Source organism: Nesoenas mayeri (assembly GCF_963082525.1).
Source record: "Nesoenas mayeri genome assembly, chromosome: 1".
In the NCBI taxonomy this organism is placed as follows: domain Eukaryota; kingdom Metazoa; phylum Chordata; class Aves; order Columbiformes; family Columbidae; genus Nesoenas; species Nesoenas mayeri.
In genome coordinates this window covers 191,047,239-191,119,158 of record NC_137541.1, presented here as the reverse complement: position 1 = coordinate 191,119,158, position 71,920 = coordinate 191,047,239, and the positions used below count along the sequence as shown (strand labels likewise).

Here is a 71,920-nt window from a genome sequence, read left to right as displayed (position 1 = left end):
CAGAAGGAAGATGGAGAAGCCAGGACTGGGCAGCAGTGACTGGGTCCAAATCCACATTTGCCTGAACACCACAAGGCAATGAAGAACATAACATCATTTGAAGAACAATTGCGGAATGTGTATTATATTTTATTCACACACAGTCTTCGTTGAGGTAAAACTTGTGCCAAAGGTCTATGTCTAAACAGGCCCATGTCTTTTTTAACACTGTAATAAAAGGGGAGAGCTGTAGTAGAAAACATTTTAATGTTATGTTAACAAGTGCGTGGCCTTTCTAGGACAAGCATTGTGCAAGGGCCAGTGTCATTAGAACAAACTGTTTAAAAGTTATTTCATGGAGACGGACTTTACAGGTAGCATGAGCTGTCAAAGGGTAGAGAGCTCTCAGTCTGGGGTCTTTTAACTCTCTCAAGTAGAAACAGACTTCAGGGAGTCCAGCGCAGAGCCACGAAGATGATTAAGAGAGTGGAGTACCTCCCTTATGAGGAAAGGCTGAGGGAGCTGGGTCTCTTTAGCCTGGAAAAGAGGAGACTGAGGGGCAACCTCATTAATGTTTATAAATATATAAAGGGTGAGTGTCATGAGGATGGAGCCAGGCTCTTCTCGGTGACAACCAATGATAGGACAAGGGGCAATGGGTATAAACTGGAACATAGGAGGTTCCATTTAAATTTGAGAAGAAACTTGTCACGGTGAGGGTGACAGAACACTGGAACAGGCTGCCCAGGGAGGTTGTGGACTCTCCTACTCTGGAAACATTCAAAACCCGCCTGGACACATTCATGTGTAACCTCATCCGGGTGTTCCTGCTCTGGCAGCGGGTTGGACTGGATGATCTTCCGAAGTCCCTTCCAATCCCTGACATTCTGTGATTCTGTGTGATTTTTTTTTTCCTTTAATCCTCAAAGGAGGAGATAGGCAGGCTTCATGCCCATTCAAAGAACCGGGAGACGCTGCGACTCTGCGTGCCACCTCCAGCCCACGGCAGACGGCGGAGAACGGGACGAACCCCCGGCAGGAGCTATGAAGTGCAACAGAAACGCACGCCCGGCCCCCTGTCCCGGTACTTAGGGATCCCCTGCGGTTCTCTGCAGCCCCCCTGGGCCCCGCGGCTGCACAGGGCGGGAGGGACGGGTGGCGGGGGCAGGCGGGACGGTGCAAGGGACCCTGTCCGCTTCACCCCGCGGCGGGCGGGCGGAGCAGGGCGGAGCGGGGCGCGCTCCTACAGCGTCGGCGGCCCTGCCCGTGGGTAGCCGAGCCACGCTCGGGTCTTCCCCTGCGCCGGGGAGGATGCGGAGAGGGGGCTGCTGCCCCTTCCCTTCCCGAGAACCAGCGAGCCGAATTTCCCGGGGTGTGTACGGTCAGCAATAAAAAGAGAAACGCACGATCCAAGTTAATTTTCCACCCCCGAAAGGAAATGCTGCTTCCTGTATTATGCAAGGCTAGTGCCAACAACACTGACACAGGAGTCTATTGTCCTTTTCACAAAGCCGTGGTGGGGAAGGACGCCTGAGAAAATAGTCCTTCTGCAACAGCAAGGAGCTTTTGATCTTTAGGGGGGGGAAAAAAAAAAAAAAAGGCAAAAGAAAAAAAAAAGAAAAAAAAAAAAAAAGAGAGAGAAAAGCGGGTGTGTGCTGGGGGCTGGGAGGGACGCAGCGGGCGGAGCGGGGAGCGGACGGCCACAGCCGGTACCGGAATGCCGCTCGCCGTGCCTCAAGCCCCGCACAGGCGGCCAGGATGCTCCAAAGTGCCTGCAAATGTCTTTCCTTTTCCATAAAAAGCGGTCACACAGGCTTCAGCCCTGCTTCCGATGTGTGCGAGCTGGAACAAAGACGGCAGGGATTAAGACCCTCTTCCTGCCTTCCCTCCGCCCCCCCTCCACCTCTCACTCCTCGGCTGATGACTTACAAAGCCTTGGTCACCGGGAAGGAGCTAATGTCTCCCCCGTGGATGCTGGGACTGCCCTGGCTCCCCTGCCGCCGGACCGGGCCCCGGGGACACGGCAGGACGGTCGTCCCGCCCCTCCCAGGTGGGAGCCGGGCGGTGCCGGCTCCTCCCGTTATCGGCGCACGGCAGGCAGCTCGGCACAAGCGGGGGCTGCCACCCTGCACGGCTCCAAGGGGCCTGGGTCCCCTCCGCCGAGCGGGGAGGCTGTCCGGGGGCTCCCTCTCCGCACCGGCCAAGGCACAGGGTACCCGGTGCTCGGGCCAGCTGCAAACCCCGGCAGTTTCTTAGCAGGAAAAGATGAGTAAGATCTGAAGAGCCGCGGTGTTTCCAAAGGCAGTTTGGGAGACATGCTTTTCTGTCAGAGGCTTTAAAAATATCATGGCTTTCTTTCCCTTAAATAAATAATAAAGGCTGAAACACCTTATTCCTTCTCTAGGAGGATCATGTCAGTCCAAAAGAGGGTATGTGGATCCTTGGATATATGAGTTCATTCAATGTTGCTGACACTGTTCCTTGTTGCTGATGCTATCCTTTGTTTAATGATTCTTAAAGAGTTCATCTTTCCTTAAAAGAGCTTTTAAAAGAACAATTCTTATTCTTAGAATAGCTCTTATAAAGTTTATTATTAACTATTAAAGGCGAGTTTCTGCCTTTCTTAATGGGATCCAAAACCCATTTCCAAGGGAAGTCTATGTCCAGTAAGAGCAGCAGGGTCAGGCTCTTGCTTTGACTGTTTTCTGGCAGTTGTCTGTCTGCAGGATGGAATCACTTTGGCCAACTAATGACTGACAGTGGTTCATTATTAGAAAATGCAAATAATTTCCTTTAAATGTGCCTGCTTGCCATCAAAAAGAAAACCTAATGTTCCTCTTCACACATGTAGATGGGCTGATTTAAAGGCATTTTAGGGAGAGTATGGGGAACCCTCAAGAATGATTATGAATCTTCTACACAAAAATATAAGAGGATTTTTAATGTTCAATAGCAGGTGGGGTTTTTTTTTGATAAATCCTAAATCTTGCCCAATTTTTGTGTCTCCTTTGCTGTGAAAACAAAACAGAACACAACTCCCAAATTAAATCAGGTCATCTGCATTTCCCAGCACCTTGCAAGGTGCTCACTGCTGAATACAGCTGCTTGTGAATGACAGTGAATATCACTCATGGCCTTCCAACCCTCCAGCTGTATCTTCACACCCTTGCCTCTCCATGGAGGCACAGGTTTGGGTCTGCAGTTTCTAACGCTGTGCCCAACTTTGGTCCACGATTTGTAGCTCCCATCTAACCTCAAACACAGTTGGTTTTAACTCTGTCAGTATACCAGCTGTGTAGTCTCTTCCTAGGCTTTCTATGGAGACCAGGCACACTGCAGGCAGGAAAAGCTGTGCTCTCTCTCCCTCTGGTACTGCCTGCCCTTCCCCCAGCCCTTAGATGTGGGCAATTCAAGTTTATCTCCCACAGACTCTGCCATACACTTCTGTTATCTGGAATAAGCCCCAGAGGCACAAATCCTTAAAGGCATTGAAGTGCCTAACTCCCATCAGAATGAGGGATGTAGTTGTCTAAATTCTGCTGATAATCTACAAAGTTGCTCACGATTTGTGTAACAGAGATCACGTAAGTACCTGCAGTCTGACACAGGCAAAGTGCTAAGTAAATTTTCCTTTATTATTACGGATGCTGTTGCTACTGTTATGATTTAACATCTGTGCCAGGCTGTACTCAGAAGACCAGATCGGGAGCTGGGAATCCACTGGGAGAAGGAGCAAAAAGATAAAAGTTCTGCTTATGGGGTTTCACAGCCAAAGACAACGCTGAGAAACGGCCAGTACATTTGACACAGAAATGGTAGCAACAGGAAGATTGTCATGAGGTCTCCGAGCACTAAAGTGCATGCATCATGCCAGCTGCCTCTCCTGCCCCTCTGATCATGGAATCACAGAATGTCAGGGATTGGAATGGATCTCAAAAGATCATCTAGTCCAATTCCCCTGCCAGAGCAGGAACACCTAGATGAGGCTACACTGGAATGTATCCAGGCAGGTTTTGAATGTCTCCAGAGAAGGAGACTCCACAGCCTGTTCTTGTGTTCTGTTACCCTCACTGAGAATAAGTTTCTTCTCAAATTTAAGTGGAACCTCTTGTTTTCCAGTTTGAACCCATTACCCCATGTCCTACGACTAGTTATCACTGAGAAGAGCCTGGCTCCATCTTCATGACACTCACCCTTTATATATTTGTAAACATTAACGAGGTCACCCCTCAGTCTCCTCTTCTCCAAACTAAAGAGCCCCATCTCCCTCAGCCTTTCCTCATAAGGGAGATGCTTCACTCCCTTAATCATCTTTGTTGCCATCCACTGGACTCTCTCCAGCAGTTCCCTGTCCTTCTGGAACTGAGGGGCCCAGAATTGGACACAATATTCCAGGTGTGGTCTCACCAGGGCAGAGTAGAGGGGAAGGAGAACCTCTCTCGACCTACTAACCACCCCACTTCTAATACACCCCAGGATGCCATTGGCCTTCCTGGCCACAAGGGCACAGTGCTGGCTCATGGTCATCCTGCTGTCCACCAGGAGTCCCAGGTCCCTTTCCCCTACACTGCTCTATAATAGGTCATTCCCCAACCTATGACAACCTGATGACAGCTGGTGTCTGGGTATCAGATAACGTCTACTGGGGCGTCTATCACCAAGCCAGGGAAAAACAACTTAATCCATTTTCTTGGGCCTCTGTTGGGAATGGGCTGGAAATGGGAGGGATCCTTTCCTTACACCCACCTATGCCTGTATGTGTCTGAGCTCCTTATGGAAAATACAAGGCGTGCCTGTGAATTTAGAACCTCGGGAAACAGCTAGTCATCTGCTTTACACTGGCTTCAGCCAGCAATGAAGTTAAGTTGTCCATCATTTTGGTGAGATGGATGTGGCTTATTAAGAGAGGAAATAGGCACAGCCCTAAGGAATAGGGTATACCAAATGAACACCTAAAAATAAACTCTTTGTTTTTCCTGTTCCATGAAAGCTATTGTTGAAGTTGCCACAGAAATATTTCATAATTGTGAAACAAAAAAACACCCAAGAGGTAACCTCTCCTCTACCTGTAATTTCTCAGAACAGCACAAACTATGAAAATTTCAGTGTATTTGAAATAATCAGTGCATCCAGATGGGGGCAGATTTGTAACTATCCATCATTATTATGACTATAAAAAGGAATAAAAAAAAAACAAAGCAAACCAAAACACAATGTTAGTAACAGCTCTAATTCAAATGCTTTAAAATATGATCCATCTGAAGGTGTCAGTTTGTGTTTTGTGAGGGGTGAATTCCACAAATGTCGCCATCTTAGATGTCATGTAAGGATGAAATGATATGTCCAGTTTCACACAGCATGAGTGATGGAGTCAGAAAATGCATTCTCTGGGTCAAGTCATCAAAAGCAGTTCAATCCCTTTCACTGTGTATCAGCCTCCAGTGTTAGAAAAGCAGTGACGTGATCACAGGAACTACAGAGCTCTGGTTTCTGACATAGCTTGAGGTCGCTCCATTTGACAAAGCGTGAGCTTTGCTCAATGCTTGTCCAGCAGGTGAGCATTCATAAGCTATTTAACCCTCTGCAGTGAGCGCAGGGACACGTTGTTGACAGAGAAGTTATGAGTTCACACTAAAGCCCTTCCCTCAGTTGGTTCTCTCTACCTAGCCCCTATTTTAATGAAAACTGTAGGCATATACTTATCTTTGAAAGCTCTTATTTTATATCAGCTTTAATTAAAACTGATCAACAGGTTACAAAGGGCTTTTTGCTGAGGTAAGAACCATGTAGGTACACAGTGGTTGCTGACATAACTATCAGTTTTTAGAAAACAAAGGCTAATTACTTAGATTTTTTTTGCTGTCCCAGTTCCTTCTAAAGAAAAGCTGTAGCAGAACCTTATTCCCCTACTTTAGAGAATTTCTCCTAATTTCCAGCCCGAGTGAATTCATGCCAACTTTAGATTTTTTCTGGTTTTATGCTTTGTCTTTCTAGCTTAAATACCATATATTTACAGGTATTTATTACTTGATAAATACTTATGTCAGACACAGAATCAACTTCATTTTTGCTGTGAATTGCCTCCTCTCATAGGACAGGAATGTCCTAGTAGACATTCCCTACACCAATTCCAGTTTTAACTAATTTTTCTCAATCATTTAAAACCATCGTGCCTTTTCATGGCAGCTTTACACTGATGGGTCACAAACAAAGATAGCAATTTTTTTGCTCTGCCATTGCCAATGGACGATTACCAAGCTTATAGAAGATATTTTTGAGGAATTTACACAGAACAATTCTGTTTCTCAGTGTCATGAAGCTGTGAGTATAGCTTCCTTCAGAGATTTTGGTAAGTTATTTTTAGCATTATGTATAAAAATATTGCATTCTGTAAGCCGGTTTTATTGGGGATTTTCTGCCCTCTCATACATATGTACATAGCAATTTGGAGTGTGGGATATGCAGCTACAGGGAATGACAACTACTAGTTCTGGTCCACCTTGCCAAGGAAAGAGATGCATGCTCTCTGCAAAAAAAGAACAGGGTATTGCAAGATAAAGCAAACCAAAACACATGTTATTCCAGGAGAAAAACCTCTAAAAATGTAGCTGAAAGAGTTTTCAACCACCAAAATTGCCCACTGTTTCAGAAGACAGCTGTACAACCAAAACAAAAAGCAAGGTGCCTGCAGAAATCCAGTCTATTCAAAAACAAATATGTCGATTTGAAAGCGGAAGCTTAGCTTTGTGCTTCACAGGCAATGTACCTGTTTGCATTTCTCTATCTCCTCCAGCCTAAGGATCCCAAAGGCCTTCCAAAAAAGTCAACAGATGAAAATTTGCAACATTTTGGAAATGAGAAACATCCTCTCTGAAACAGTCTACTTCTCAGTGACCACATACTTCTGCAAGCAAGAAAAGGCTTCACTAGCCCTGTCTATCCAGGATGGAGAGGTTCTTGAAGACCTCAGATGTGAAATATTTCTCCCTTGAACTCTACCGTATAATCTTTCAGATATTTCTTCATGTTCCGTCAGCAGCCACACCATTTTGGCCCACACACAGGGCTTGACTTGTTTGTCAAATATAGGTGTCTAATGCTACCTGTAATAACCTGGGGCATGCGACCCATCCGCCCAGGGATGGCAGGGATCCAGCATGCCCAGGCATCTCAGGAGCAGTCGCTGGACTCCAGGAGGGTTTCCCTGAGGCCTGTATGATGACAGGATGCCAAAGTTTGGACAACTGAATTGTCCCTCAGGCTTCCTTCTCAACATGTCTCAGAAATTTCCATCTCTTCTAGCTAAGACACTGCTGAATTCTTTTGAAATTTGTTGCAATGCCACTTAATACCTAGAATTTTCTAAGGAATTTACTTGCAAAACCATTTAGGCCCAGATGTAGACTAAGTCCCTGCAATGGATGTTTCACAGAATCACAGAATGTTAGGGATTGGAAGGGACCTTGAAAGATCATCTGGTCCAATCCCCCCACCGGAGCAGGAACATCTAGATGAGGTTACACAGGAAGGCATCCAGGTGGGTTTTGAATGTCTCCAGAGAAGGAGACTCCATAACCCCCCTGGGCAGCCTGTTCCAGTGCTCTGTTACCAACACTGAGAAGAAGTTTCTTCTCATATTTAAGTGGAACCTCTTGTGTTCCTGTTTATACCCACTGCCCCTTGTTCTATCATTGGTTGTCACTGAGAAGAGCCTGGCTCCATCCTCATGACACCCTTTATATATTTGTAAACATGAATAAGGTCACCCCTCTGTCTCCTCTTCTCCAAGCTAAAGAAAACTAGCTCCCTCAGCCTTTCCTCATAAGGGAGATGTTCTACTCCCTTAATCATCTTCGTTGCCCTACGCTGGACCCTCTCCAGCAGTTCCCTGTCCTTCTGGAACTGAGGGGCCCAGAACTGGACACAATATTCCAGGTGTGGTCTCACCAGGGCAGAGTAGAGGGGAAGGAGAACCTCTCTCGACCTACTAACCACTCCCCTTCTAGTACACCCCAGGATGCCATTGGCCTTCCTGGCCACAAGGGCACAGTGCTGGCTCACAGCCATCCTGCTGTCCATCAGGACCCCCAGGTCCCTTTCCCCTATGCTGCTCTCTAATAGGTTGTTACCCAATTTATACTGGAACCTTGGGTTGTTCCTGCCCAGATGTGAGAGTCTACACTTTCCCTTGTTATATTTCATTAAATTTTTCCCCACCCAACTCTCCAGCCTGTCCAGATCTCGCTGGATGGCAGCACAGCCTTCTGGCATGTCAGCCACTCCTCCCAGCTTGGTGTCATCAGCAAACTTGCTGACAGTGCACTCTATTCCCTCATCCAAGTAGTTGATTAATATATTGAATAGTACTGGTCCCAGTACCAACCCTTGAGGCACTCCACTAGACACAGGCCTACAACTAGATTCTGGCCTATTGATCACAACTCGCTGGCTTCTTCCCTTCAACCAGTTCCCAGTCCACCTCACTACCCGATCATCCAGTCCACACTCCCTCAGTTGAGCTCCAAGGATGCTGTGGGAAACTGTGTCAAATGCCTTACTCAAGTCAAGGTAGACCATATCCACTGCTCTGCCATCATCTATCCACCTGGTTATGTCCTCATAAAGGCGATGAGATTGGTTAAGCACGACTTCCCCTTGGTGAAGCCATGTTGATTGCCCCTAATGACCCTCTTATCCTCGATATGCCTTGAGATGGTACCAAGGATAAGTTGTTCCATCATCTTTCCAGGGATGGAGGTGAGGCTGACCAGTCTATAGTTACCTGGCTCTTCCTTCTTGCCCTTTTTGAAGACCAAATTGACATTTGCTTTCCTCAGGCACCTTTTCTATTTCCCACAACTTAGCAAAGATGATGGAGAGTGGTCTAGCAATGACTTCAGCCAGCTCCCTCAGCACACGTGGGTACAGCCCATCAGGACCCATATATTTATTGATATCCAGATTGCTTAATTGCTTCCTAACCCAGTCCTCATCAACCAAGGCAGACTCCTCCATTGTCCTGACTTCCTCTGGGGCCTCAGTGGTACGGGGCTCCTCAGGACAGCTTCTGGCTAGGCAGAGACAAAGAATGCATTCAGTAACTCTGCCTTCTCTGTATCTTCTGTCACCATGGCACCCATCTCATTCATCTGTGGGCCTACATTGCCTCTAGTGTTAGTTTTATCTGCCATGTATTTGAAAAAGCTCTTTCTGTTGTCCTTGACCCCTCTCGCCAGGTTTAATTCTAAGGAGGCCTTAGCTTTCCTAGTTGCCTCCCTACATTCTCTCACAACAGCCTTATATTCTTCCCAAGTGGCCAGCCTCTCCTTCCATGATCTGTAAACTCTCCTCTTCCACTTGAGCTTACCCAGCAGCTCCCTGTTAAACCACACAGGTCTCCTGGCTCCCTTCCTTGACTTCCTACATGTCAGGATGCTCTGATCTTTAGCTTGGAAGAAGCAGTCCCTGAACACTAACCAACTACCTTGGGCCCCTTTACCTTCAAGTAGCCTTGCTCATGGAATTTCCCCTAACAATTGTTTGAAAAGGCCAAAGTTTGCCCTACTGAAGTCCAGGGTTACGATTCTGCTTGGTATTCTGGTCCTGCCACACAAGATCCTGAACTCCACCATCTCATGGTCGCTGGAACCAAGGCAGCCCTCAACTTTTACTGCTTTGACCAGACCTTTCTTGTTAGTGATGATGAGATCCAGCAGTGCACATCTCCTAGTCGGCTCCTCCACCCTTTGCATCAGAAAGTTATCGTCAAGGCACTGGAGGAACCTTCTGGACTGTGGCTGGCTGGCTGAATGGTATTTCCAGCAGACATCAGGGAAGTTAAAATCCCCCACAACAACCAGGGCCTGTGACTGTGACTGCAAGGCTGCTCTCAGCTGCCTGTAGAAGGTCTCCTCAACTTCCTCACACTGAGGGTTGATGGAGAGAATACCAGCCGTTTAGGTGAAAAGAAAGTCTAAAGGCAATCTCTTGTAGGGTTGTTACAGAGTTTTGCACTCAATTCAGTGAAAACTTGGCTAAACTACTTTAAAGTTTATTCTCCCCTGATTCATTTGGCTTGCCTGCTTGATTGGAGAACATTCATGCATGTGTTCTTCTGGTTGAGATATGGAAATTATTATTATTCTGTGGTTTACTGTTTCCAGGATCAAAATTAACCCACAGGCAGTAGCTTGAGGAATTGTGATTGAAGAACTGATCCTCCTTTGTGAAATTCAATCTGTGCTTCCCTTATTTGTAAGCAGTTGTTTCCTTTATTCTGCTTTGGATAATACTGTAGAACGATTGTCTGCCCCTGAACAGAGTACAGGACACTCAGCTGCCACAGTCACTTTGGTCACTTTTCTTTGCCATTGTGTTTACAACTTCCGTTTATTTCAGAGAACAGAGACTTAATGATATTTCCTCATCACGACCATCAGGACCTTTAAGTGTTTCTCCATAAGTTAATCCTCACCTGCGTTCTTCTAGTCTAATTTTATGGCATCTTTCACTTCTATTGTACTAGGAAATGTGACAGTGTCTAGTAGAGTGTTTCATTTTCAGTTGGCACTCTTAAAGAGCATTCTGTTTGTAGTCTCTCGTTTATTTGTTTTTTGTTCTGTTTTTACTGTTTCCAAGGACTCTTCTTGTTTGTGTGAATCTGCAAATCAGAAAGCTACAGATCTGAAAGACCATTTCACTTTTCTCCCCTTCACAAGTGACCACAGCTTCTTTGGTTACTTTTTCCATATATTTCTTCTTCACTCTTCATGTTATTTAATAGAGACTTTTATGTGCTTCTTTATCTAGAAGATGTAATGCTTCCTTTCATTTGCTCTTGCTTCACACTTCTTATTTATCTAGTCTGAAGTTGCTGGGACACCAAGAATGGTTATTGAATGTTCAAAGCTGTTAGTGTCAGCTAAAAGAGACCTGACACCTTCCCATCTTTATTTGAAAGAAAAAGAAAATCAGATTAGTTGCCCATACAATTAAAAAGATCCATCATAGAACAGAAAAAAGAACCCATGCCATTTGGCTAAAGTATTTTAATCACACATTTAACTTTTCTTCAATCTCTTTCTCTAGTTGCTGCAATTACAGAAGAAAAATGTTCAGATCATAAGTCATTTCACCATTTTAAGTGTTAATGTCTTAAATATTTAAGCCTTTTAAAATACAGAATAGTTCCTCAAAGCTCTGCCATAGTCACTACTTCAGAACATAGCAGTACACCATTTCATGCTTTTCTACTAGGTGTTTCCAGATACTAATTAAAAAAGAATACATGAAGTATGTTGACAAACAGCAGTGGCCCTGGGCACAAAAACATAAAAACAACAGTACGATGATTGCTATAGAAATGGAAGTAGTCATTAACTACTCACAGAGAAAGAAAGAAAATACTAATATCAGAATCAAAGGACGGGAGAGAAACTTTCCTGTAGAAGCAGGAAAGATTTAAAAAATAGTCCCACAAAAATCAACTGTTTTGGTGATTTGATGATTAACAGCAGGCAGATAAAACACTAATTTGTCAGTACAATTTTTTTCTAAAAAGAAATGTGGAAAGCATACCTTAAGATCTGCCTCTTCTGCTCAGATAATTGGAAGTTGCTAGAGACAACAACATCACATGATAATGGTCAATACCCTGATTGTACTTCATCCATGAGAAAACTGAGATCCTAAATTCAAACCTCAGCCTGGAGACTGTGTAAATTAAGAGAAAAGTGGCACCTTGCTACATGATGTTAATGAGGTGAGGGAATGGAGCTGGAATTCCCACCAGTATAGTGGTGTTGGACACTGCTGTTTATGATTCTCCAACTGGAAGTGTATTAAGCAGATCTCATTTTCAGAAAGTAGTGGGTTCTGAAATTCAAGACTTTTAGAGACTGTCATGTAAGCTTCCCACAAAATTAGGCAACAAAATAATCTCTGACAGTTGGTAAATGCAGCAGTTACTTCACCACTTCTTGAGGAGCAGCAGCAGGGAAGCCAGAGATGACAGTAATGTCAGGAGGTAAGACTGCAATAGTGGGAAAGGGCAGTCCCTGACTGTAAACCAGGAACACTGGTGACAGCAGAGAAACTGTTAAGCTAATGAGGAAGAAACTTGAGGAGAAGTGTAAAAATTCCCCCATGCCAGCTCACACAGTAACTGTAGAATTGCCCTTCCCATTCCTGTGACTAGAAGCTGTAATTTCTTAATCTTAGACTTCCACACCATTAATAAAATAAAGCAAATCAGATCAAATGAATGAAAATGGAGTGTGCAGGTTTACCAGGGGACAGCAGAGTGTTTTGTTTCCCCAGCTAACACAGTCAGGTACACTGTATGTAGCCTCACCACAGTCAACCACCGACCTTACCATCTCCAGCCCTGTCCAGTCTTGGAATGGGACACCCTCCAGCCCACTGAGTACAGTAGCTCCTTGGACCCAACCACCATTTGCAGCTCTCCCTCATCTCCCTCGTGAGAGGTGAGATGTGATCTTCTGTCCTGTAACATGGCTACAAAAGCACAACATTTCTCTTATCCTCCTGAAACCTTTTTGTTTTGTTTTGTTATTTTTCATTTTGATAATTTTTCTGTGCTACTGCTGATCTGAAGGAATAGTAGAAACATTTTCATTAGATGTAAACCATCTAATTTGTGAGACAAAATTGGGAAAAATATTCTAAAAAGTCACAATATCTCCTGCTGGACATTTTAGCTTGTCAGATTGGCTATATTATTTACTATTCCATATGACTTCACACCTTTTCCCCTTCACGCTGGATCATGTAATTTACTGTTCAAAATCTATCTGCCTATGACCATTTTTCTTTTCTGTATACTGTGTAATATAAGTAAAATTGTGTGGCACCTCTGTGAACATTTTAGGAGACCTTCAGTGAGCTTCTCTTTGCATTCCTTTCCCTACTGAAACCCATCCATCCAAAGCCTAATAGAATGCAATAGGCAGGTAGCAATATACCATTATTTGGAACACAAGTTTACTGCTGAAAGGGTTTTCTTCCAAATAGAAAGCAAAGACACAACCTACTTTGTAGCCTGATCAATGGTTTAATCTAGAGTATATATTAATTTTTCTGCTTGCGGACCCTCCAGGTCTCGTGACAAAGAGGTATACGAGTGACACAGGTTAAAAAAATTGTACTGAGGTTCTTGTCTTAGCATGAAAACACATTTCCTTAATTCTAAATGTACTAAGAACTGACATTGTTAAATTTAGTTAATGGAAGGTACAAATGTTCTGCTGCCTTTGGAATAACTGGACACAGTTACTCACTTGGTTGTCTGCTTTTAGATGTCTACAGATGAAGCAGTTCTAAAGAGTGTATCTTGCTGGGCCAGAACGCAAAGAAGGTAAGCTGAAAGGAAGTGGCGGCTGAAGTAAGAGGTAGGATATAGCCTCAGAATAAAAGAGATCAGTACAGCGTATTTTTAGATGCCTGGGAATGAGGCCCAAAAAGAATAAAACCGTGCAATCAAGGACACTGCTTCCCCTTCCAATCACACACACACTCTCTATATTGTATCTAATCACTCACAGTCATGGAGTCATTTCCTTAGGAGTTCTAAGGGAATCACATTTGGATTCCAAAATGTGTAAGCAATATGTTAATTTGACACTATAGAAACTTGCATTGGAAGTCCTTGACCAAAATATTCAGCATTACAAGTACAGTATCATTCTTCCAGTCCCTTCACCGTTTCCCACCTGGTACATTATTCAAGAATGTATATTAATTTAGAAAATAAAAAGAACATACATTAAATTGGCCCTAGACTGATAATGAATCTTTGCATGACTTCATTGTCACATTAAGGAACATATTTCAAGACAAATAAAAGGAATCTTGAGTAATTTTATTGTTTCTGAGAAAAGGCCTGTAGAAGGAAGAGTAGGTGGCTGAATAAGATCCCACAAAATGTTCAGCGTTTATGAGAAAGGCAAATGTGTTGACAAGTGAAGTGAAAACTCAGTGTGTTATCACTGAGTCACACATTGAGAAGCACATCTGTTGACACAGAATGCAGAAAATATCAAAAGAATATCGTATAATGCCAAGCAAGCCCTTGCAGAAGCAGCAGAATGTAAAAGGCTTTAAAATCATTACACATAAAGAGTAAAATCATGTAACAGCCACACAATCTGGGACTCATGCTGCCATTAGGAGAGAGAGAATAAAAAAAATGTAAAGCCATTTAAAAGCAAGCACTTGTAGACTGAATCACAGCAAACAGATATCCTTGTATTTTGTATTAGTATTAATATCTGATACTCCACCTTGTTTGAAAGATCAGTATAGTTTTGAGTGGCTGCCCTCTGAATGACTAATAATGCCAACTGGACATATGTTACAACAATACAGGCACTGCAGTAATAGATATTAGGAGACATGATTGTTATTTCACTTTTAAGAGTCACTATGCCCTAGGGCACAATTAACAGGCAATAAATTCTTACATGCTACTGACGTTTAGAGATTAGTGTTTGCCAGTCAAAGCATGGAAACACATTTACACCTAATAAAATAGGCTGATTAGCTGTTTAAGTAATAGGAAATGTCAGTCAGAGGCCACAGAAGGCTGTGAACAATAACTAAACCCATCAAAAAATATTAACGTGTGTTTAAAGAAAAGTCAAGTATTAAGCATCTAAAAGAGACTTAAAAGGTTTGCCAAGTCATCCAAAAGAGAAGGAACTTTACTTAAGTGATGAAAACAAACATTAGTGGCAGAAACTTACTGGAGTACAGTAGGGCACGTGTCACTCCAGCCTGTCCGCTTCTTTACAGTCTCATTTAGGAAAATCTTGTACACACTGGACAGGAATTCAGTCAGAGCTTGGAGCATAGTACAGCTTATTAGGACATGTTTTGGCCTTGTCCAATTGACTGCAGGTGATATCAAAGGGTATGTCTGAACCTCAGGGCAGAGCTATCCATGGCTGTCAGATAATGTGTGTCTCCCCACCACCCATGGCCCTGCCTGTCCTTCTGAGGGAATGGAGGGCAGGATTAGATGCCAACAAAGACTTGCTCTAACATGAAGTCAGGATGCAACCAGTATGAAGTCCCACGCCCCAAAACTGGAAAAGCCCAATCCCCTCATTGAAATGTACTGACAGAAAAAGATGCTTTGGACTTAGGACTACATTTGCTCACTTAAAAGTTAAGTAATTCAAGGAAAGAGGAGGTGGATAGTAGTACTGGTGTGATATGTCATTTAAATGGACAAATGACTTCTCTCTACTTGTGACAAGAGAAATTGCCTCTTCCTGAGAAAGCAAGGATGGGGGCATAGGCAGATCTTCTATACATTGATACAGACCAGGCAATTCTGTTTGGTGCTGGTTAAGGATCAAAAACTGGATCCTAGCTACTGCTAGTGTTGGAATTTGTCCACACAGATAACTGATTAGCTTTTAAAAAAGTACTATAAATACTTTCCTGTTAGTTTTAACACCTTCCAGTGTTCTCCTCCTGTTTTCCTCCTTTTTTCTTCTAGCTTTTGATTTGAGAGAGGTTGAAGCAATCATTACCCAGCACCTATATAAAGAGACTGATGGTATACTTTCAGATTGATTTAATGGTCTGGTCTTCTACTCAGCACTTTTAATCTGACAAATTTAAGCTGGATCACTCAAAACAGAAACTGTCATGAAGACATACTTCTTTTCCGTGGTTTGAATGCCCAAATGTAAAATAAGGTGCAAAAAGTTAGTTTTTGCCTGGGGTACTTGAGTTTACCAAAATTCCACTGAGCACAACCCTCTCCTGAAGCATTCAGAACCTTTCATGAACACTAATGACCTTAGAAGGGCAAGATAGTTTTTTATTAAGAACAATTTGTTGCTCAGATGAGACACTTGAAAAACATGCATTAAAATAATGTGTTACATTAAGCAGGGATAAATTAAAGAATAAATCATCAAATAAGGTTTTGAAACAAAACCAGTTTGGGAACCAGATTTCAAAGGCAGTTAATGTTTGCTGAATTTGTGGAATATTCTCATTCTGGATTTCTTCTTGCCCATAGCAAGAGTCAGACCTTTGGCAACGAACAGAAATGATCTTGCATGGTTATGAATAGAAGCGAGACCTGTATACGCTTGTGATACGTGCCCACTCTTCTATATTGTCTGCTCTGCAGCACCGTTCCCTTTCAGCACTGAATAACCAGGTGCTGTATTGATAAAAGCCTATCCAGCAGACTGAGGAAAGTAATTTTGCCCGTCTGTTCAGCATTTATAAGAAAAATCTGAACTACTGTGTCCACTTTGAGGATCTTCAGTACAAAGAGACAGGTAAACTAGAGCAAGACCAGTAGGAAGGCTACCAAAATTTTTAACACGATAGACCACATGATGTAAGAGTTGAGAGTGAGAGAAATGGGTTCATTCAGCTTGGAGAACAGAAGCTTAAGGAAGGATCTGATTGCTGTCTACAACTAAAATGGGCGGTTATAGAAAACAGATTCTTCTTAGAGAGGCAAGTTGCAGCTGGGGGCCTCTTAGTAGATATAAGGGAAAAAACCTTCCCAATGAGGTGCTCAGGTGGGAGAAGAGGCCACTGCAAAATCCCCATCCTCAGAGATAACATGATGTAATTTCAAAGCTGATCTCATCTGGAGTAAGGGAGTGAGTTTGGACCAGATGAGGTCCTAAGATCTCTTCCAAGCTAAATTATATAATTTACAAGATTATGAAAGGGACATAATGCAGAGAAACACGTAAGCTACATGATGAAATCCATTTTGTTTCCAGTGGCATTTAAGCATGTCTTTGAATTATTCCTTAAACAGAATCAAGAAATAAATATAGGGAGATAAAGTGCTTATATATAGCTTCAAAAATTTTTGAAGAGGGGAAGGATGTTCTGTCTAGCCTGCCAGATTGGAACCAAGGAGACCATTTTTCATTTCCAACATTTTTTTTATAGGCTCTTTTCTGATTTGGGGCAAATAACTTAATCTCACTATAAATTAGTTGCTGATTTATTAAGTAACAGGGTAAATCCATTTATATTTAGATATTTGTGAGTCCTTCAAATAATACTAAAATAAAGTTTACAAGTGGACTCCAACAGGACAAAGGAGAGGATGCATCTCCTTAAGTTCTGCATCATCCATCTTCATGTAAGACAAACTGCCATAAGAGTATCATTGACAACAAAGCTAGGTGGTTTGGCTTCAGGGCAGATATCTATCATCTAGACATCTGCATTTGACTAAAAGAATCTCACCCAGGAAGCTATGGTGCAAAACTGCTTTCTCATGGCAGAAGCCTTCAGACGTAGCATTAATCAAAATGCAAAAAGAAATAGCATGGATGTTGCTTGTCTTCAGTTTCTCAGTAACTGCACTTGGTGAGTTTTGTTTGTTTGTTTGTTTTGGCACTGTCGCAAATAATACATTGACAAAAACACATTGTAATATCTGTATTCAAAAAAATAGATTATGATAATCACAAAGCTGCCCCAATGACTTTCAAGAAATAAACTTCCGCATGAAAAACAAATGGTTCAAATTAAACTTGGATTAAATATGAATGACAGTTGGGAAAAATATCTTTGGAATTGTTCTAGGACAAGCACATTGACTACTTACATACACAGAAATCTTTGCCAGTTCTTTGAACAACACAAATCCCTTGTACTCTTCAATTTGAAGTGCATTTTTTGGATGCCAAGATCACCACCAAAATGAAACATGACTTCTTCCATATGATGTTAAGTAGATATTGTGTCCTGTGTTCAAAACTGGTGGTCTATCTGCCTGTGCTTTCTACACATCCCAATGCAATTATCAGTTCTCTGAATGTGAGGCAGTAGGTGAAGCAATATGTACATGAAGCAAAAGTGAAACTCTACCACAAGCCTGAGTTCAGTAAAAGAAAAAGTCCATCTTAGAGCAAACCCCTTCTCCAACTACTTTACCATTGATATAAAGGTACAGAGTTATCCCTAGAAAAAATTAATTTGCCAACATATTATCTGCTGCCACGTCTATTTTCCTAATCATGCTTCTACAAAGTCCCATCTCTCCTGACATCTTTCACTTTGACATTCTTCCTGGAATTACAGTTAGCCTGACTTAATTTAATTAGCATACAGATCATGTACACATGTTCTACCACAGTAGTGCTTACAGTCTTATAATATGTGTTTATATCCCAAAGGGCATCTTAGTCTACATTTTGGGCATTTTAAATCCACATCACTTACTCAGCTATAACACAAAAGATTAAAGCTGTAGGGCTGGTCTACAAACTTCACCTCTTGACTTTTCTTAAGCTGGGACTGTAAACATGTTACGGTAGAAATGATATTTTCATTCTCTGTACATCACCTACTGCAATGTAACCCTTGTCCAATAGTGGGATGCCTGCATATTTTACACTAATACAAATAACAAATATTGATGAGCAAAATATTTTGTGTGTGTGTGTAACGGAGAAAACCTGCATGAGAAGGAAATTATTTTTCATTAGAGAGAACAGCAAAATCTACACATTCAAGGATAAGCAAAATCCAGAGAAGAACAGTAAATATATCACTGTAGGTTTTCATCAGATTCTGGGCTGCTACAAGGTCTTGGGCAATCCCAGTGAACCAGCGAGTGTGAAGCCTGTGGGTTTCCTTGTGCCGCCACCTGGTTTCCTCCTCCCCAGGAACAATGCGGTGCATGGGGCTGGGAGGGCAGGAGAGCACCCAGCCCTGGAGGACAGCTACTGCCCCAAGCCTGTCAGCATTTCCACTCTTTCACACACATCTCAACTTCAGACAGGGATTACATCACTTTAACCACTTTTCTCACATTTAAAAAAGTCAAAATTAGTCAAAACAAAAACAGCAACCATGTGTGCTTAGGGATGTGAGCAGAGGAATAAGGATAAACAAATCTGCTGTCTTGCATATCCTACCAGCAGTTCGTCTCAGCGTGATCCTCAAAAACAGCAGGGTGCCATGCCTCAGCTTTTATCAAACAACATTTATAGGACACTCCACATTCCCTACCAGCAGACCACAAAGAATCAACAGGGAACTAATAGGCTGTCCTTTATTTTTGAAATGTTAGGGTCCAGCTTACTAAAAAAAATACTATGATGTATTTTGTTTTGTTTTGTTTTGCTTTATAGCATGGGAAAGAATGAATGAGAAGTGACCCATGCAGGCTTACTTATGAAAAATTACAGTTTGTATTACAGGCATGTTTATGAAAACAACTGTCTGCAAGGACAATTACCCTTCAAAATCACAGTTCTGCATCTGCATGGACACATAAAGTTTGCTGTAAAGTCTGTTTTAAGGGAATGTCAGTTTTTCAGTATCTGAAGAGGGAAGGCAGGGTCTAGTATGTCTAGACAGATGTGTTCAGGGGTGTTGTCCCTAGACAGCAAAGGATATATGGCCTTTAAAGAAGACAAAGATTGGCTTTGCTATAAAAGAACAAGCCACTTCCTGGAGAGGAAGATGCACTGATTTTTTAGGAAAATACAGACATATTGTGAGCTCCAAGGAACAGCGATCTGGAGAGGAAGGAAGAGGCTGCGATGTGAGGACTAAACATTACCTACCTATAAACATTACGTACCTATAAACTGTAATTAAAGCTCATAGCCTGTTATAAAGGAGTCTTTGTACAATCTTCACCTAGATGACAAGAAGCAAATGCTTTATTTTATGTCTTTATTGTTTTCCTCTTCTGCTTCTCTCCTGCCTGAAGAAAAAAATCAAAACCAAAACAGAAATGACAAAACACCACCTTGTAAAATACACCTGTAATGTGGATTTCACTGATAGTAAGGAGGAAAACCAAGGCAGAATATGCATTTGAACAGAAGCAAAAGGCTCTTCACTCAGGAAAAGACAAAAAAAGTAAGAAACTATAGTGATAGCCTGATAACAAAGGGGAATTTCCCAATGAGGTGCCATGACTCCATGCTTAGACACTGGTTCTCTGGACTCTCAAAGTTTCAAGAAAAAGTTGGTGCTGTTGCATTCACAGAGTTCATATAGAAAATAAGAAATGTTTTCCAAATTTTTAATAACATATTTTGCAAATTCAGTACGTTAATTTTGCTACAGAAATATTCTCAGAATAGCAAATAAAATATGTGAGAGGTAGACAACGGAAAACTGGTTTTTAGCTTTCATATTCCAGTAAGTGAACACATAACATCCTCCCTTTGGCTGTAAGATAGCTATATTCTCTTATATTTGATTGTGAATAAGCACAGATACAGGTTCAAGGGGTTCTCTTCCATGATTCATGCTCTGGTTTTTAAATTCTCAACAAATGTATTGAGCTGGGTTTCTTCCTGTATCATTTTCCAAATGACATAATTATTTCAGCAATATTATGAAGACTAATGTATTATTGCAACTCAGTAGCTTGTGGTCTTAAAATGTTAGGAAAGGAAGTGAGGGGGAGGACAGATGTAAACTCCTTTGAACAGAGAAATAATCCTGAAATCTACTCTTGTCTTTCTTATCACCTAACATTCATCTCTTATTATGTTCAAATATGCCAGACAGTGGTTAATAATAGATAAGTGTATCCAGAAGGTCAAACACATCATTTCATGCTCCTTATCTATGTAATCTTCATTCAGAGGAATTCTCTTCTTCTTCTGGAATCTGGGGCAACCTTTCTGGAAACTGCAGTGATAGCAAACTCAGTAAGTTGTCGGTGCCCACAACATGTGTGAGTTGTGGCTGGAAGCTGAGCAGTTGTAGATATCGACTAACAGCGGATTTTTCCCATGATATCTGTCATTAGGCTGAAGCAAGCATGAGATCATGGCACATTGAGTACAAAATGAAGGATGAATAACTTCACGAGGCTTTAAGGAGAACTGCCAGAAAAGGTGTGGGAAAAAGTGGCACTGAAACAGAATAGCAGATTAATGCATTAGCCTCTCATTGTCAGACTAGTAAGAAGGTAGATGAGATAATTAATGAATTGGTGGTCTTCATTTAGCAGACTTTTGGGTATGTAGCTCAAAGACAGAATGCAACTTTTAGTCTGCCTTTGAAAATCATCCAGGAAAAGGCAGAAGCACAATTTTAAAGCTGGATCTGAGGACTGCTTCAAGAAATAAAAAAAACATTTGGCAGGCAGAACTAAATACGGGTCATGTAAAATGCTAAAGTACACCTGATATCTATAGTCTTCTCTTTACTTAAAGAGTGGGAAAACACTCATCTCTAGAGCTTTTGAAACACACTGGATATGTTCTGTTTCGAGAATTTTGTGATTAACACCAGCACAGACTACCTATTGCCTCTGCGTGGTAGCTACATGTGAGGACTGCTGCTTTAAGTCTTGTGTTCATAAAAATGTGTGTGAAATAAGAGAGAATATAAGCATATTCAGAAATATCTCCCTTTCTGAGGGACAGAATAGTTGAAACATCTTAGCACCCAATCCTAATGTTACTTCTCAGTATATAATGAAAATAAAGTTGTTTCTCCTGGACACAGAGTAGATCCATATGTCCCCTCGTGGCTATAAAAATAAAATTCCGATCTCCCTTAGTCAAATCTTGTGCACTGAGGAGCTACAATACAGCACACCCTTTAGGGCATAATCCTTATTTATGCTTTTTAGACAGAAATATCCCAGAGGAGAAGGCTCCAGACACTCTTCCTTCCTCTCTTTTTCAAAGGATTTTTTTCATCTTTTTAGGATGGTCAGCATGTTGTTCTCAAACAGAAGCAAAAAAGCTCTACCTTTTACTACAAGCAGATTTCTTGAGGGAAAAGAAGATTTGGAAGAAAATAATAGTAATAGTTTTAATGTAGATATTCATGAGATCTGGTGTAGATCCAATTTCTGTTTAGAGCAGACCCCCTCCAAAATGAGTATTCTGCCTCAGTTTTCAAGCAGACTGATAAGGTGCAACATGGCAGAAGGTTGAATGGCAATTTTGAAGAAAACTGTAGAACTGGAAATGTCTATTTCCAAGGTGGCAGAAAAAATTTTAAAAGCTGAAAAGCCTAAACTGAATCATCTTCATTCTCCAATACTCAAAGAACCAGAACAGTAATCACAAATCTTATAATAAGGATTTTCAATAAATCGTGAAGATTTGTAGTGGTTCTATCTATTGGCTACACCTAGAAGCTATATTTAAGAAAGAGAAGGAAATGGTATTCTAGATAACAAGGAAGTCAATAATCTGACAATATCAATATGGATAATTTTAGAATAAACTTTGAAGGAGAGAATAATTAGGCATTGGGTAATTGGAAAATAACACAGACTGAAAAATGGATCTTCAAAAGGAGGCTGTGTCAAAGCGATATAATAGCCTTCTTTGACTGCGTGAAGGAGGTTTTTAAAATATACAGCTCTCCTCTAGTATAATTGTAATGTCATATTTGATACAATGTCACACAGAAAAATATTGTTTAAGATGGAGAAGAGTGTTAATTGTAGAATTGAAATTTGAATAAAATATTACTCAGAGAGAAGACTATAAATGAAGTGCCTTGAAAAGGGATGATCCAGGATATATTGGACTTCCTCAGGGACTGCTTTTAGAATTAGTCTTATTTAATATTTCCATAACTGATGGTCTCACAAGAAGTAGGAATATACTAATTAAAGTCAATGGTAGCCCAAAAAGTCAGGTCTCAAACCAGAGGAACCTCAGACTAATGACACATGAATTACATTAGAATAATAGAAATGTAACAGAATAAAACCAGGTTATTGATTAGAGAATAAGAACAAGACTTTCTGCAGCAAACTAGGAGCTTGACAATTGAAAATCTCTGGTGAGAGGAAAGCCTGAGAGTAGCCTATGAAGCACCAGTGTGACGCAACTATGAACAAAAGCAAATGTGATCCTGTGTGAGAAGAACTCTGTGACTGTAGCTGTGTAGGCACTGATGTGGCCTCATCTGAAGGACTCCACGAAAGTGTGACTACTCATTTTCAAGAAATGTAAAACTGAAGCATGTTCTGGGAATGGTTACTGGGATTATCACAGATATTCTGGAGGCTTCATGTCCTCTTCATGTAGCAAGGACCATGTGAGTTAAAGGCCAGCATAGCCATCAGAACAAATAGGCATAAACTGGCTGTAAATTATTTCTGCTGAGAGATGAAGTTGCATGATGACCAGAGCAATGACATTTCCACACAGCCACCCAGAATAAGACCAGTCAAGGAAGAAGGAAGAGGAATGGGATCAAGTGAACTTAATATGCAAGTTTATTAAGATGTTATGAAAATAATTATGTAGCATGTCTCTTTGTAACAGCAGTGGACAGGACTCAGTGAGCCAAGAGGAGTCCTTGAATCCAAATGCGATCCTATGTCGATCTCCCTTCCCCCTCCTTGTCTCCCTTGAGCCCATATATGACTTTGATCTGCCCACTCTGATCCTCCACCACAAAGGTATTCACACAAATTTATTCTCAGAGGAGGATATGACAGTCTCTCTTGAAATGTCCACTGTATATATTTCCCAAACCCTTTCAGGACTGTTTGCTTCTTTGAATAAATGGCTTGGGGTTTGTATTTCCGGTAATCTTTTACAACTTAAAAAATCCTTCTGAAGAAGAAACCACACAAGTTTTCACAGTTCATTTGCATCTTTATTCCAGCCTCGTTCTAATTCTTTAATTTTTCTCTCTCTCTCTTTTTTTTTTTTTTTTTACCTGGAAGGTCACTCTGAATCCAATTCACAATCTTCCTTTACAAAAACAGAGTTCATAACTTCTTCTGGAAGTAAAACCAGACAATTTGCCTGATGGTATTAATTTCTTTCCTTTCTCTTTAGTTTTAGTTGAATATGTTAAATGTGTTAAATAACCTCTACCAACATTGTCATGGCATGTGCTTCAATAACTTTATGCAAATAAACTTGTATCAGCTATGTGCTCCAACATTCTTTACTTAGCAAGTATAGTGCGGCCACTGTTCAAATTCAATGACAGTTTCTATCACAAGCTTTTCCTAATGGTGCTATAGAAACCAAATAGGAAATCTCATTGTAAAACAAAGTTCCAGCAGCACATTTTCAGCATCTTTCAATGATAAACCCGATCATAGGAACATGATTTAAGCTGTTAGTATAACACATATAATAAAAAAGTAATTCATGTACTAAACCGGGTAGCTGTAGAGACTTAGAATTAAGACATGCAATACAAAAAACAACAACAAAAAAGTTAAGCCCATTGTGTGGAAAACTTACAGTAAGGAAGTATGAATAAAATAATCCATGGGAAATGTATAATCATAGTTTCCATAAAAACTAACAAAAATAAAATTCATAATACATTATTTTCTCCATAGAAAAAATTAACTGCCAACACCCTTTACAATATAATAATGCTGAATTTCATAGAAGCTTTTCCTGAAGAAATGTTGTAATAGTTCTTCTGTACAAAAACAACATTGCTGCTTTGCTCCAGTCTTCACTCAGTGAAGTCCACTCTGTTGGATCATTGCATCCGGGTGGAACCCTCTGAAATTCAAATGAACTCCCTGTAAGTGTCAGGGTTTGCATACAGGCTGCTTGCTGTAAGCTACAGCTTCTGTTCACCTGTTTGTGAGCAAACTGCAGTTTTTCTATCAGAAATGAGTAATCAGATTCAAACCTAAGCCCAAGCTTGGCCAAAATTCAGGAGGCTCTAGACCCATTTCTGATTTTGCTGGCTACACCTGGGCATGCTGGCTCACATCTTGAGGAGTTCAGCACCTAATTACCTTTGAAGATCTGCGCCTTAACTATTTCTAAGCCAGCCATCACCACAGTATCCATGTGACAACTGACAGGATTCTTAAGAAGCACTTCGTGGCTGGATCAGAAATTTGTCAACTTTTGTTTTAAAATGACACAAAAAGTACATGGAAAAAATGTTGTGTTGATGGTTTCTCAGAGTGAAAAGAAACATTATTTTTAATTATGCACGTGTTTTTGCTGAAAACGTCAGTTTTCTGTGTGAAATGCCAACTTTTCAGTTTGGTAATTATTGGCTCATTTATTGTCTTCAGCTGTAAGAGGAAATTAGGGTAACTTCTGATTATCTTGCTGCTTAATGGATATGGTTATGAGTCAGAGCGGTCTCAGATTCCCCTTTTGCTTTTAGGCATTTTGGCAAACTCCTGACTAATTTTTTTTTTTCTTGTACAGTAGCAGGAATGGGAAGTACTGTTCCATTCAATTCCTTCAGCTGTGACTACTACTAATTATTTTCAAGGTTTCCCTTAGGAAGACGCTCTCACAGGAAACATGCTTCTAGTCTCACCTATGTGTGCAGGATGGTGATGCTTCTGGGAGGCAAAACACTCCAGGCCAAGGAAGAAGACCAAATTGTTTTTTTCTGTAAATTCTTGTGAGGGGGTTGGTTTCAATGCCAAAAAAAGAGTTTGTGGAGCACTGACATCCTGACTACATGAATGCTGGATAGGTTAAACATTGGACTCAGGCTCAAGGATTAGTTTAATACAGTCGCAAGGAGGTAAAAGAGTTTACTGAAAAGTTATCTATCTATTGATAGGGAAATACTTCTACCGGCATTACCTCTGGTGCTGCCCATATAGCTTCAGCTGTTGCATATACATTGTTTTTTACCTTTCGACCCTGTTTTTCCCTAATTCTCTTAACAGTCGAGTGAAGAGAAAAAGTACTGGAAAGAAGCCGCACCACCCAACTCCGAGCTCCCGAGCAAGCTCTGCGGAGGGCGGCAGGTTGGGGCTGTTTGGCTCCTGAGCATCCCCTAGTGACCGGCTGCCCCACTGCAGCCTCCTGCAGCTCCGAGCCCGCAGGAGGAGCGAACCCCAGGTTTCTCCGAGCCCGAAAGACCGATTCCTACAAATAAAGAAAGTACAGACACCAGTCCTGGACTTACAAAAGCTCTGGTGCGCTACAGAATAAGTCATCACTTCAAGATAACAAGGACTTCTTTTTAATCCAAGTATGTATCCTGTCTTAAAAACCAACTGGCATCTCTTGTTTGATCTGCCGAAACAGGAACTGAAGATACTTCTACAGATATACTACTTTTCACTTAAAATTAGCTAATAACTTATAAATCAAATAATGAAAGAAGGGATTGTTACTATTATTTCCCCACTGGATGCTGCAGCCTGTTAATAGAGTTTATATTTCATAGACAGATAACTGTGTATTTTTTTTGGTCACCCATTTAACTAACTGCTTGCTGTATTTGAAAGAGGAGGATGGGTAAATGGGTAAGTTTTGACTCAAGAAAACCCTGCAAGCAGTAGAGATTGCTGGTAAACAAACAGGAAAAAAATCATCCGCTTTGGCAATATATGAGATTCTTTATTTTTTTTTTTCTCCCTGCAACAGCAACTATATTTTTTTTTTCCTAAATACTTTCACCAGCTTCAGGAAAGGGTGGGTTAGAGTTTCCTGAGCCTTTTCAGAACATGGTTTTAACGTAGCCGTGTTTTCAGAAGAGCCCCTAGAGAGTCTTGTTTTGGAACACTCTGACGCCTACACATTATTATCTTTGCTACATTTTGCAGTTTTGCGTGAAATTTATTTTTAATCTTTAACAAAAACATGCCCCTGTTTATCTTAAATTCAGAAAGGGTTTAATAATTTAAAACAAAATAACTTTTTAAATAATTAGATTTACAATGAATGCCAAAACATAAAAGTATAAAGCAACTTAACAAGAAAGGACTTCTTAAAGATCAAAGAAAATGTGTTTATTTGATTTGATTCAAAACAAATAAAAAGTACTTTCACTTTAACAGGTTATAACTGGCTGTTGACAGAAACCAGTGAAAGAGTTTCCCAGCCCCACAGGATAAAGGTTTTCTTCTGATAGAGGTTCACGTACTCAGAACAGATTGCCCAGTGATACGTCAAAGGAATTATATTTTGAGAAGTGACAAAGCTGCATCAGTATGAAAAAAGGTGAATAAAAAGGCAAGTTTCCTCAGACAACACACTCCTTTTGCTGTTATTAAGTAGGACTGATGGTGTAAATCAATGGGAAATGTACAGACCTCTCCTGAAACGGTGCTATGTTGGGATCTGGGCAAGAAAAACCTAAGTAATGGAAACAGGAATTTGCTTTAAGCCAGGCTGTCTAAAACTTTGTTTAATGAGGTTTTATGTTTGTTAATACCAATTTAACTGCTAAAAGAGCATTTCAAACAGTATGGGCTTTTTCTAAAGAGTAAACAATTTCCTCATTACTAAAAGATAAAAGAATTCATGGTCTAAAGATCACTTGGAACCCCAGTGAAGTCCCTCAGCTAAACCAAAGAGACCAGACTCGACATTCCAGAAATGCTGAGGTAAAAAACATCCAGAAAATATTCAAAACATTAATACATGTTGACCTTCTCTACACAAAATGATGAAAAATCAATTATTAAAAAAAATCATAATTTGCAGTTATCTTTAAAAGCCATATGTGAAATTAATTACTCTAACTTTAAAGAAGTAATCATTTTAGAAGAGAAGTACTTATTTTCACTCTAATTTTAGCATGTCCACATACTCTGGAGACTATGTCCACATACTCTTTTAAGAGTGTCCCCATACAAGAACGGCCTCTTTAGCAGCCACAGTCATTGCATCCCACTTTCCAGTCAGTTACCATCAGTCTGGAAGATGTCTTCACACAGACTTTTCAGACCTGCACGTCAGGCCCGAAGTCGCGATGAACGGAGACAAATCCACTTGGTGGCCGGTCACGAGTGGTGTTCCCCAGGGCTCACTATTGGGGCCAGTTCTGTTTAATCTCTTTATCAATGATCTGGATGAGGTGACCAATTGCACCCTCAGTAAGTTTGCAGATGATACCAAGCTGAGTGGAAGTATTGATCTGCTGGAGGGTAGGATGGCCCTACAGAGGGATCTGAACCAGCTGGATCGTTGGGCTGAGGCCACTGGTAGGAGGTTTAACAAGGTCAAGTGCCAGGTCCTCCACTTCAGTCACAACAACCTCAGGCAGGGCTACAGGCTCAGGGAAGAGTGGCTGGAAAGCTGTCTGGCAGAGAGGGATCTGGGGGTGCTGATTGATAGCTGGCTGAATATGAGCCAGAAGTGTGCCCAGGTGGCCAAAAAGGCCAACAGCATTCTAGCTTGTATCAGGAATAGTGTGGCCAGCAGGAATAAGGAAGTGTGCCACTGCACTTGGCACTGGTGAGGTCCTGTGTTTGGGTTTGGGCCTCTCATCATAATAAGGACGTTGAAATACTAGAGCGAGTGCAGAGGACGGTGACAAAGCTGGTGAGGGGACTTGAGCACAAGTCTTATTCCATGAACACTTCCCGGCAGGCAGCCTTCAGCACACATTGCCTGCATGGGAGGCTGCTGCCCTGGGATTCCTATTTGCACTCTGGTGAGCCCGGTGCTGGGGGCAGCCTTGAAATGACCTGCAACACAGAGGGTAGCCAGACCTACTGCTTCTGAGCAGCCAAAGCACTCATCGCTCACCACATGCTCTCATTTCTGATCAAAGGTTTGGTCAGCCTGATAGTTGCTCATGTAACTCTTATTAACTTGCAGTGGGGCCACAGAGAGGAATGACTCAGTCATCCACGACTGAGATGCTCACTTTAAGATCATTAAAACCAAGGTAGTTGTAAAAGAAAAAGTTGCTTGAATTTAAAATACTAGTAATTTTATGAGAAAATATGTGTGTGATTTGTTTTTATGTCTGGAAGTTTTCCCTAGCGTGAAAGCCTTTAAAGGAAAACCAGATCTTTCTTGCAATGTATGTTCTTTTATGTTATGCAGCCTCGTCTGTGGACTGCAGTGATGTCAAAAATGTACATGGAGTGATTGCATCCTGTCTGTGTCCTGCAAGAATGACTTTGAAATTAAGATGTTTCATCTCTACAGTCATATCCTGATCAACAAACTCAGTCAATAAATAAATACATTTAGTGACAAACCTAGCTTTTTCTGTAAGCTGCAGTTAAACAGGAACTTGATTTGTTTTTTGTATTCACATCTATTCTATAATAATGAATCCAAACCCACAATATCCGAGTACCCATTATAAGATCAGAGAAACCTTTGTGGTACCCATTTTCCTAAAAATGATTTTAAAAAACCAGTCCTCCATTCTTGTTCTTTTGAAGTCTTTGCTTTAAGTCTAAGAACTGAATACAAAGGGCTAGAACTGTGGTTGAGAATGTTGGGTTTTTTTTAAGTAGTGAATCGATTTTGCCCAAGAAAAGGGAAAACAGAGTATAAACATGTCAATTTTAAAGTACTTTTTTCCACAGCTGAGTGTGCGATTAAATCTTTTTTGTATGTGTGGGTTTTTTTGTTTGTTTGTTTTTTTGTTGGTGGGTTGTTTGTTGTTGTTGGTTTTTTTTTTTTTTTTTTTGTAAAATGTGGTGTCTGATTGTTGCACATGAAATTTGTAGCACCAGGGCAGTTTAGGGCAAAATCTTAAAGGGCTGAATGAGCTACAGATCTCAGAAGAAATCTATAAGTGACACACCAGACACACACCTTTGGCTATGCATTGAAGTATGTGGAAAACTTCTCATGATTGTTGGAAAGTCTTTCAAAGTTCTTTAACTGCAAGCCAATATTAACCTTGTTACCATACTGTCATTGTTGCTATTAACACCTGCCTACTAAGCCAGCATTTACACATCGTTTTCAAAATTAATTTCCAGAGATTAACTTGCCACGGCCTGTCCCTGCCCATCACTGGCAGGAGGCCAGGGCCCTGAGGGCTGCCCGAGGTCCCTGGCACAGCAGTGCAACCGCCACCTCTGGTTCACACAGCACTGCCCAGGGACGCTCCATGGCTGGCCCAGCGCGCAAGGCCGTGTTTACCTCAGGAATCACCGCTGCGTTGCTTCACCACCTCAGTGCTGGGACACTGCAGAGATCACCCAGGCTGTCTGCTTTTGCTTGCCTGCGGCCCACCAACAGGGTGGGTTTGACAGAGAAGAGCACCCCAAACCCAACACCCCACCAGCCAACTCCAGTTACTGCTGGGGGGCAGGGTGCTACCAGAGCAGCTGGGGTTTGCCGGCATGTGGGAACAGAGTGGTAAGCCTACGAGCAACACCCCTGGACGCAGGCAAGGAGGGCGCAGGGCCGGCAAGGTAACCCTGACCCCTCGCACCACCGAACAATCCGCCACCGACCGCCACCCCCCGGGCGCAGGCGCGGCCCCGCCCCTGCATGCGAGGCCCCGCCCCTCTCCGCGCAGCAGCTGGGCGGGCGCGCTGCCGTTCCCTCCCTGCGTCTGACGCGACGCGCTGGGGTGGAGCGGAAGTGAGAAGGCGGAGGAGGCGGAAGTGGCACTGTGCGTGAGGCCAAGATGGTGAGTGCGGGCAGGTAGCGGCGTCGAGTGGGCGCCGAGACGCTGGTTTCGCCGGGGGGACGGACCGGCGCAGGCGTGTACCTGTCTGCTGCGCCCCCCGCTTTGGGGTCCCGGGGGTGGCAGCTGTTGGGCGAGGGGCGCTGGGGCCGTGCTGAGTCATGGGGGTCTGGCGCGGCCGGGGCGGGCGCTTGTGCTGCCGGCTCGGGGCGCCTCAGCGGAAGTGGGGGCGGCGTCCCCCGTCCCCCCGGCAAGGGCTGCTCTCCGCTCGGCGTCCCCATGGACGTGGGGTTAAAACCCTTGTCCTGGGAACGGGGCGGGGGACGGGCAGGCCGAGGCCCCGGTGATCCCCAGCCCAGGGGCTTCGTGCGCGACATCTCCCGCGGGGGGAGGTCGTGTCACCGTCCTCTGGTAGCTGGCAGCCGTGTGACCACCTAAGAGGAACTGAAGACTGGCGTGGCTTGAGAGTGTTGCTTTTGGGGAGTATTTAATGGCCTTTCCCATATGTTTGACTTTCACTTTGATCTTCCCTCTTATTGCATCTCCCAGGTAATGTGTCTCTTTCATGTTGCCACAGCGATCTCAGAAAGGCCTGGTCATTGTTGAGGAGGTTAGCTGGTAGATCCTTTATATGTATGTAATAACCAGTATTTTAGGGTTTTCCAGTAGCTGTTAGGTTCTTGACGGTTAACACATTCATACGAAAGACCTTAACTGCAAGGATGAATTTTCTGTTTGATCCAGCAGTGCTGCTGAGGGAAACTCCTGCATTGAACAGCTCATCACTGTCACCTTCTAGAGATTATTGGTCTCACCTTCCAGAATTTATTATACATTAGCCTGTTGGTGGAGCAATTTGTATGAGCAATCCTAAAATCACTTAAATGAAATCACACAAGTTTGCTTGAAATTAGTGGTCTGCATTAAGATGGCTTTACTTAGTAGGTCTCTGGAGGTGTGTTTTTCTGGTCTTCTGCTACAAGGTATTGTTTTTCCTTGCTCTTTCTGTTAACTGGCATAATAAACAGCTTGAATACATCTTGTCTTCTTTATGGCAACCTTAAACCATGGATATAATCAATTTGATCCTACTTGATTATGTCTGTACTGAAGTAAATGACGGAACGCTCAGACATGTACCTTTCTGTCCTGTCAGCTCTGAAAGAGCTCTGAAAGAATTCAAATTCAGTGTGGATTTTGTGTTTTGGTGTTGTGTGTGGTGGCTTTTTTTTAAAGATACTATAGAGTCTTGGGCTCACCTTCAAGCAGTTTAAAAGTAGTCTTTGAGTACTTTGTGTCATTTACCTGGCTATTGCCCATACAAAAGGGGTCTGGTTCTGTTAAAGTTATCCTCACTTTTTTTGTTCCAGAATTCCAGAGGTGCTGCTTCTCTGTTGAAGGATAGTATCCTAATTCCTGAACTTTCAGCTTCAGGATCGTTTGAAGGTCATGATCTTCTGCGTAGAGGGTACGCTTTACTTTTGCTTGTTGAAATGTGCCATAGCTAATGTTGAACTTAAGAAATTGGAAGAAAGTATGTGTTGAATCTTGGCTTTTTAAAGAAGATTCTTGGAAGGTGTATCGCAAAAGCTGTAGCCTAAAGGGCACGTATGTAATCAGTTTGTCTTTCAAGTGTGAATTTTCTGTGAAACATCACCTCAGGAAGTAGATAGCATAAATGGACTTTCATCTATGTGATACTGCTCTTTATAAAAGAGATGGCAAAGTAATAATAATTATGAAATATATGCTAGTTTTAATATACATGTATATGAGTGTGCAATAGCACTGAGGAAAATGGGTAGTTTCAGCATTGCTACAAAAAGTAAAGTTAATATAGTAAAAAGAGTAGGTTTGCGTTTTGCCATTGTACATGAGTGCAAAACTATGTAATTGTCTTGGATAACGAATCTAAAATAGATTCGTGGAGTTTAAAATGTGGGTAATACAACTATGAGTGTGGGGGGGAGATATGTACAATATTCAGTTGCTAAAGCTTGGAGAGTTCTAAAATCCAGTACTTTGTAGCTTGGATGTCATTTAATCTATGATGTTTTCATTTATTACTATTTTTCTCTATTTCTGAAGGGGGTTGGGGGTTATTCCATTTTGTCAAACACAAAGAAAAAAAATGCCTGAAATTTAAGTTATTTTTTCTTCTAGTAGTGCTGCAGTTAGAGCTCTTATTTCCTACTTCACTATTAAGCGCTTTTTTTTATTATTTTTTTTATTCAAACTGTGGTGGTTGTGTGTCTCTGTGGACTGATGTTTGTATCTGAGATTAGTTTTGGAATGCAACTTTAAAAACTAATTTGAAGTTCATTTTTTTTACTTGTATTTCTAGCTTTACAAGTGTGAAAAGTGAATTGTTGCCCAGCCACCCACTGGAGCCGTCAGAAAAATATGTAAGTATAATATTAAATGTAGCCATCTTAATTCTTAATTGATTATGAAGTTTAAATTAACAATGTGGTTACTGGGATTGCTTTGTGCTGTAACAAGTAATGAGCAGGGTCTTGCCGTTAACAGAATAATGATGTTCAACAGTAGCAACATTTTATTTGTACAGATAACATTGCTGTCAACTTTGTTTAATGTTAACCTCACACTTGTAACTCTTCATTTCAAGTACGTAAGTGTGCTTCCAAGTCAGGATTTACATAGTAAGATTTAATAATCTCAGATTTATTAGCAAGTTATTTATGCATCCTATGTAGTTGAGGGAGGGCATGCCTGTCAGCTTCCCATTTTTGACTGTGTTTACCATATGTCTTCATTTTCAGACTTTTGGTCTTGGTTGTTATGAAGAAAATGCATGTTATGCCTTTGACTTGTATTTTCCTGTTGGCTTTTGAAATCCCTTTGCATGAATGTGATGATGTTCTCACAGTAGTAGACTTTTGTCATGGTGATTGAGTACAGGTTTTTAAATAAGAGGTTTTTAAATTTTTCTTTACAGTAGTGTATTGTGTGAGCATAACAGGCATGGAGTCGCTACTGTAAAAGGCAAAATTGAGACTGGATTACTCAAACTGAAGTTTAGCATTAAGCTTTTATGTTACTTTTGTGTACTTAAGTATTCACGAGCCAGCACTTTTTCATTAAAAGAACCCTCTATTAAATAGATAAGTGTGTTTTCTTCACCTTACTGATCAGTTTCAGAGCAGCTGGTAAAATTATCAGCTTTCTTTTGCTTTTCAGAATCATATGGAGTATATGTGGTGCCTTGTCTTCCAGCTTCATCAGAAAAGAAGTATTTCAAGTGTTACTGTGTATAGTCTTTCATGGCTAACAATGACATCAATTGTGGCTTTCAAGTTTGTGTTCTTAGTTTAAACTAGACTTAGCTCACAATTCATGCTGACAGAATTGTAGTAAAGTAGTGCAAAACTACACCACTTGGTGGTGTTACATGCCCTGATCGTCAAAAATAACGAAATAAAATTGCTACTACTGATGTGTAATAAAATCCAGCAAAAAGCAGTTTCAGTTTCATAACACAAATATTACTGCATCACTATCTTTCACATACATTGAAGACATATATGGCAGAATCACCTAATTTTTACATATAAGTTTAATAACCGTGTTTGTTTAAGTAGGATGTCACAAATCTCTTGTATGGCTGTACTTGAAAGTAGCTTGTTCTTAAAAAAACTATGTTTTTTTGTGATAGTTCCAGTTAAATCAAGATAAAACCAACTTTGCGACACTGAGAAATATTCAAGGACTACATGCATCTCTAAAGTTGCAGATGGAATTCAGAGCAGTGAAACAGGTAGGCATTTAACTAGCATAACTTAAACCACTTGAAGAATTTTTTGTCATAGCACATGCTTTCAGAGAGACATCTTTCTTTTTTGGTAATCTTATGTCTCCAAAAGAAATTCTTTCACTAGACTGCTTTTATTAAAACCAGACAAGCGAACATTGCAATGAACCATTTCGAGAGCAGTCAATATGCTAAAGCATTTCAGCTGCTGTTCTTTTATTGGTTAGTTGGTGAAGCCAAGACTGCTCTAGGTTTTCTGTGGACCAGCTTCTTGTAACCCTTCAGAGAAAAGCAGGAAGAATAGAGTATTCATTCCTAAAATTAGTACTCTTTGTGGAACGTATGACCTTCATGGGAAGGAACCTCTGCATTTGTAGGGAAAAAAGATGTGGGGGTCTGAAGCAGACAGTGATCAGGGAGTGGATGTAGAGTTAATATGAAGCCTGAGGCAGAGAATTTACTGCGTGCTTATGATTGTTCTGCAGCCTCTCTTGTAAGATCAGGGCAGGTCTACAGGGAGTTAAGTTCAAAAGTTTTAACTTTTAATTGGGGAGCTGAGTCTGCTTCCTTTTCCTTATCTCCTAGGATGGAGAGTAATTGGAGGGAGGCTGACTTTGTCTCTTAGGAACATGGAAAGCTCATTGGTCATAGTAAACTTCTTTTGCCTTCTTGAAGGTTTCCAAGCTATTAAGAGTTGTTTTTTCAAGTGAGCTGGAGAAATTTTATACTCCCAGTGGATCAGGTGCTACTGAACCACAGCGAGCTGTGTTAAACTTGGCAGAAATTACTGGTCCTGAACATGTCGAAGTCAGAAAGTATGTATGAAAACATCCCTTGATCTCGGCTGTGCTGTCTCAGGAGAAAAAGTCTTTTTCCTAACTTACGTTAGCACATGGCAGAAAATGAGGCGGGTGAGGGTGTCCTGCTAGTGTGTCTCTGCAGGTAGGACATGATAGGTGGGGGAGATACGGTGATTAGAAGGTTTTTCGCTCCCAGCTTCATGTTTCATGCTAGATAAACAGGTTTGCTTGTGGTTTAATTTCTCCTTTCTAAAATATTTACCGGAATAGTGTATTTAAACTTCTGTCAGTTTTGTCAGTAGTGGTTATGGAAATCTTTGACATATTTTGCATGCAAAGAGGTAGCTACGTGATAATTTTATGGTTATAAAATATGTCTGTGGTATAACTGAAGTAAATTTGTGTGTAAGGACAGATATGCCATTCTTGGCATTCTCAGAATACTTAGGATATGTCAGTCACCCAATACTGATGTCAGGGTGTAGATGTGTTTGTTGCAGTGAGCCTTCCCATCTTTATGTGATAACAGAGGAGAAAAAACAACAAACTACTTTTTTTTTAACTACACTATTTGCTGTAGTAGCAACACTGCAGTGAAAGCTACAAATCTAGTGAAAGGCTGTTCTTTTCGAAACAGAGAAACAAACAATAGAAGATGGTGGTGTCAGGTTTTTTTGTCTATGTGTGCCAGTAGTTCTGTTATTTTGTCATTGCTTTTGAAGGGAAGGAACTTTGCCTGTCACTATTCTCAGCCACTTCAGGCTGAGAAGTCCAAAGAGAAAACACCTCAATTTCAGGCTTGCAGAAACTTGAACTCTTGTTGTCTTTTTACAGGTCCAGCGTCTCCCATTTCTTCACAGCTCAAACATAGCACTGGATACTCTGAGGGGAAATGATGAATGCATCGGTTTTGAGGATATCCTTAATGGTAAATACATTTGTTTTGAATGTTATGTAAACATTTAAAGGTAAAATTTGGGAACTGTGAAGTTCTTCGCCTTTATAGGTATGAGAAACACACAAAATACAAAGAACAAATTGAATTATTAAAGGCAAAGAAGCACTAGAGGAAGGAGAAATTAATGTAGTTTAGCTGCTAGTTGTGTGGAAATTACTCTGAAATATTGAGTAAGCCAGTATTTGCTTGCAGCCTGGGTTTCTAAAGGACACTATACATTTAGGTTATTTGCCTGTTTCCCCAGAACCTTTTGAACTACTTGAACAGATTTTGACAGGTGGAGGTTACAAATATACAAAGTTTAAGTTCTGTAAATAAAAAGGAAGAAAGGTCACAGGAGAGATGCCAAACTAATGAACGAGAGATGTGACCAGGGGAAGGCTCCCTCAAACTAACTCAACAGTTTGTGTGGTGGGCTACTGACTGTTAATATGTGTAGACCAGAATAAACCTGGAAAAACAGTAAAAAAAAAATAAAAATAAAAAAATGTATTCCTAGCTGATAATTAAGGACCTGGAATGAGATAGAGGGTACTTTGAGGTGGGACTAGAGAAAGGAAAGAGCCAGAGAGGTGGTAAACTGGAAATAAGGGAGGGCTAAGTGGAATCTAGAGGCATGAGGTAAATCTGGGATTATGTTCTGAGGTGGATTTACGGGGAGCAAGGGAAGGAATTTTAGATTATTGTGGTTCAGGGAGTACAGCAATGTCAAACACAATCTATAGGAACTTGGTTATTTACTGTTGATCATAACAAGCTGTTACATATTTATAGAGTGCTGAGGAGTGAGTAGTTAGCTAAAGTGGTTTTCATAAGGTTCTATTTATTGGCTGGGGCTGGATTAGGTAATTTTGGTGTCTCTCGAGGAATGAAAGTCATTAATATGCTTCATTTATGGAAGGAAAACACAATGATACACTCATTAAAAAAACATGTATTTCTTCCAAAGTACAGTCACAACATTTTTTTTCTGGCCTTGGATTTTGTTTGTTTTTTTTTTTTTCTTTTGTATTGAAAGTTCATAGTGTCAGTATTGGTATCTGTGTCCTCTGCCCATTCCTTGATGATCGTTGAGAACAGTGGCTAATGTCAGCCATACTTTACAGAAGAAATCTTAGGGATATTTAAGGGCATATAATTTTTGTGAAACTAGGTGGTTAGGTGGAGAAGAGAAACCACAAGTATGTCCTAACCAGGAGAAAGGCAGGAGTGTGAGCTATTGTGTAGAGAAGTTGCTTTGAAAATATATGTGGGGCACCTGTAGAAAAAATCTCTAGTCAAACTTATGTTCGCTTACACAAAACTCATTCAGTCTTGAGATTCAGGCTATAGGAGACACTACTTATATAGAACTGGTTGGTTTTATTTGAAGTTTGTGTGTCCTTATGAAACACTGTTCCACATAGATGTATTGGTTATCTTATCATTGCTTTGGATAGAGACTTAAGTTAAACCTGCATTGTGCAACACTGTCAAAAATCAATTGAGTAACTGTTGCACTTAGCATTAGAAAGAAAAAAATGGTAAAAAAAAGTTCATGTTCAATGGTTATTATTGGTCTTTGTAACTTTGTAAAAGCCTCATGTTGTCAACTTTTTTTTTTCCAGATCCTTCACAGAGTGAGGTTATGGGAGAACCACACATGATGATGGAATACAAGCTTGGTTTATTGTAACAAAATGTACTCCACAAAAATGTTTTGTGTGTGTCTTTATACAGATCTAAGTACTAAATTGACACTCACAGTGTTAAACGGTCCTACAGCTATCATTTGCCTTCCTTGATGAAAAGGCACATTAAATGTTTAAAGTCCATAAATTGTTTTGTGCTTGTTGTCAATTATATAAATGTCCTGTAAGTAGGTAGTTTAAATAATGTCTCTTCGTACACTGCTCAGGACAATAGCTTAACTATGGAAATGCTATATGTGTATACAAGAATTACAAAAATACCCGCGCATTTTAAAACTGATTACTGTAGGTAAATGCATTTAACAGATGTTCTTGCTTAAGAACTTTTTAAGGGGGAAAAGGTATTTTCCATTGAGTAACAGTTTGTTAATGAAAATTTCATACACTTTTTAAAGTCTTGAATAAAAGTTTGCTGTAAATGCTGTTGCGTTCCAAAATACATTTAATTGTAAATCAAGAATCTCTTGTCCACAACACAAACAGTGTTGTTCCTTTTTTTTTTTTTTTTTTTTTTTGGCAGTATCTTTAAAGAACTTTAACTTCTGCACTGCCTATGCAATTCTGCTACATACATTTTTCTCCCCCATTGACTGTGAGTGACCCGTTAAGCTTCTCTGTAGAATCGGAAGTGTCACTGTAAGAAGGGGAGTGAAAGGTCTCTATTTTTTTCATCTGTGTCCCCAAGAGGAAACTAGAAGCATGTTCCAATTGGAGTTTAAAGAAATATTTAAAAATCCATTTGGGAACGTAATCCAGAGGAGCACTCCTAGATCTAGGTATTTCAGTATTCAGATCTTGTCTTCTGGGGGCTTTCAGGTCTGCCTTCCTACTTGCCCTGTTCCAGGAACAGGGGTGCAGGAAACAAGGAGCTATCCTACAGTTGTACATGGTTACTGGTACCTTGTAGATCCCTGACTTACGTAGTTGGCCTTTCCTAGTGTTGCCTGAAGGATGGATGCTATTGTGTCTGAGCAGAACTACATTAATACAAGGAATTTAGTTGAGTTTTTCATTAGTGCAGCAAAGAGTGGACACAGATTAGGAGGCCAGATCTGATTTCTAGGTGGTTTTGTTCAAGGATTAGTATGCTTCATAACAATCTTGGGTGAGATCAAGCCATGTTCAGAGCAAGGAAGTTGCATTGTTCATTATGTTTTTAAGGATGCTAATTTTAGGAGTTAGCCAGGCTGGAAAGCAAACAGTATGGGTAAGAGGCCCATGTAAGAATTTATGCTGTTAATAAAATAATGGGAGTCAAACAGGACTGAGGCAAAGAGCTTTTGAGATAAAAAGGAAGGGTTGCCCTTGCTCAGTGTTGCAGGGGATTGCGCTGTGGATGGGCCTAGCCTCTTCTCCCCGTTTTGTAGAAGCCTCATTCTGTGAGACAGGTGCTGCAAGCAGCAGCTGGCGGAGGTGCACTGAGTGGGGTGTGCTGACAAGCGTACAGGGACAGCGCTGGCCTTGGACCCAACCTGGACAAGGGAGGAAGGTGCTTGCAGATCCACTGGTCTGATAGGTGCAACACAAGCCCCATGGTTTTTGCAGAAAGCAGTGCTGGTCCTGCCCTGCAACTCCCTGCCTCCTCCTGGTGCTGATGTTCTGGGCAGCATCCTTTCCTTACCCCAAGCGCAGGAGGGAGGCAAAAGCACACCTTCCTGTGCTCCTGTTTGTTATGACCACAAAAAAAATACATGATACCATAGTGCTGCTGCTTCTGTTTACTTTCTTCCACCAGTCATCCCATTGGCTATTTGTCAAAAAACAAAGCAAGAACTACAAATACGACATAGTTTAAAAACCAAACTTCATTAATAATTTACGTCAAAATATTTTGCACTTATATACAAATAAAACAACTATTATAAACTTTGAGGATTTTGATTTAATAATCTGAAGTGCATCAGTACCTGGTTTCCTCAGCTTGCACTGTGCTAGGCACTTTAAAAAACACAGTCCATATCCTTCATGTGTTTTGACTTAAACTTAGAGCCAGTTCTAAATGCTGTGTCTACCAGAAAAACTTTAAAAACGGTGGGTATTTTGTACAGCAAAATGAAACCATAACAAAGCAATTCCTGAAGCGCAGGTGTTGTCATTTGGAGTGACATATCACTACCGTGAAGTGGCCTTGCTTTGTTGCTATTTAAATATCTTCCAAGTGCTAGCAGAGGTGTGCACTGAAGAAGTGAAGGCACACACTCCTTCATTTGCTTTACTTTTTCCAGGCAGTTTTGTGTGAAAACAGTTAATTTCATAAAGCCTTACATAACTGCATAATGAAGAGGCAAGGAAGACAATGTAATCTTTGTGCTGAAATCCTTTACATCAGTGTTTTCTTATTTTCTCTACAAATACTCATTATGTTTTGGACCCATTTATTATTGTAAAACTCTGCTCGCTTCTCCAACAAGTTGGCAGCAACTTGGGCACCTCAAGGGAGGAGAGCTAAGCAGTTTTATTTACTGGCTGGTATCTAAACTAGCTAGGATAACCTAATGATGATCTTTAATTGCCAACCTCAGCCTTGGTAGTTCAGGACAGAAGCATAAGGATTGTTAACTGTATAAATATTCATTCCCTCTGTGCTGGATAAACCAAACTTGTCACCACTGATGGGCAGGTAATGGTCTCTTAGGTAGTATACACTCTACCTTATTTGAAGCCTCTTCCAAACTTCTCAGTGATCACAATACATAGCTTAGAAACAACACTTGTTCAAACAAAAAGGATCTACAATAGTATCACAATGTGGTACTATTTTTTTTGGTGGAGTACCACTGAACAGCTCTGCACAAGTGCTCTGTTCATAGGATGCATATTAATGGCTGTACATAGATCAGTGTTCATACAGCATACGCTATGTCTGTCACCATTCTTATCCTATGCTGTGTGCATGGGAAGTCAGTTCCCACATCATAGTTGCTTTCCTACAGTTTTCCTTCTGTGAATGTCAACTACTTTACATTATTTTGATTTCTCTGCCTAATCTGTTTTGGGGGAAGACAGTCCCATACAACCTACCTCTGCTTTCAGGGATCAGAACAGTATTAGCTGTCCAGCTCTCTCTGAAAAAACATGGAAGTGTGTGCATTCCAGAAGCTAATACTCTGGATAATTACTACTTAAAGATCTCAAGCAAAAAGGTGAAGAGTCAATGCAGAAACTAATTTCTAATTTTGGCAGTGTCACCATTTTGTGCTATGGCCCTGAGCAAGTTACTGTTGGTTTTGCTCTCTCTGCAACAAGAATAATGTGTTATGGAAGGAGGTTCTTAACAGCATTTATTAAGTGCTTTGAAGATGTGCAATGCTATTCAAGTGCTCAAAAATCATGCTGCATTCATTGCAAGATAATCAGATGCATTATTCAGATTTGGTCAGGCTTATTTAAATTCAAAGATCCACTGAAAAGCAACGCTATTACAGCCTTTCACTAGAAGAAACATTTAAGCTAAGTATAGCCAACTTAACCAGAAAACAAGAAAGATCTCTGGGACAAAAAATAGAGGTGACTGTATGCAATCCCTAATATATGGAAAATGATAAAAATAAATGTGCAATATGGCCTCTAAGAAATGTAGGCATAGGCCTAACTTCACACTCTGCAAGGTGGAAATTTTCTATGTATGATGGTTCTGTGTGAAAATCCATTTTAAGAACTAAGTCACAGGCAAAGTCCACACATCATACATTAAACTTGCACAAACACTCTCTTCTAACTGCAAAGCAGTAAATCTGCTTACAGGTCCAAGGACTGCCTCCAGTTTGGCTGCCTGCTGAAAAATTACCTTCTCATTTAGTAATTTTAGACATGTTTGTGGGCTTCAGCATTAAAACAGGCCTTGTAAGATGTGCAAAGTAGACCACATCCTCAGCTGGCATGAAAACCACTGGCTTCAGCAGAATTGCCAGCACCCTCTTTGTTGATAAGCTTATCTCTGTCACCCCACTTAGAATGATACAAGATGTATCACAATCCACAGCTGACATTCTCAAACTGGAGAAAGGTTAAGTGGAAAGAGAGCATCATCCTACCTCTTTTTTCATGTTGAAAGCAGCACTAAAATGTCCATTGCCAGCCTATTTGCATAGTTAAGTGTAAGAGCTAGCTGAATTCAAGTGCTAAAAAAAGACTGGATAAAGAGTGCTACCAATTTAGTGCTTATTGCTGCAGGGCCACTTCTGCAACTCTTGTGTTATCACTGTGGTCTCTGTATGACATAATGGTCTCTGCCACTGCATGTCAGGTTAGAAAACGCAGGTAGGCGATTCCTTTGTTCAACTATCAACACTCTCTATGCTGGACACTTCTTCAGGTACAAGCAGAGCCAAGTCTTCCTCATTCCAGCTTGTGCACAGAAGCCAGCTGTAAGACACAGATAAGACAGGTATGTTTAGCTGATAGTTAAGTGTAGCGTGTTGACTCAGAACCAGCACACACAGATAGCTCTGTTACACCCATCTTCTGCGGCACTAAGCTGCTGACCTATCTTAGAAAACAAAAGCAATGATGGTACTTGTCCTTATTATACAAATTAGACAAATTACTACTGTCTTTACTAAGTACTAAGCTCCCGTGCCTGATTTATTACAGACTAGAACAATTACCCTTTCTGCTCTCAACTAGAAACATGGCATGACACTCTCAAAATAAAGGTTTTATAAAAAGGTTATTCAAAGGGTGAGATATCTGAGACACTAATGACCAAAGGGAAATAAAAATAACTTCCAAAAATCTACAATGATGATGAGCTGGTCCTGATTGCAGGAGGGATGGTAAATATCTGTTACCTTTTGTACAAATGAGAGTCCTTTCTTAACAGAAACTTTATCTACCATACAGCAGTGAACTAAACTAAAACTAATGTTTAATAAAATAAGTATTTACTGGGCCTTTGTTAATGTAACTGAATTCCTCACTTTTTTATTACTTTACTGAAAAGTATCCCCTACATACACAAGACCGCTTTGCTTCAATTCCCTCAGGTTTGAGACTCATCACTACCTTAGTCTTAAGTTACCATTAGTGCAGCTTCTTTGAATAGACCATGTAAAACACGGTAGTCAGGCAGGCACAGACTTGAAGATTATGTAAAATGTTCCAAATCTATAGCATTATCACTGTCTATTTAAAACCTAAAGTGCAGCTAATGTAGGGATAAAAGGTGACTGACGTAAAGTCTAAGCATTAGGAAAAAAGAAGTCTCCAGCAAGAGCACCACTCTCTTAAGAAAATCAGCTATCTCCCCCTGAATATGAATCTATCTAATGAAAAGTGAACCTTCTGTCATTTAAATCTATGTTCCAGTATCCTAAAAAGCCATAACTTATACTGGAAATAATGTGAAGTGAACCTCTTAGCTTTTGTGAATACTCATGAATAATGACCTTTCACAATCGGTTTTACTGGATGGTCATTAGATATGATTAGATGCAAATGCTATAGAGGAATAATTTTAAAACATGTCTAGAGGTTTATTTATATGGGGCTTAAAGTTAGTGCAGCTCTTCTACAGATTTTGATGGCACTGGGTCACAAGGTACCCATAGTCAATGGCTGAGACAGATAACTTTCCATTACATTCACTGGGTGACTGGTCATGTTTGTGATCTTCATGGGCATCTAGAAGAACTCAGACTGCAAAACTAAGCTCAAGCCTTTTAAGTGACATGTTACTTTTGTTCTTCGTCAAAGGCTTTCCTCAGGGACAGTGTAACAATCTCAAACCCAGGAACTGCCCATGCAGTCAAGGGTACAGTGTACCTCAGTACATTCAGGGCAGATTTCAATTTGGGGATGACAAGTTCACAGCACAGAGCTGAAGGGAGGTAGCTGGATCAGGGCCAGATGTGGCTGATGATGGAAAATCTATAGCAAGGTGTAAGGGAGTATGTCTTGAAGAGAGAAAAACCGGGAAACTACAGCTACCAGCAGCTGCAGAGCCACCCCTCTCAGAGACTGGTCACAAGCTCCACTGAAAGACCGCAGGCCCCCATAGCCTGGGGTCCCCCTCTCCTATCTGATCCCCCAGGAAGACACTGCCATGTCCCCTTGTTTCAGCTCTGCTCCACTCCTAGCAGCTCCCTGTACCTTCCACAGCCCTGCTAGATACGAGCAGCTCCTGAACTGGTGGAAACTAAAGGGAAGGCTACACACAAAATACAACCAGTGCACCAGAAAAGACTGAAGTTTGAGAACTACTGCACTAAACCATTCTGTTGAACTTATATCAAAACAGAAACTACCAGTAAAAGCAGTCAGAAGCACCATCCTGGCCTCCTGATCTGTACTTACCACAGGACAGACAGTGGAATTAGACAAAAGCCTGCTGATAAGAGGAAGCTAAAGCCTGAAAACCAGGCAACAGTAGCTGCATAGATAATGTTGAAGACTAAAATTGAAATAGTGCCGGTCACAACTTCTAAGCAGGCCATACAAGCAAAGACAGCACCTGCCAAAAACAAATGGATGGATTACAAACAAAACAAAACAAGACAAAACCAAACTATCTCAAAGTACTAAAGTTTTTTAAACTTGTTTTGAAAGATCTATCTATCTACAATATTTTAGCAAATATGGAAATAGCAAACGTGGTACTCAGGTACTTGTTATGAAAGTGTCTGCAGTGCAGGCTCCTACAAAAGAATAGTTTTTTAAATAGAAAAACCCCCACATTTTGCTCATGGAAACTATTTTTCTGTGCTACTATTCTATCATCATACCTACTTTGTTGAATCTGTTTATCACACGAAGTTCAAACTGGCCATCCTCACTAACTGTGTTCTTCACATCCCCATCCTTTACCCCTTCCAGTTCTCCTCTTGATTCTCACTCTACCATTTCATTTCCTTCCTCTCTGATCTTCACCCTTATATGTGGAAAAGGCTTCAACCAAAAAAAGACTGTTTGTTCAGCACACAACCATCCTCTTGTCATTTTTTTAAAAGAAAGAGGCAACTTTTTTTTGCACCAAACTACCCGTGGGCCATCAGTGTCAGAGCACATTTTCCCAAGCCATGCTCATATTAATGGAACTAGAAACAAAATCACAATAGGTAAGCAGAAAAAGGATGACAAGAGGCAATTTGATTTCTGCATCAAACTACTTGAGTAGCCAAAGCCCTGAAGAATGCCAAGAAACTACAAAAACAGAGGTGTATGTTAGTACGGTTCAGTACAAAGAGATCTTTGCTTTAGTGTATAAAGATATGTCTTTTAAAAAATAAAACCAAACAACTCAGGTGAATGCTTCTAGAAAGTATATACTCTGATTACAGCAAAATATGGGATACTAGAGCCATATTTTGAGCTCTGACTTTTTTTCTGTGTTCCATATGGAAAGCACTCTGGGACGTAATATGTGACATCTTTTGGGACACATTTAAGTAGCCACAGGCACCCATGAAGCCGAGGATCCAAGTCTTCAATTGTTTTCCAGTGCTTTGAAGGCTGATCACCTACTGCTTACTTTTGAAATTATCAAGTGTGACACTGACTAAATAACAGATTTATATCTTGCTCTGCATGTCAAAATCTTGTGAATGTAGAAGAGCTTGTGAAATCACATCTGTGTAAATCTTGAGCATTCCTCTGCTTCATGCTCACCATGGTATTTATTTTTAAAGCAATATCTCCTTTGAAGGTTAATACTTACAATAGTTTTTAAACACAATGTTGTTTATATTTACTTCAAAATCAAAAGCCATTAATATCGTGACATAGGGTCATATTATATGGAACTTCAAAGAAAAGCAGTCTTAAAATACCACTATGTATCTGTTTGTTTAAAGGTAATCTTGGTGTATCTGTTCTGAAATACCATATTACTGTATTGTTCAAAAATAATTTCTACTCACCCTGTTCACCAGGGAGAACCACTTTTGACAGCATAGATCGGAGAACAGGAATAGGCATAAAGTGGAACAAAGATGGCACTCTTACTGTAAAGCAATGAACCAGTCATGAGTCACAGAAGTAATAAAACATCAGGATTTTACAAATACATTGCAAATGAATTAGTCACATACTTTTGAATGCTCAGTTCCCCAAACAGTAAAAGGCAATAGAAAAATAAAACTGGAAGTGCACTGAGACACAATTATCCAAGCACAGAGAAATTAGTAAATCCAATGTGTATTGCACTAAAATCAAACCATAAGAAAGTAATTCCATTGACTCTCTGCACACTTCATCTTTTCATTAAATCCTAAATTAGTCTGACCCAACCTTGTCTATTCTGCTTCTCTATGACTCTTTCAAGATGGTACATCCAATATTTCCCAACTGCACTCACTACCGGTAACATAGCAGTATTTTCATTTATATTGCTGATCACGGAACACCTTATTCTGAACTCACCTAAAAACATGAGCAGGGTAGTTTTGGCAAAGGCAGCCATGACCATTCCTCCAATGTAAGAAAATATTCCAATAAAGACGATATAAATGTCTTTGAGACATTTAGAAAATAAGTAAACTCCCAAAAAACTGCTCAGAGAGACAGAAGTGAACGCAGCTGCTCCATATCCAATGTATAGTTCATTCCAGCAGAGTGGCTCATCCAGTTCATACAGTGTAAAAAGTGAACTCCCACCAAACATAGTGAACAAATAAGTCATAAATGTAAAAAGTAACACAATGATTAAAATTCTCTTTTTATAAGGTGCAGTTTTAAAAAGCATGTACACTCCAGAAAATGTCTCTCTCAAAACTTCTTTATAAGATGCTGGTGCCTGGTGCTGGAGTTCAGATACGCCTACTGTATCTTCCAGAAGAAATATAATATAGATAATATTAATGGCATGAAGGAGAGATACTGTCACAAATGTCCACATAAAGCCTATTCCTCTCAGAAAGTAGCCAGATGACAGTCCTGCCAATCCAGATACAACTCCAAAAATCAAATCCACCACTGCTATTCGTGTTGTCTTCTGCTTCTCATCATGACACACATCTGCTATAAAAGCAAAGCCTCCTCCGAGGAAAGCTGCCATACTCCCAAACAGTCCAGTAATAAACGCAACCGTAAATAGGACAGAGAGTGACAAGGAAAAATACGATATTGCTGTGAGGCAAATATTAGCAATCAAAGCTCCCATTGATGGTAAAACTAAAGACCTTTTGCGTCCCTGGCGATCCCCATTAGCTACGATGACAAAGGCAACTATAAGGCTGGGAACTGCCCCAGTTAAGTCCAACTGCATAGCAAAAACAGAGGCTTTTTCTTGAACTTCCTGCAAAGAGAAAATAAAAATAATCATAAATACTATAATAAATTGTAAAAAAAATAAAATACATAATTTATAATAATATTAAGCTTACATAATTATTAGCATGCAACATGATGTATAGCACAATATCTGTTTATATAAGTTATATTATCATAAAATATAATATAGACAATATAATCTCATAAGAGTACATAACTTTATATTATGTTCTAATAAAATACAGTATGTGACTATATTTATAAGAATGCATTAATTAAAATAATTGCTAATAAAAAGGAATTGCATATTCAAAGACTCCTGCTTTTATAATTTGACCTTCAATATTCCTCAAAGATCCCTTGTTACATTTTAAGCCAAAACTTATTTCTTAAGATACAGTCTTACTAGTACTCTTCACAGAGGAGTTTCAATAGAAACAAGAAAACAATACTCTTGAATGTGCATTTACAAGAGCTAGTGCTTATACTGTAAGTACATCCTTCAGTACAGGGTTTTGCAACAGGACACTGGGCCTATTTTCATCTGTCACAAATCCATAGTAAAACAACCTTTGATTGAGGAACACACCCCCACACTCCCTAATCACAGATCTCTTTTTTTTCCTAAATAATCCTACTGAAAGGGTTACAAAGAAACAATTCATTGACTAGCACATTCTGCAAGTAAACAGATCAGGATTTTGCTCTGACACCCCAGTGTACGATGTTAATAATGACAACAAGAAGCACAAATGTGAAACACAGCATTAAAAATCATACTGGCTCACAGATATGTGAAATAACTGATTTTTAAAACACTGGAAAGTTCTCAGTTCAGAAACTGTCCAGATCAGTGATCTCTCTACAGACATGATACAGCAGGTATTAATATAAGAAACAGCAGCTAACACTGTGACAATCAACTGTCAACACCTATTTTGGGAAAAAAATTCTGAGTTCTTTTTAACAGAAGTACATAAATCAAATGTAGCTGAAAAATGACCAGTTAACAGAACATGAATGCCTGTAGAAAAAAAGAACTAAAGTTGATTAAAAAAAAAAAATACTTTCTTGTTATGAAGCCAGCTGCTAAATGATGTTCAGCAAGCTAATTCAGATCTTGCTTTTAATGTATGGATGCTTCACATTCTCCAAGGTATCGCACTGACTTGGGCAGGGGTTGCATTCTTCGATCAGTAGCAGGTACAGCAGGTACAGTCTTCCCAAGCCATTTTCAGCCTATATCCAAGCCACTGATATTCCACGTTTCAGGTGTTTCCTCTGGAGCTAACATAATACCCATTGAGTGGCATCCAAAAGATTAAAGAAACCCTAGAACTTGCAGGAATGTACTTCGAGCAATTTTTAAAACTGCCGAATACTTCATAAATTCATATTCATATTTACAGGCAAAGACCATTATTTTCTGGTTCAATCTGTTCATTTGTTACAAAATACCAGGTTTTATTGCAAAAGGACAATTCAGCTGATCCTGAGGCCCTCAAGATACCTAGAACTCCAGAGTCTTTTACTCTCTTCCCTAATGGTGCCTGACTATCTTAGGATTCATGGTGTCCTGTCCACTGGCCAGCAGTCACTCTGGGAGGGTAAAAAGTAGGAAAACACAATAAACCGAGATGGAAACGATACTCTGGTCTCTAACTCCTCCCCTGCTGACAAAGAGAACTCTATGTAGCTGCAGAGGCATTGCTTCTTCATTAGGATCATCAAGTTCGAAGATATGATTGTCAAATAAATGCTAATCCATTAGAAATAAAACTAAATGTTATTACATCGCTTTAACCCACATTAACAATACAATACAAATGTTATTGCCAAACCATAATGAAGTGTAAAACTGAAGGAATAAAACAACAAAGACTTGGGGTTCATTGTTTTGGAAGAAGCTGTTATGAAAAATGCAGTTGTGATTCGTGCTAAGATGTTTAATGTTTACAGGGATAACCAAATGAGGCACAGACTCTGAACTTGGAAAAGGGAAAGGTGGTTAAGTTCTATGTAAAAAGTTACGAAACTTGTTTAGGAAGTTATATTGATAGAGGGAACTAACATTTTAAGGGTTAAGCAACTATATAATAAGGGCCTACTAACAAGCTAACATTTTAAACCACATTATTAATATCTAGTTTAGAGCTGTATGTAACTAATTGTGCTAAAAAAAGCAAGACTTCATTAAATGCCGAGATAAGAAGTTTTACAGCACCAGCTGCAGCCTTGAGGAGACAAGATAGCCAAGATTTACAGCAAAAAGGGGGCGCCAGTCTGGTTCCAGTCGCTTTGGTAGCTTGAGTTCCAGCCAGTTCCTCCTAATGAGCCAAAGGTAAAAAGTCCACTGTGACGAAGCTGAAGGAGCCTTCATCCAAAGACCCCTAAAGACCCTTCCTCAAATTCACCAAGTGACATTGCGCAGGCACAACAGGGGAGGGTCAAGGAGGGGAATATGTAAATGGTTATCTGAGACTCATTTCAATAAAAAGTGGGAAAGGTCATGAATATGTATAGGCGTTTCTGGGGTCATTATGAATATGTAATACCATACTGTATTTAAGCACACTTCTTATTGTTAAAAGTGTGCATGTTGGGCAGAGTGAATCCCCCGCGCACCCAGCGCTGTTTTGCTTATGCTCTAATGAACACGTTTAAAGAATACAATTAAGGAATTGGATAAAACGTTGTTTATCCATAGAAAAAGCGTAAGTTATTTATTTCAACTGGTGACCCCGATGTGATAACCTTGGATAGCTCTGTGTTACCTCAGGTTCAAGGGAGGCGTCCCACTTTAATAGTGGCCCTTGGACTCGGGTGTGCGGAGAGCTACCAACGTTATTCAAAATTAAAGCATAAGCAAAAGAATTTAGAAGAATTGAGCTCACTCCCCCTGAATACTGCAGTTTACCCGTAATCCAGAGTGCACAAAGGTCCCGACGGGAAAAGTGGACTGTAAGTACTGCCGGGTCGGGTAGGTCCTGATGGGAAAAATGGACTGTAAGTACTGTCAGGTCAGGTAATGTGATTGTGTGACTGGTGGTGTTTGAGACGCAATCTGGTTGCGAAGCGAGTGCGGAGTCCTTCTAAGTGCGGTTCCAACACCCCGCGAGGGGCTTGGCCACTGAAGGGACAAAGTGAGTGAAGCACTCTCTCTGTGTTGTGGGTTTGAGCCCCATGTTGTAAGCTAGTGGGTTCAATTCCCACGTTGTAAGCTAGTTGTAGTGTGTTCGATCCCCACGTTGTGAGCCAGGTTTCATGGGTTTGAGGTTCCCATAAGAGGTCGAAGGGGAGCCACCTGCCAGAGGTACCCCCCCTGACAGTCCCTTGGCGGGGGGGGGTCATGTTAGAGTTTTGGACCCCCCAACAGTCCCTGCTAGAATTCTGGGATTCAGTCATGCTAGAATTCTGGGATGAAGAGAAGTTCACCCAAGGAAAAAGTAAAGGATAAATGGACTCAAGGAGTGGACCCCCCCAGTTTGTAACAAAATCCTGTGGAGATATAAGAAAAGAAACTAGAAAAACTCAAAGAGATAAGGAGAAACAAAGCGTTAACTCATTCCTCATCCCATCTGTTGGGACGGGACAGTTTATTTGGTGTCAGAAGTGGGATATTCTGTGAGAAGCGGTTTGCGGGGGGGGATAGGAACCAGAGGCTCTAAAGGAGGACGGATCGGTCTGTGCTGCGTTCTCCGGCAGTAGGTCATGGCATCCTGGGTCAAGCCAGGCCTGGACTGCTCCCTGATATTGAGTTTGCTGAAAGATTATAAGGCTTGCCAGAGTCCTGAGGGTCTTAGGTGGGCTTCTGGACATTGGTCGTTTCCAGATATTGTAACTGAGCAAATAAGGGACTCGGCAAAAGAAAGCAGATTTGAGATTTCTGCTGTTTTGGAAGTAGCGTTGATAGCTGCCCCAAAAGACAAGCAAACTGAGCAAGAGATCATTAAATCACTGTAGGCAGATTTACAAGCAGAATGGTTTGAACTTCAGCAAGTGGAGAGAGAATTAGCTGATAACAAATGAATCACCGAAAAACTTGCAGAACAGTCTACAAGATGCCTTTTAGTTGGAGCTTTTTTTCTTTGTGGGTATCTTTTTGAATGTGTTGCAGTTTCATAAGTCTTTGCCTGTTGTATGGTATAGTAAGATCACAGATTGACCCAAAATGTACATTTTGTGATGATGAGCAATTTGGCTCTTGACGGTGTGAATGTGGTGATGGGGTTTTGTGTATGATAGCCATTACTTTTCTTTCTGGCATGCTGGCTTTGTTCTGGCATCTGGACTTGTACGGCTCTGTGATAGGCTGTGTCTCATCTCGGTGTGCTGGATTTGGCTCTTTTGTATGCGCACCAGATGAGGGGTCCTGTTTTGGGGATGGTAGTTGTGGTGACTCAGATGAGACACTGATAAAAGCCTTGCCTGGTCCAGCTTGCTGCGGCGGGGGGGGGGTGCCAATGGGGCTCCAGCGCGCACTGACCTGTTTTGTCAGGGAGACCCAGCGGTGCCTCCACCTGGCTGAGCAGTGAGTGGTTCAAAGGTGCAATGCTAAAATTGAGATATTGTCTTGAAGAAGTGTAACTGTGATCTGTTCGCATATTTGAACTTGGTATTTGGTTTGCGTGTCTGAGCTCAGTATTTTAGTTAGTATATTTAGATTTCGTACCAAAATAATTTGTTTGGGGAGATAATTACGAAATGAGAACCAGTTCCATTACTACAGTACCACCTTGCTCCCTCTTAAGATGCATCTGTACACATGAGAGTAAATTAGTGGGGGAAGTGATTTGAATGTGAAATTCTGAGTTAGCTGTATTGCAGTTAGTGTTGTTCTGTGGATAAACTGATTTGGATCTAAAATTAATGTAAGGGATTGATGCTTAATACGCTGTTTATTGACATCTGTAAGAAATTACAAAAGGTAGGAGCTGAGGGATATAACTATTGCTCAGCTAATTGAAATTGCATATAAAATTTATAGTCGCAGGAATTAAATGAAGAGAGAAAAAGGGCAAGAGGAGTCCAAGCCTGTGCCCGGCAGCTTCCCCTTGATAAGCTGCGGCGAGAAGAAAAAAAACAAAAACAAAAACAAAAAAAAAAAAGGTGAAAAGCTGAGTGCCTCCTAAAGCGGTGAAAAAAAGGGGGGGAGAGCGGCGGCTGCTGGAGCTGGAGCTGCAGCTCCTCTCCTTCGGACTCCCCGGCCACGGGGGATGAAGCCGGGGTGGGGGAGGGCAGTCGCCGCCTGGCCCGTTCCTGCTGGGTTGCTTGGTTGTGTGTAACGCGTACAGAGCACGCGGTTTTCCCCTTAGATATACACCTTCTGACCCAGGTTCAGAAGTAGGAGTTCAGCCAGTAATAGAGAAATTCCTGCAAATATGGTTATTAAAGGAGTGTGAGTCCAATTACAACACCCCTATGTTGCCTGTCCGCAAGCCAGATAGGTCATATTGGGTGGTTCAGGACTTATGAGCTATAAACAAAATAGCTGAGGACTTCTACCCAGCGGTAGCAGACCCATACACCCTTCCGAGAGTATTAACACCTAATTTGACTTGGTTTATCGTTTTAGATTTAAAAGATGCTTTCTTTTGCCTCCCTCTCCATGAAGCTAGCCAGACAATATTTGCATTTGAATGAGAGAACCCTAAAAATAAATGTAAAACCCAGCTCACATGGACGGTGTTGCCACAAAGATTCACGAATAGCCCGACAATATTTGGAAATCAGCTTGCTAAAGATTTTGAATCCTGGGAAGCCTCGTCTGATGAGGGACAGATGCTACAATATGTGGATGACATTTTAATCGCTACTAGAACCAAGGAGACATGCGTGACCTGGACCCTATGGACCAGAAACACCTGCAATGGAATAAGGAAGCCACACGAGCCTTTAAAGAACTTAAAAAGGCTTTGATGTCAGCCCCTGCTCTAGGACTCCAAGATGTGAGTAAACCATTTTTCCTATTCTTTCGTGAGAAACAGGGAATAGCCTTGGGTATATTGGCACAGGATCTTGGCCCATATCGATGAGCAGTGGCCCATTTCTCCGAATAGTTAGACGCAACTGCAAAGGGGTGGCTTGGATGCCTGTGGGCAGTTGCTGCAGTGGTACTGAATATACAGGAGGCCTGGAGATTTACCATGGGTCAGAAAATGACTGTGCTAGTATCCCACACAGTGTCTAACAAGATGGTGTAGAAATTATCTCACTAACATTGTCAACCCAGCTTCTTTCCTCAGTGGTAACTTTGGAGAAAGCAGTTCAACTTCTAAGAAAATGGCAATCATGCATAACAAGGCACACCAGAAAGTGAGCTCGGAATCAGAAAAGGCTGGCAGACAGAGAGGCAAAACAAACAGCTAAGCAAAAGGTAAAAACAGAAAGTGTCCTTGGCGGGCAGGTCTCTTTAAAAGGTAAGCCAGAGTATACTAAAGAGAATTGAAACTCATCATAGATTTAGAGAAATCATATAATAAAGAAGGGTGGGTTCATACCCCTCAGGGAAAACTTATTGTCTCCTTTCATGTAGTTTGGCCTTTAGTAAGGGAGGAACATAAGAAAGGATTTGGGGGAGTAGAACCACTATGCAAACATTTGATTAGGGAAACAGGAGCCAGAAATTTGTGTAACACTGTAAAACAGGTGACAGCAGTGTGATCTTTGCCTCCAGACTAATCCCAAAAACATGCCCAAGCTGGAAATGGGTCAAATAGGGAAGGGGAATGAGCCTGGACCACAACGGCAAATTGAGTTTTCAGAACTCCCAGGAAAAGAGGGGTACCAATATTTGTTGGTATTAACTGATACTTTTTCAGGTTAGCCAGAAGCATTCCCTACCAGGACAGCAAAAGTTTAGGAGATGACTAGAACATCGATACATGAAATAACACCAAGGTTTGGAGTTCCAGCTGTTATATCCTCTGATAGAGGGCCACATTTTATTTATGCATATGTGAAGTCTTTTGCAGAAAACTTTGGAACCATAATAGGAAGGTCCATTTCAAGACCTCCTGATATCCTTCACTGCTACCAATATTAAAGAACAAAATGCCTGGATTCATCATTCTAGATTGAAGAAAGCTCATGAAACACCATGGAGGGTAACTCAGGTGCAACCTGGAAAACTATATTTTTCACAATCACCTTTTAGTTCTTCTGGGTGACCAGCCTGGGTGGTGCTTACCGCATTGGTAAGAAGAAACCCAAAAGACCAAAACAAGTAGAATTTTTGGTAGATATGGGGGCAACACTAATTAAAACCTGGAAAGAAGAAACTCCAACCCCATGATGGGAGGGGCCTTTTCTTGTTTTGTTAACTACAGAAACAGCGGTTCGGACTGCAGAGAAAGGATGGACACACACCTCTCGAGTTAAAGGACCCCTGACGGAAGAAAGAACCTGGAAAGTAACTCAAGGACCGGGGGAATTGAAATTGAAATTAACATGGGATCGGTGATGTACCTACTATCAGTATTGTTCATATGAATGTCCAGTATAAATGAAAATCAGAATGTTTTAATAGTTAAGCATGTTGAACTAAGTTGTATATGTAATTCTCTTATCTGTATTTGTTGTTTAGGTTGTAATGAACTGTGGTATAAGCATATCCACAAAGGGAAATTACCAACAGGATTGTGTAATAAGCATTTAAGAATAGAAGATAAGGAAACCAAAGCTAGGTTGAGAATTCTAACAGTCACTGGAGGAATACAAAAAGAATAGGGAAGAATGATGGGAGGTATTTACTAAAGGAGTGTATGGGAATTTAGAGAGTCCACCAGTGATAGGAAGAATAGAGTGTAAAAAGAGAAATCAAATTTTGTGTTGTCCTGTTGCTCCTGGGAAGTGAAGGCCAAGAGTTTGGAATACGATAAAAAGTCATCACTTAACGGCAAAAATAGGAAAGGCGGGGACACTACCCTTGCTGCCAAGAAGATGATGAACTCAGCTGCCAGCTGCAACCTGATAGGCCAGAGAGGCAGAGGGTGTAGAAACTTGGACCTGATCCTCTTGCTAGGAGTGGTGACTTATTGTTCCCAACTTAGCCTGGCTAATCCCTGTACCAAGTGCTACGAGTGTGTGAGAATAGGAAGACTAACCCAGTATGTTCTAAATTATCACACTCATATTAACTCTGAATGTTATGATAGAACGAAATTGGAGAAGTGTGAAATCCAAGGGCAGAAATTATGGGTAGCAACTAACCTAGGGAGAGGTGGACTCAGTGTAAGCTCTGTCTCCTGCCCTAGGGGGAACAGAGTATCTGTTTTTCACAAATTGGTATGTGGTGCTATTCAGATGGAGGGGGAGTGCAAGATCAGTATAAGGAGGAGTTAGTTAAGAGTGCTACTCAGGAATTGAAAAGAAGGCAAGAGAAACAGAAAGTGGTACAGAAAAACAGTGATTGGTATGAAGAAATAAGGTAAAAAGACAAGGGATTACAATTACCAACAGTAGGGAAAAACCTGTTTATAGACCTTATGGAAAAGATAGCCCGAGAATTAAATGTCACATCATGCTGGATATGTGGGGGGTCTCAAATGGCAGAACAGTGGCCTTGGAGAGGAGAGAGTGTAAGTCAAGAAGGATTACTGGTATGGAACAGAACTCATATAACTTGAGAAAAAAGACCAGAAGGATGGGTATTAGGTCACTTAATAATAGGGCAGATATGCATATCAAGGGATGATGGTAAACGAGATTTTACTGAATACGTTGGACAAACCCCTTGTAAGTTAGTGTTGTGGGCAAATTCATCAAATACTTCTATTCCTCCCACTTGGTGGCCAGGTCCACCTAATGGATAGGTCTCGAAATTGTAGCCTGGGAAATGAAACGATATGCTAGAAGAATCAAAGCAAAGCAAACCCCTTTGAGGAAATTGGGGATTTAAGGAGATACTGGCAGAATCCTGGCTCTAGCGATATAAATGAACCATGGAAAGCCCCTGATGGATTATTCTGGATATGTGTGAATAGAGCTTATAATGAGTTAATGCCTAGGTAGAGAGGGTCCTGTACAATAGGGGTAATTCAACCAGCATTTTTCCTTTTACCAAAGGAAAAAGGGAGTCATCTGGGGAAACCTCTGTATGAAACTTTAAACAGAGAGAAGAGGGGTTTAATAAATGTCCCCATAGGAGGAATGCAAACTTGGAAAGATGATGAATGGCCTGCGAAAAGGATAATTGAATACTATGATCCAGCCACCTGGGCCCAAGCTGGAAGCTGGGGATACCATACCCCAATATATACGCTAAACTGAATTATCCAGTTGCAAGCAGTGGTTGAAATAATAAGCAACCGGACAGCTGAGGCTCTGAATCTTATAGCAAGACAATTGTCTCAGACCAGGGCTGCAGTGTACCAAAATCGGGTAGCCTTAGATTATCTTTTAGCTGAAGAGGGGGGCGTCTGTGGGAAATGGAATACTTCTGAGTGTTGTTTGGAAATAGATGATAATGGGGAAGCTATAATGAAAATAGCAGAGGAGATAAAACGAGTTGCACATGTACCAGTACAGAAATGGAATTCTATACTTACTAGCCATTGGTGGGATAACTTATTTGGGGGAGCCTGGTGGAAGAAAATAGGGTTCATGATATTATGCGCATTTCTGGGTTTACTGTTTGTACCATGTATGATCCCGTGCTTTATTTGGTTAATACATTCAGTAGTCCAAGGCATGCAAATCTCAGCTATGCCTATAGATCCTGAAATGGCAACAAAAGGAACGGGGCATAAATTGATGATTTTAAAAGATAACACCAAACTGGACCTAGCCGCCGCTAGGCAGCTGCTGGCTAACTTTGAGGCCAAAGCATGAATCAATAGAATAAAAAGAAAAAGGGGGAATTGTGAAAAATGCAGTTGTGATTCGTGCTAAGATGTTTAATGTTTACAGGGATAACCAAATGAGGCACAGACTCTGAACTTGGAAAAGGGAAAGGTGGTTAAGTTCTATGTAAAAAGTTATGAAACTTGTCTAGGAAGTTATATTGATAGAGGGAACTAACATTTTAAGGGTTAAGCAACTATATAATAAGGGCCTACTAACAAGCTAACATTTTAAACCACATTATTAATATCTAGTTTAGAGCTGTATGTAACTAAGTGTGCTAAAAAAAGCAGGACTTCATTAAATGCCGAGATAAGAAGTTTTACAGCACCAGCTGCAACCTTGAGAAGACAAGATAGCCAAGATTTACAGCAAAAAGGGGGCGCCAGTCTGGTTCCAGTCGGTTTGGTAGCTTGGGTTCCAGCCAGTTCCTCCTAATGAGCCAAAGGTAAAAAGTCCACTGTGACGAAGCTGAAGGAGCCTTCATCCAAAGACCTCTAAAGACCCTTCCTCAAATTCACCAAGTGACATTGCGCAGGCACAACAGGGGAGGGTCAAGGAGGGGAATATGTAAATGGTTATCTGAGACTCATTTCAATAAAAAGTGGGAAAGGTCATGAATATGTATAGACGTTTCTGGGGTCATTATGAATATGTAATACCATACTGTATTTAAGCACACTTCTTATTGTTAAAAGTGTGCATGTTGGGCAGAGTGAATCCCCCGCACACCCAGCGCTGTTTTGCTTATGCTCTAATGAACACATGTTTAAAGAATACAATTAAGGAATTGGATTAAATGTTGTTTATCCATAGAAAAAGCGTAAGTTATTTATTTCACTGTGTAACATAAAGGATGTGGCTACACACCCAGATACCACAAATGAGCATAACCTTGCTGCTACAAATGACTTGTTATCTACTGACAAGAAGACTAAAAGCCAGAAGTACAGGAAAACTCCATTTATAGTTTAAGGCACTCAACTGTCTACTTTATGATTTTATAAAGTCAACAGAAAGGAAAACAGAAAAGGATAAGTCAAACCCTCAGTTGCTTTCATATCATGTAAGTGTACTGAATAATTAATGGAACTACAAAAATTTGAAAAGTCTAGTTTTTTAATCTGCAAATTCACTCTGAAAAAAATACTCATGGTGGACAGAAATAACTCTTAACAATCACAGATTTCAAAATCAAAAGAATGAAAAAAAAGAAACAAATCACGTAAGGATTAAATGAAGAGAGAAGTGTAGCACCTGAGGCTGAACAGCATACAGGATATCATAAACTGACAGGCTCATAAAATTAAAAAATATTACTAATTAGCAAGGAAGATGCCTGGGTTAGATCATAAATAAGCTGGATGATAAATAATGTTTAATGATTAATAAAAAAGAAGATTATCCAAGCCAGTGATTGGAATTATTCAGCTTGTATTAAAATGAACTTTGAACTTTCTGTTGAATCACTCCCCATATCAAATCGAAACCATAGCCTGTAATTGTGAAACTGCAAGATATATAACATGTAGGAGGGACAAAAGGCGAAGAGGGGAAAGGAAAATGTATGATGATCTCTTCTGCTGGCATCTCAGTTAGCTTTGCTTAAGTGTAGCATTAAAACTGCACTGAAGTGCAAGGGAAGAGATTCCAGTGAACAACTAGCTATCCAGCATGCTGAACTATGAAAAAGTGCTAAAAAAGTAATTGACCATAGGATGCTGTCATCCTTATGGCTTTGTATTTCAACAAGGCAGACAAGCGCGGCTATGAATGGTAAATCATCATTTAGGTTTGATTGTGCAAAGGTCAGTTAAACATTTTTTCACATTTTAAAAATACAAATTTTTAATTTTAAATCCCCCCAGTCTTCACACTTTTAATTCCTCTGAAATAAATGTATTCCAAGCTAGATCTTATTCTTGAAAATTACAGAACATTTGCTGGAGTTTGCTTAGTTACAGAGAGCATTGGAAGTCATGGAGAAAACTGATGGCTCATAAACACATGCCCAGCTCCAGCTGGAAGGAGGAGCCTTCAGTGGTACCCGTTGTCATGTCAAGGCCAACACCAATTTGGGCATGATCCTCTGAGATTATTAGATTATTTTAAACTCCAATTAAAATATTAATTTACCTCAGCATCTTCCTGGAGACAAATCTTTGTCTTTAAAGCACTACGACTATCTACAGTGCAACACAAGAGCAATGTAAAGTGACAGCAGTTTACAAAACTACTGCTTTTCTATACATAAAAGGCTAAGTAAGGTTACATAAAAGGAGGTTATGTTGAGACGGCAGCTAATGGCTGCAAGTTTATTTACAATAGTATTTTTTATCTCCTCTTACCTTCTGCTTGATATAAGTCGGGTTACTTTTATTCTGCTCACAGTAACTGGCACTGCTATTGCTTATGAAAGTCGAGTTGTACTCTTCCTCCCACAGCCGCCGGTAGATGAACTGCTGCATCAGCGGGCTTGTCAAGTAAGTCGCAAACGTGTAGATGAAAATGACGGGCTCCACGCACAAAACCTTCCTCATGTCTGGCTTCGGCGTTTAACGCTGTGCACCACAAAACAGAACACAATTACTCACGGCGTGAAAGGAAAACATTCGACCCGCCGGCCCGGCTGCTGACAGCCCCCACCTGCCCGGGAGACGCACCAGCGAGCCCCCCACCGCACCTGCCCGCCTGCACCGGCAGCGCCCCCGCCCGCTCCCCTCCCGCCCCGCCGAGGTCACGCACTGCCGGCGGTGCGCGACACCGAGGGGCGGGGACGATAGCGCGTCACTCAGCGGAGGAGTGTCTCTCGCCCCCCGCCCGCGGAGAAGACGGAGGCGGCCGTGGCCAGGTCGCTGTGTCCCTGCGGGCCGAGCCTGGGCGGGCCGCCGGGCCGCGACAGGAACCCACGGCGTGGCGGGTCTCCCGATGGGGGGCGCTCGGCGGGACGAGGGGACATTCGCCACTCCGCACCCGTCCCCCGGCTGTTTGTACCATGCCAGGGGTCGCGCAGGGTTGCAGCTGGAAACACTGAAACATCAGCAGTTTGGTGGTTTCAGCGCCGGGCAGCGGCTGTCGCTCAGTGTTTACAGAGAGGCTGTTTTGGCCAATTACGCAGCGAGGGTGTTCCCTCAGCGCTGCCTCCCGCCTCCGTTCGCACCCGCGCACGGTAATCGGTGCCCAGCGCGGCCCCGCGGGCTCAGCCTGCCCGGAGCGGCTGACGCGGTCGTTTCTGCTCCCTGCTGCCGTGTCTTCTGCTCTCAGCTGGGATTATTAAGAGATTTTATTACAGCTGCTTCCCTTCCACATGCTCTGTTGGCTTGTTCAGTGGGTAAAAGCAAGGTTTGTTGGCCACCAGCTGGTCTCCAGTTAATACATCTCATGCTGAGTCTGACATAGCTGGTGCTTGGTGTCGGAGCAAAGGTGTGCTGGCCTGTGTCTCTGTTGGCACAGCTGCTGTGGCACGTACTTCAGCTCTACAAGAAAGGTCGTGCTGGTGCAGCTCTGCAGTTGTGATGTTTAGATGTGACCTCTGCCCACCTTGATGCGCACAATGGAGGGAGCACACCCTGGCATCAGAGTTGTCAAACTGCAGAACATGTTTTCTTGTACAAACTGCAGAAGCCTTGACTGCTCACTGATGATGGCTGCTTGTTGGGTTATGGACACTGGTTTCTCTCTGCTTTGAGGTCGGGTGCTCCGGGATGGGCACCACAGTACCACCTCTCTCTTCTTTCTCTTTGGTGTGCTGTTATCTTAAGACACTGATGATTCTGGCCTCCTTGCAGGTGTGGTACAACAAGGAGAAGTGACATAGTTGGAGAGTCCCAAAGGACCTCCTTTCAGTCTTAAATACTGTTTTTCAACTGCAAATGTTAAAAAAAAAAAAAAAAAATTGCTAAAAGCACATCAAAACTTCAAAGATTCCGTGATGTATTTTTTATCTTAAAACAAGAAGTGCAGTTTAATAACTCCATGAATATTCAGTTCCTTCATAAACTGATTTGAAGCCACATTAACTGTAACCTGGGTCATATGATCTCAGATAAAGCTTTGTTTCACTGGCATGTGACATGTCATTCAGTCCCAAATTTAGGGACAACACTGTCCTGTCATGTGTCTTTTAGCACAGGATCAACCCAATGTACAAGCTCAGCGGCCTGGATCATTTACTTCAGTTGGTGAGCTGGTTTGGTCTGGCATACAGGCCTGCTCACAGAGATGCACAGCCAGCCAGTAATTCAAAAAAAATTGTGACTCTGGCCTGATATCAGTGGTAGAGAATATTGTTCTTGTCCTCTACCTATCCAGGTCTAAAGTCTGATTCACGCTGTGACAGTGTTTTGTTTGTCACAAGGTAAAGACAATCATGTGAGAGTGACACACAAATGGGCTGCTAGATGTGAGGGGCTGTTCAGTTCATTCAGCAATTGATTTTTTTTTTTTGGATGTGGTGAAGAAGGGACTTTAAGCCAGTAGGAACTTACTGTTGTTCCACAGAGGGAACAACAGAGCCCCATTAGGTTTCCTGCTGGGTCCAGCTGCACTGAAGAGCGTGTCACTCATGAACACAAGCGTCTGAGTGCAGCCAAGGTTGCTGGGCAAAACTCATTTTAGTTTGCAGTCCCTTCAGGCCAGCCTTCCCAGTGCCTAAGAGTGGAGCTTTGCCTCTGTGCTCTGGAGAAGTTCTCTGCTTCTGTCCTTCCCATCTCTGGTAACTGTGTTTAACTTTGGGTTTCGGTTTGTAGAGCCAAGTGGCTCCAGCAAGGTTGTGGCCTCACCAATGCTGAAGGCAAGGCTACAGCATGAGCTGGGCACCCAACAGCAGGCTCATAAGTGTCTTCTAGTGCTGCCAGGTAGCATATACCGTCCACACAGGTGCACTGGAACAGTCTTGGCCCTCCCTTGTTTCTGGGTCCACCTGCAAGGGGAACCAAAAGCAATAAATGTGATTGAAATTTTAAGATCAGACTTGGGTGGGTGATGCTTGTGCTTAAAAGCTGAGCATTTCCAAATAAGAGAATACATGGCAACTGTAATACCTTCCTTTCTCCTCTATTACCAATATTTGTCTTGACTCAAATTTGAGTGACATGCTGGTGAACAGACTTCACAAAGGTCACAGACATGTGGGGGCTGCAGCTTTGTTGTTTGCACTGTTTGTTTGCTGACATCCTCAGTGTGTCAAGAACCAAAGGACCACATGTATTCATTATAGAGGTCAGGCTTTCTGGGAGCACTTGCTAAGCTTCCAATCAAAAAACTCAAAAAGCAAACAGATGACTGATCTTTGGAGGTGGTATGTTGCTTGTGTGTCAGGGCATGGAAAAAATGAGACATATAATGAAGTTTGAAGCTCAGAGCAACAGGAGATTTTTGAGAGATCCCAACAGCACTGGTCAAAGGGCAAAAACATTATGTTTTTGTGACAGAAATCTTCAAACAAAGCCTCCTGCACTTCAAAGAATTATGCATGACTTATGTGGCAAGATCTTGGTATTCAGTGATAACTATGACTGCATTCTCAGACAACTTTGTTGCTGAAAAAAGAAGCCATTTTTAATTTTATATATATACACACACAAATCATTGATACTATAAACATTTCTTCTACCAAATACTTTTGATGAGGTGGGAGATGTTTTGGAGATCTGGATAGTCACATTTCTTTGCTGAAAAATACTAGTAATGCTTTAATAAATAATATTGCTATGTAAAATGTTATTTTAATTGCTGTCTAAGAAATTAAGTAGTTTTTGTAAATTGAGGTGACTTTAATTTTCCACATTAACAATCTACTGAGGTCACAGAGAACCTTAGTCCTCTACAAAACATTTGTGGATTACAGAGTAACAGTAAGAAATACTGTATCTACTTATATTCAACTCACGCTTTCAATACTATCTTGATAACAATGGTTAACACAAATTTTGAAAAAGAAACCTAAAGAGGGAAGAGAGAAGCACAATTTCTGCAGAGAGTCAGTCCTGTATACAATGAAGTTCTGCAAAACCTTGCATACCCTGGTTCTTGCCCACAAGCATGGCAGATGAAGATACATGAGGCAAGTTCTCCAAATAGTACTGGTGGGAGAAAGGAGAGAATAAGCAGTGAAATTCTGCAGAGGCCTGCCAGGGTTTAGATGTAACTGCTTGTTTTGTTTTCATTATAACTGAGTTGATTGAAGCTTGAACGCAAGCACTGACAACAGAGAGTAGATTTAACTATGAGACTCAAAGAAAACATGTTTAAAGAAAATTTGTGCAACAAATCAAACCACACAGTTTTGAACACACAAGGAGAGACTGTTACCATCATGCAACCCGGAGAAAACCTGTACAGGTTTCATATCACTGCTTTTCATTCAGTGCAGATCATCACTGATTTTCAGGGCCTCGAATGGCATTTCAGACCTTTGACTATTCGCACAGCTAAAGGCATCTGCCCCAGCAGGTGTTCGCTGACCTACACCCCAGTCGTGCAGAGAACGTCTCCTCCCACTGTCCCCATCCTTAATGATTTTGATCTGAGTCTCCTCTTGCCCCATGTGGTAGCTGAAAGCCACAGATAATCATAAACAATAACATTTTTGTCTTTTTGCAGTCCAGAATACCTGAAACAATGTAACGGAGTTAATGCAAACGTGAAAGAAGGTGCTTGAAGGGTAACATGTATGGGGAAGGGCGTCCCACTGGCCCTGTGTCGCTGAAAATGGGGTGTTGTTCTGCACCCCTCTGTCACAGCATGAGCCCTACCTCTCACTGTCATCTCCATGCCATATGGTACTTATTACTGTTCTTAAATGCTGAAAATCTGTGCTTGTTTGAGTCCTTAGACACATGTAAGGCATCAGGATACACTTATTTTCTCTGAGTTAGATTATCTTAACAGAACTGTCATTCTTTCTGGCCTCCCACTACACACACCAAATAACAGCAGCCATTTCCAAATGGTGTGGTTTTCAGTATTATTGCTTTTCAGTTACTCCTCTGTCATACTCAAGTATTTGCAAGTCCTCTGTGCTTATTTCTGATTATTTCATATCAGATATTTCTATTCAAAGCCCTTTAATGTGGTGGCTTTTCACCTTAGATTTTATGCAGCTACTTCCTTTTGTTTGTGTGTGGTTTTTTTCTTCCTGTTTTGCTTTCCATTACATTTACGTATTAGACATTTGATAGTTCTTCACTGCAGACAGATGATAAAAGTTGTGTTATTCTGACAGTATTGCTTAACACAGAATTTACATTGAGCTGTTTCACAGCTTCAGTTTAGCACCTTAGTCTTACTTTGCAAAACCACTTTGAAAAATAATTTATGGTAATGCTGTCTGGGCTGTCACCCTTTGTCCCCTCCCTGAGAAACTGTTTATCAGTGGGGATGATCAGCAGCTTGCTGGAGATATTCCTAGTTACTGTGACTCAGCAAAATGCTTCGCTCTTTGGTCTGTATTCTACTTTATCCATTTGCAGAAGTGGACAAAGGCATCCTCCTGCATAAAATAATGTTTTAATCTGAAACACTGGGTTGCTTTCTTTTTTTTTTTTTTTTTTTTTTTTTTTTAAAATTTAAGGTAAACAATTCCTTAGAATGAGGAATTGAAAGTAAGCAGCTGAGGCAGAGCTGGAGTGGCTGCATATGAGTCACATGCTGTTCTGTTGCACGTGGAGGCTGTTAAATTTCATCTGCTCTTAAAATTTTGCTAAGGCAAAGCGCTTTTTCAGTTTGCTAAAGAAAAGTGCCTTTTACTCCTGGTAAGCTGGTGGGACTGGCCAGCTGCATTCCCTTTTCAGAGATAAGGACTTATCATCTGCCATCACCCCCAAGAGAGGCAGCAGCGTTTTGGGGAGCTTCACCAGGACCAGTAAGCAGAATGCAGTGTATTCAGGGTGCAAGTATTTAGGCTTAGTACCATCAGGAGGACTTCGTGGTGGTGATAGATGACGAGCTAGTCTGGTCTTTCAGAGCCAGTGGGAGATTTGATGCTGTTCTTCCAGAGGACCATGCATCAGGCCTGAGGCTGGGCAGCCCTGCGAGGGCTCAGGGACAAGTGACAAAGGCTCCATCACTTGGAGGAGTTTGAATTAGGGTGAATGAGATCGTGCCAGTACCCCAGGGAGGGCATAGCTGATCTCATGTGATCTTTCCAGTTATGGATTCTCAGGAGAAAAAATAACTGGTCTCATAGGAGGAATCAGTGAGGGGTTTCAGTGGAAGCAAGATTCCACCTTACCTTGCTTTGGCTTTGGTGCTAATGGCATTTTTTCCTAACCAGCTGACCACCAAAAGTGTTCTTTGCATTCAAAGCACTAGGGGTCAAAATTATCAGTCCTTCTTCCTATCCATCAGAAAATACTGAAATATAACATTTCCCTCATTTTCCAAACATCTCTCTGGGTCTTTTCAGAAGGATCTGCAAAGTGGTGTTCAGTGTGCCCTGTTACTTCCTCCACTGAAATATCTCCTTCCTTAGAACAGTTCTGCTGTCATTTTTGTGCAAACATCACAGGGTATTTATCCCAGTTATACTCCTTTTGTTTTAAAATAGTTGTGGGGACAGTAAGTTTTCTGGTGGTCTTCAGGTATCGTTGAACAGCAGCAGAAAATTCTGTGGAATTCTCTAAATTATCATTAAATTATGCCTGGAATAGAGTTGTCCTGCACTGTTTTCAGACAAGTTCCTACCAAGATTTCTTATACAGGAAGATGGGTTAATTTAGTTGAAAATAATATGGCACTTGGATCCAACTTTAGCCATCATAAGAAGTGAATTTCTTTTAGAATAGCACTGAATGCTATTTACTGCTCTCACAGGGAAAGTAAATAATAGAGCAGCTCGATTCCTTTGGAAATTGGGCCACTTATAAATAGGAGGTGTTCACTGTACCCACTTCAATCATGTGTGAAGCCTCAGTTTAAGCAGCTAGTAAACATGTCCTTTGGGGACCTATTAAACCTGACAACCTAACCATGACAGATGCAGTTCCAAGTTCAAAAAGTTTCCAGACTGCTGATTCCTGGAAGCAGGTAAGGTATACTGAGAACCGTCAGCATATTTACTTGTTCTTTATCTTTTTTTCCTAAGTATTTGCTATTTGCCACTGTCAGAGAGGGGAATATGAACTAGATGGGCTTTTATCTACTCAGTATGGTCATACTTAGAATCATAGAATAGTTTGGATTGGAAGGGACTGCCAAAGGTCATCTAGTCCACTCCCCCTGCAATGAGCAGGGACATCTTCAACTAGATCAAGTTGCTCAGAGCCCCATCCGGCCTGACCTTGAATGTCTCCAGGGATGGGGCAACTCCCACTTCTCTGGGCAACCTGTGCCAGTGTTTTACTTGTTTTAGTATAACTTTGATACTGCTAGAAGAATAGAGGTAGCTCCTGACCCCCAGCATGTCTGCAGCCTGGGAATACCTACTGGTTTTTGTGTGCCTTATTCCCCAGCACTGAGACCTCAGAGAAGCAGCTGGTCTCCCTTCCATAACTGTTTCCAGCTGTTTGCAGATATGTCAGGTGAGTGAAGCCTGGAATCACAGAGAGGAGCTGAGGTGTCACCAGCAGACCTAGCTGCTCTCCATGCAAACAGCCAGTGTCCTCAGCTGCACTTTTGTTTTTCACCAGTTTAACTCCCTGTCTGTCCTACTCCATGTGCACATATTTCAACACTGGCAATCCATTCTCTGCGTTGAAGTGGTTACACATTCTCATACCTTTTCTTTTTAAACTTAAACAAACCCTATTTATTCTATTTTGAGAGAAAATCCCTTACAAGAATGACATTTTGAGCCTGGACTTGTATGCATTCTCCAGGACAACACAAGAAAAGTTTATTTTTCAAAACCCAACATTTATATTATTTTTAAAACAGAAAGGTGTTAATGAAGATATTACTAAATATCTTCAATAATTCAAAGAGAATAATGAAATAAAACCACAGTCTCACATACTATATTCAAATGTGAATAATGTTAACCTCAGAAAAAGCCAGCCGTGTGAGACATCAGGTACATGAAATACCCTTTTTTTCCCCCCTCTTCCCTTGTTTAAGACTTTTTGAGGACTAGATTATCACATCACTAGACACAGTATTGTTGTTTTATAAAAAACCTGAAAATGCTTTAAGAGATAAATGGAGACACACTTATTCAGAAATATCACATCTTGAAGTTTGTGGTTTTTATTGTGTATGTCCTGACTGTGGCTTTTGTTTAGTCTTTAAAAGGTTGTATAAGACCTGTCAGGGAGCTCCCCATTTTGTGCCTGGCTCTGCGTTTCTTGAGGCTTTGGCACTCACTCCTCTTGGGTGCCAGGAGAGCTCTGCCTGTGCAGGGGGAACCAGCCTTGCTCACTTTTACAGCCCACGTGTGGGCCTGGGTTAGCATAAGAGCAACAGGGTGCTGTGTTTCTTTGGCTTGACTCTTTAGCATGTTCAGAACGTGTCAACAATTAATGTAATTTAAAAGTTCTTTACTGATTTACTGTATGAATCAAGGAGAGATTAATTTATGATATCTCCACACTCAGCTATTTCTTTTTAATCTCTGATCAGGAGTAACACTTCTGATTGGCACTGTTATTGTTCTCAGGCCTTGGTTTAATACAACAGGAAATCCAATTTTAGCATGCCTCATCCTGGATCCAAACCACTAATGCTACTTTACACTGATAAGATTTATCACAGATCAGATAGTGTCTGACCAGATCACGACAATGCTTTGCCTATATGACAGCCACAGTCTGTCTTCTTTGCCATGTAAAGCCAATGTGAAAATATAAACCTAAGAAAACCCTATTTTGAGTTAACTTAAGCATGACTTTAATGTCTACAGCTAATCTGGATGAGGTTTGTCCTGCAAGGTGATCTGGCAGTCTGTAACTCAGGGACTAGCAAAGGCTGAGCCATGAAGCTGAGCTCAAGGTAACCCAGGCCAGACGTGCTACCTTCCTCTCCAGGGTGCCTGGAGCAGGGATCCAGCCCACAGCAATGGGCTCTTGCCATCACCATTCCCTCTCCACAGCTGGTGAGGAACAATAAGTGCTGTTGGCTGCACACAAAGGCACCTCTTCTGCTTTCCCATATGAATTGGACCCACAGCTTTTTGGTGGCTGTGCTGAGCCAGGTCTCAGTTTTCCTTACTCTTTGGCTGTTTGCTTATCGATTGCTTGTCCTTTACAATTGTTTTTCTGGCCATACAGTAAACTGAAGTAATAATTCAGTTCAGTTAAATACTATATTTTCATGGTGTGACAGCAAGTAGCAGGCTGTGGCTAAAGATACCAAACTGTTCATTAAGCTGTTACACTGGGGTCCTCTCTGAATATTGTTCCTTATTGCTGTGAGAAAATTCAACTTGCATTTGCAGGAGCCCTGACATGATTGCTCTTGCAATGTCATTTGCACTTGTCATTTCTTTGGGTCCTGAGCGAAGCACAGGTACTATATTACACTATATGGTGTTTGTTGACAGCTTGTCAGAGCTTGGACGAAGAGAGGTGAACGATGTTTGAGATGGGGCGGAATTGTCTTCTGGAGGCTCCCATCCTTCTTCTTCCCATACGGTTACCTGAGTGTGGTGTAGATGAGATACCTCACTTCAAGATGGTTGAGATGAGATTGGCTTCATCCTTGTACTTGGTCTGTAAGTTGGGTTTGTGCCCAAAAAGGCTCTGGGGAGAAAACAGCATACACTTGTTTATAACAATTACAATCAAAGTCCAACCTGAAATCTCTGAAATATTTTTATTTACTGTGAGAAATAGAATATTCTGTTGCCATGTCACAGCCTCCCAAAGGTTATGGGGACACAAAGACTGTCCAGAAGAGGCAGATGACAAATATCAGCTATTCCATAGCAGGCAGATAAATGCACCATAAGGAAAACAGGGCATTTGGATCTTGTAAGTATAAATCACATTTGTTAATGCATGCCCATTAGGCTGACTGTATTAATTGCAGCTGTAATCAGCACATCAGTATTCTGCATTTTCTGAAGAAAATTTGGTACAGATATTTTAACTAATTTGCACTACATTTGATTCTTCATTCTTAGTAAGATTGGTATTATTTACCTATCTTTGAAAAGCTGCTAAAATGAATGTAGCCTCAAGCCTACTTTAATTGAGAGGAGCAAAATACATTTTTTTAATAAGTAAACATCCTGAAATTACTGATTCAATTTTCCATCCTAGTGCAATACTTCAGCCTAAGTCCAATATAATTTCACAGTTCATTCATGCTGAGCTCAGCATAAAATATTTTATACTGTTTTGTGAAATCACCTCAGACTCTTATAAACCCATTATACAAATTACCTTTTTAATGAGCACAACTGAAAGAAATGGGTGTATGTATAGGGTCCAGAGAACTCTACATGAAAGAGAGAACAATATTATTCTCAGCATTTCAATAGTGGATTTTCTTTTCTAAGCTAGTAGAAAATTCAGCCCAATTTCAGAATCACATAGTGTGAAATCCCATAGTAAATGTTGGAAAATTATAGTAATAATAACAAATGAAAGAATTACATTCTCTACCATGCAGGAAAGTGAAATTCTGTGAAAGTCTTCTTTGATTACATCTATTTCAGTAGCCAGATTTGTTGAAAGATGTGGCTTTTAAGAGGATGCAGGGAGGGTCAGAACACTGAAGACAACTCTAGCAAAGTGAAGGGGAAGCCTCAGAGATAGAGGTTCCTCTGCTACCATTTCTTTCAAGCTCTGTGCTTTAAGATAGTGTTGAAGATTTACCAGTGTCATATTCCAGGGACACTTGCAAAGTCCACGTGCATTTTTTTGATGCATGTTCAGCTGAAAGGCTGCAGCGGGCTCTAACCACAATGAAAAGCTGCTCTTCCTTGGGAAAACCAGAAGCAAAGCACATCCCCAGTGTCACCGCTTGCCATTCTCAGGGGCTATTTTAGTGGACCCCAGTGCAGGCAGGCAAAACCCCACAGTCCCCGGGAGACCTGCCTTCCGGGCATCTCTGCTCAGCGTCACAGTCAGCACTGATCCTATTTGCTTGTGTAGCTAAGCCTTGCCTGGAAGGATCTAGCAAAGGAAATCTGGTTTTGGCAAGAAGCAGCTCACCAGTAAAGCATGGCCCAGAGCCAGGGCATAAATTGGGACAGAAGATGAGAGGGGATGGTAGTGCAGCAACTCACCTGCTACTCTGCTGTGGTCCTGTATGATGAAGTAAGCTAAACTGAGATAGGAGATACTGCATGAAAATAAATGAATGAATGAACGAATGAATGAATGAGCAAAACCCCAGAGTAGATGCACATGGATTGGGACAATCAATGGAGTCTCTTGAAAATGGAGCTTGTGAAGTGCCACTTATATATTTATTCTCTTAAGGATAAACAAGTCTTCATCTACTCTCTAACAGAGGATTTAGTAGCAGGGAGGAGAGGCAGCACCAGCTACCAGATCATGTTTGAAATGGAAGCAGGGAGGAAATTTCTTCTCCTTCTCCTTCTCCTTCTCCTTCTCCTTCTCCTTCTCCTTCTCCTTCTCCTTCTCCTTCTCCTTCTCCTTCTCCTTCTCCTTCTCCTTCTTTCTCCTTCTCCTCCTCCCTTTTCTCCTTCTTCTTTTTCTCCTTCTCCTTTTTCTTCTTCTTCTCCCCTCCCCCTCCTCCTCCATGATGTCTTTTGATCATGGCTCCCACTTACCTTCTTAATGCAGGGATACGGTGTCAGGTACTGAGCCAGTGTTGTCAATCCTGCCTTTGCAGCAGCCACACCACAGCAGCAACAGGAAATAAAAAACAAACACCACCATGCCAATCCTCCACTGCATGGGTGTCAAACTTTTGAAGTTTGATACCCCTCCTCTACCAAATGATGAAAAATCACTGGGCTGTTGAGGAGTAATATCATTTTTGAGCAGTGTATGGGAAAATTTTGTTAAAATGCTGTCAAGGTTTAAGGCAAGGCGGCAATAAACCGTGGCAGACGCTCCCTTTTATCCCCTCATTTCCTGTCACCCCTTCCTTTAGATCGGAAAGATGATAAGAAAGATAAGGGGAAAGGAAGAGAGACTTAGACTTCAAGTTGGAGAGTTTTAAAGAGTTTTACTAATCCTACTAATAAATAAAGAATATATACAAAATATATCTTGAGTGCTCAATGTGAAGTTGGCGTCACTCCAGGAGCAGGAGCTGAGTGTGAGGAGCTGGCGGCACATGGGAAGTCATGAGCAGGACTTCACAGCAAACCGGAGCCTGGTTGCAGGGATGCAGGGCCTGAGGGCTGTAGATCACAGGCAGACAGACAGGGATCACCCTCTTATATAGGGGGTATGACGATTATGGGATGGAATACTTCAGTTGGTCAGTTCTAGTCACCTGTTCCATCCACCCCTCCTCAAACACACCCCTCTCACGATGGAACATGGGAAAACTTATCAGTCTTTCTTAGCTACCATAGTCATAAATCTAAACCTGAGCTTCTTCAGCATTCCGTTGGTCTCTTATCAGCACCGAGTACAGCATCCTAGATAAAAATAGGCAGGCTAAAACTCAGAAAAGTACAGCCACCTAGAAGAAATTAGCTGAAAGAAAAATCACTAAAAGAGAACCGGTCTTGTTTTTAACAAAACCAGGACAAATGCAATGAAAATTATCTTCAAAGATGAATTTTCAATAGAAAAAAAAATGTGAGCAAGGTGGGATTTGTAGTTCTATCGGTCTTACGCGAAAAGAAAAGAGACTGTGATATTTCATGGCTGTTAGCAATAATACCTGTGCAACAACCATATCATCACTGCACATAATGGAAGGAATGCAATAGATGCAGATTAGGACATGAGTATAGCTATTATAATGCATTAGTGTGTTTTGTAGTGATAAAGGAGTTTAGGAAGACCAAGTGAGTGGCTGTTTGCTTGGTGATGATATATTGTGCATTCCCCTTCGCTAATGGATATGATATAGAAATATCTCAGCAGGGTGATGAGGTTGCAGGTAGAAAACAATTGCATTTCCTTCAGAGAGGTGAAAAGTAACAGATGCTTTAGCATCCCTCAGGAATGCATCTGATAGATGCAGCTGCAGTATTGTCATATTAATGATTTTGTTTTCCTTCTCACTGACTCTTGTGAGATGGCATCAGTTAGACAGTCCTCTGTATTTTAAGAAGTCATGAGAAAATAAGTCATCATCCTCAGGGTGTTATGACATTGCTGGCATTATCAGAGCAAGCCTGTCTCAATTACTGAGTCCCACCAGATAGACAACAAAACTAAAATCAAGGTAATAATTATACCACCCAAAGCCATTTTTTCCCTGAACACTGACAATTTCTTCAGCTAGCAACAACTGCCAGACAATGTTTATTTTCTGATTATAC

At 41.1% G+C, this 71,920-nt stretch overlaps 2 protein-coding genes across 8 annotated transcripts; one reads left to right on the top strand and one right to left on the bottom strand.

Annotated features, from left to right (window-relative positions):
* Positions 1-30,224: 30,224 nt before the first annotated feature.
* On the top strand, positions 30,225-37,938 carry POMP (proteasome maturation protein). Its single transcript, XM_080347813.1, has 6 exons — positions 30,225-30,297; positions 31,665-31,762; positions 32,639-32,699; positions 33,971-34,072; positions 35,701-35,794; positions 37,432-37,938. Exons 1-6 carry the CDS (start codon positions 30,295-30,297, stop codon positions 37,497-37,499), a joined length of 426 nt encoding a protein of 141 aa, XP_080203939.1. The 5' UTR covers positions 30,225-30,294; the 3' UTR covers positions 37,500-37,938.
* A 1,364-nt stretch (positions 37,939-39,302) lies between these two features.
* SLC46A3 (solute carrier family 46 member 3) lies at positions 39,303-62,899 on the bottom strand. 7 transcript variants are annotated; one of them, XM_080347751.1, is made up of 7 exons: positions 62,878-62,899; positions 61,347-61,486; positions 58,914-59,126; positions 45,874-46,747; positions 45,372-45,455; positions 43,810-43,966; positions 39,303-41,880 (listed from the first exon to the last, which is right to left on the bottom strand). In XM_080347751.1, the coding sequence occupies exons 3-7, from the start codon at positions 59,103-59,105 to the stop codon at positions 41,793-41,795; spliced, it is 1,395 nt and encodes a 464-aa protein (XP_080203877.1). In that variant the 5' UTR covers positions 59,106-59,126; positions 61,347-61,486; positions 62,878-62,899; the 3' UTR covers positions 39,303-41,792. The 7 variants fall into 7 exon arrangements, with proteins under 7 accessions (XP_080203877.1, XP_080203876.1, XP_080203871.1 ...); XM_080347750.1 differs by lacking the exon at positions 62,878-62,899 and having other exon boundaries at positions 61,347-61,623; XM_080347745.1 differs by lacking the exons at positions 61,347-61,486; positions 62,878-62,899 and adding an exon at positions 59,560-60,649.
* Between the last annotated feature and the right edge of the window lie 9,021 nt (positions 62,900-71,920).

Excerpts from the sequence above, each read along its gene's own strand:
- POMP (XM_080347813.1), top strand. Across the intron at positions 34,073-35,700 it reads AATTCAGAGCAGTGAAACAG|GTCCAGCGTCTCCCATTTCT; the intron begins GTAGGCATTTAA and ends GTCTTTTTACAG. Across the intron at positions 35,795-37,431 it reads TTTTGAGGATATCCTTAATG|ATCCTTCACAGAGTGAGGTT; the intron begins GTAAATACATTT and ends TTTTTTTTCCAG.
- SLC46A3 (XM_080347751.1), bottom strand. The coding sequence starts at position 59,105 with ATGAGGAAGGTTTTGTGCGTGGAGCCCGTCATTTTCATCTACACGTTT. Across the intron at positions 46,748-58,913 it reads CGACTTATATCAAGCAGAAG|GAAGTTCAAGAAAAAGCCTC; the intron begins GTAAGAGGAGAT and ends TTCTCTTTGCAG. Across the intron at positions 43,967-45,371 it reads GGTTCTCCCTGGTGAACAGG|GTGCTGTCTTTGCTTGTATG; the intron begins GTGAGTAGAAAT and ends TGTTTTTGGCAG.